Source organism: Lycium ferocissimum, chromosome 5, assembly GCF_029784015.1.
Source record: "Lycium ferocissimum isolate CSIRO_LF1 chromosome 5, AGI_CSIRO_Lferr_CH_V1, whole genome shotgun sequence".
In the NCBI taxonomy this organism is placed as follows: Eukaryota; Viridiplantae; Streptophyta; class Magnoliopsida; order Solanales; family Solanaceae; genus Lycium; species Lycium ferocissimum.
Window position 1 is genome coordinate 63,917,705 of NC_081346.1, and position 72,089 is coordinate 63,989,793.

The following is a 72,089-nucleotide window of genomic DNA, read 5'->3' on the forward strand; positions in this document are numbered from 1 at the left end:
TTGAAAAACGGCCACCTCCGAGATCTATTGAGCGAGCGAGCCAAAAACCATTATAAGGAAAGGGAAGTTCGTCAGAGGGTCAAACCGGCTGAACACCGGATATAATCAATATGATAGTCGGGGTATTGACATCCCTCGGTTTCGGTAATAAGCGGACAAAGATTTCCATTGTTCGGGAAAAAACGTGCCCGAGATCATTTACCGGAGGTTCCATCTCTTTCGACGATGGGGACGCGAGGGCATCATTCAACCGCACAATGATGCGTTGGTAATTTCCGTACTTATCTTTAAAACTAAGGTTAAACGTATCTTGATTGACCCGTAGCTCGACCAACATCATTCGATGGAGAGTGGTCGAACAGCTTAGGATGCTCGATCGGATCGTCCGGCAACCCGGTACTCGGCGGGTTCAACATGGCAAGCGAAACAACGAAAGGGGAGATCTCACTTGCCGTGAACATTGAAGCCGCCATTCAACAAACTTTGTTCTACGTGATCGAAGGGGACATGAAGTACAATGCGCTATTGGGCGTACCTTGGATACATAGCATGAGGGCGGTACCTTCAACGCCGCATCAATTGCGAAATTCCCCCACCCTAGAGGGAGTGAAAACCGTCCGCGGTGAGCAGCCCGCGGCGAAAGAGATGTTCGCCGTAGAGGAATCGACCCCGGCCTAAAGAATCGGCTCACGAAGAAAGGGGTATAGCAGGAGGGAAGCCCCCGTAGCAATCAAAGAATACGGGACGGATCCGGTGTACGGAGAGGATGACTTCGGGATACCCGTGTCTTTTGTCATGCGACGACTCGGACGCAACCAAATCGACCATAGAGAACTGGAGCAGATCATCCTGTTCGAGTTCTTACCTGACAGGAAGGTATACCTGGGCACGGGGCTTACCCCGGAGCTCAGGCGCAAATTAATTGAGTTTCTTCGAGCTAACGCCGATTGCTTTGCATGGTCGCATATAGATATGACAGGTATATCGCCAGAAATAGCATCACACAAACTCAGCTTGGACGGGAAGTTTTCCCCGGTAAAGCAAAAAAGGAGGCCCATGGCGGAGACAAAACACGCCTTCATCAAAGACGAGGTAACAAAGCTTTTAAATATAGGTTCCATCCGGAAGGTAAAATACCCGGATTGGCTTGCTAACGTGGTGGTGGTGCCCAAAAAAGGTAATAAACTTCGGATGTGTGTCGATTATAAAGATTTAAACAAGGCGTGCCCGAAGGATTCATTTTCGTTGCCGCACATCGATAGAATGATCGATGCCATAGCCGGACATGAAATGTTAAGTTTTCTCGACGCTTACTCCGGGTATAACCAAATCCGGATGCACCCGGAGGATCAAGAGAAAACATCCTTCATTCCCCGTTATGGGACTTACTGTTATAACGTCATGCCTTTCGGATTAAAAAATGCCGGTGCAACTTACCAACGCCTAGTTAACGAAATGTTCGAAAAACAAATAGGGAAAACGATGGAAGTTTATATTGACGATATGGTTGTTAAGTCCCTGGAAACAGAGGACCATTTAAAGCATTTGCAGGAAACCTTCGATGTGCTCCGCGGACAGACAACATGAAGCTTAACCCGAAAAATGTGCCTTCGTGGTAGGTACGGCAAATTTTTGGGCTTCATGGTGTCAAACCGGGAATCGAAATCAATCCGACAAAATCAAAGCCATCGAGGACATCGAGGTTGTGAACAACATAAAGGGGTGCAAAGGCTCACCGGAAGAATAGCGGCGAGTCGCTTCATTTCGAGGTCCTCCGACAGTGTCACCATTTCTTCTCCTTGCTCGAAAGAAGAACGACTTCGTTTGGACACCGGAGTGTCGAGAGGCTCTACGGGAGTTGAAAAGGTATTTGACCAGCCCCCCGTTGCTGCACACACCGAAGGCCGACGAGCCGCTTTTCCTCTACCTAGCTGTCTCCAAAGTAGCGGTAAGTGGCGTTTTGGTCCGAGAAGAATCAGGTACGCAATTCCCTGTCTATTATGTGAGTAGAACTTTGGGGGATACGGAAGCCCGGTATCCTCATTTGGAAAAATTGGCATTAGCATTGGTAAGCGCCTCCAGAAAACTCAAACCTTATTTTCAATGCCACCCTATACGTGTAGTGACCACTTACCCTTTGAAAAATATCATGCACAAACCGAGAGGTCCGGTAGGTTAACAAAATGGGCGTAGAAATTAGCGGTTATGACATCGAATATAAACCCCGAACGGCCATCAAATCCCAAATCTTGGCCGACTTCGTGGCCGACTTTGCCCCCGGCTATGGTCCCCGAGGTCGAAAAGGAACCTGCGACCTCGGGAGAAACCACGGGCATTTGGACTGCGTACGGACGGGGCCTCGAACCTTAAAAAGGTTCCGGCCGGGAATCGTCCTTAAGAGTCCAGCGGGGATATCATTCGACGATCGGTCGAATCGTAAATTGACTAACAATGAAGCCGAGTATGAGGCTATGATTGCAGGTTTGGAGCTGGCTCGGAGTATGGGAGCCGAATTCATCGAAGCTCGATGCGACTCGCTCTTGGTCGCAAACCAGGTGAACGGTGTTTTCGAGGTCAAGGACGAACGGATGCAGAGGTACCTCGAGAAAGCCCAAGTGGTACTTCACCGATTTAGAGAATGGACCGTGGCAAAGACATACCGAGGGAACAGAACAGCGAGGCCGACGCCTTGGCAAATTTAGGATCCTCGGTTGACGGGGAGAAAATCAACCCCGGTACCACAGTGCACCTATCAAACACGGCCATAGAAAACGGACATGCCGAGATAAACACAATGGGCCTAACTTGGGATTGGCGCAACAGGTACATCGACTACTTGGGTGATGGCAAGCTCCCGAACGACCCAAAGGAATCGCGGTCATTAAGGACAAAGGCAGCCCGATTTTGCTTGGTAGATGGTCAATTGTATCGACGATCTTTTCTCGGCCCCCGGCTAAATGTTTGGGCCCGGCGAAACGGAATATGTATTGAGAGAGGTCCACGAAGGAACTGTGGCAACCACTCCGCGATCTGCGAAGCTGCGGTCCGCAAAATCATCGGGGCGGTTATTATTGGAATCGGATGGATGAAGACTCTAAGAATTTCGTCCGAAAGTGTGACGGGTGCCAGAAACACGCCCCGATGATTCACCAGCCCGGGGAGTTACTACACTCGGTGATCTCACCCTGGCCTTTCATGAAATGGGGAATAGACATCGTGGGCCCGTTACCACGGGAACCAGGTAAGGCCCGTTTTATTTTGTTTATGACCGACTATTTCTCTAAGTGGGTTGAAGCGCGGGCTTTGAAAAAATCGAGAGAAAAAGAAGTCATCAACTTCATATGGGATCACATCGTCATGTTTCGGCATCCCCGCCGAGATAACTTGTGATAACGGCCCTCGGTTCGTGGGCGAAGGTCACCGCTTCCGCGAAGGTTTGAAGATCAAAAATCGTATCAACCCCGTATCACCCATGCGCGAACGGACGGGCGAGAATCCACGAACAAAACAATAATCCAAAATCCGAGGAAAAGACTTGAAGCATCGAAGCGCCGTTGGAGAGACGTATTGCGGAGGAGGTGCTTGTTGGCTTACGGAACCACATCCAAATCGAGCACCGGTGAAACTCCATTCTCGTTGGTTTACGGGGTGAAGCCCTTATCCCCGTAGAAGTCGGTGAACCGACTCTCCGTTCGTGTATACCACCGGGAGTCGAACGAGGAAGCCATGGCTATGAAGACGACCTCGCGGATGAGCTACGCGAATGCGCGTCTGTCCGCGTAGCGGCCCAAAAACGCAGAGAATGGAAAGATACTACAACCGGAGATCGAGCTTTCGGCATTTCCAAGTTGGGGACTTAGTGCTTCGAAAGGTTACCTTACACACCAAGAACCCCAACGAAGGAAAGCTAGGTCCGAACCGGAGGGCCCGATACAAGATAACCGGATAACGGGCAAAGGATCGTACCGGTTAGAGTCAATGGACGGCCAACGTCGCGCAACAAGCTGGAACGTGGTACATCTAAAGAGATACTATTTTGCTAAGGTATGGCCCGTATCCTCTCATTAACCTTTCTCATTTACGGGAAGTCGAGAACAAGATGGAAAATAGAGTCTCCAGGCACGAAAACACGTGTTGCACTCTTTTCCTTAGTACGGTTTTGTCCCAAAAAGGGTTTTCCGACAAGGTTTTTAACGAGGCAACAAGTACAACGTGTTACTGAACAAGTATGAAGGGCATAACAAGCACTCACCCGGATACCTAATGGCGCGCCTTCCGAGGAGAAAAATAACAGCACTCACCCGGCCTCAAAGCTCGGATCAGTGCTGGGGGAGTACCATGCCCACACCGAAGATGACACCGATCAAAGTAGACGGGAAGACCCAACATTTGCTACGGCAAAATAAGGCCCGGCCACCGGCCATAGCCTCCAATGTAAGGACCAAACGATCATAATGAATCGTGTCCCATTTTTACACTTGCTACGGCAAAGGAAGAAAGAGTCGAAACTCTCATACGTACAAACGTTTTACAAAAGCAAAGCTGTCAAAGTTAGCAACTTCCTGTTAAATTGTACTCTACAAGATAGCAAAGGAAATCGACCAAAAACTCGATAAGACCCCCAAACGGGGGCTGCCACTTTGTTAGCCAAGGCTGAAAAGACACCGCCCCAAATAGAGCCGAAGAAAATGTCGACTCTAATAAAACGATCCTCGAAATTCGGAGACAACCGAACCCTCAAAGAATCGGACAAAATCCAAACGGCATGATGAATCAATGACCACGAGTCACCTTGTCCCGAAAACGGACCAACGATCGCAAGCAAAAATAATGACAAACATTCGAACGAAGAAGCAGGAAAGATGCACTTTTCATTTATACAACGGATGTTCTTTACATCAAAAGAAAAATAAAAGTCCCATGAAGACAAAAAATAAAAAGATAGACGCCAAAGTACGGCTTACACTATCCGGTATGACCGGAGGAGGATGAATGTTCGGACTCGTCCGCCGGAGTCGTCGACTCGACCCGAGAGCACGGTTAGCCTTCTCCTCCATTCCTTTGGCTTCAAGTATCGTGGCGGAAGATCCTCAAAGCCGTGCTCAACTTGCTCGAGGGTGAGACGCCGAGACTTCCACTTATCGTACTCAGCGACAATAGCGGTATGAGTCTCGGCCGCCTCCACTCTTTTCCAAGTTTCCTCCAAATCGGCCTCAGCCTTGGCCAGTTTGGCTTCCAAATGAGCCCGGTTTCTCTCGAGGTCATCTCTCATATGGTTGGCCGCATCCAGCTCGGCCTTAAGGCTGTCATTAGCTTTAATCGCCCTCGAGTTCAGTTCTAATACCCTCACATATCCGGGCCCGCTCCTCGGCTTTTTCCTCGAATACCCTGCTGCGCTCATTGAAAAAAACGACCTCGGACTCGTTTGCCGGTTCCTCTCGGACAAACCCGTAGCATCAGCCTTCGCCGAATCCAGCTTCCCCCGAAGTTGGGAAACCGTGGCCTCGAGTTCATCCAACCGCATAGAGAATTGGGTTTTATCCTGGCTTAGAGCGATCTTGTCGGCCTCGAGGCTCCGATTATAATCGGTCATGGCAGCCAGATCACTCCCCAAACGACGGTTCTCCTCCTTGACCGCATCAAGCTCGGGGCGAAGGTTGGCCAGCACGGCCGCCCGGTTTAATTCTCCCTCCTTCTCCCGAAGAAGGTGTTGATATTTCTCTGTCTCTCGGCCCTGGGCATCGAGTTGGCCCCGAAGATCGTCCATCTCACGTTGGGCACGAGTGAAGGCCTCATTGACCGGACCACGCTCGCGACGAAACAAACCGAAAACTTAGGCGAAGAAAGGATGGCATTTCGAGGATAAAATGAACAAAAGTGGCTAAGAATCTTACCGGTTGCCCGCATGCATACCCTCGTTAATAAGGCATCGCCAAGTGACCTTGGCCATTTTGCATCCGTCCGAATCCGAGAGACGAGGGGACGCAAATAGCTCGCCACGCCCACCGGACGAGATAAGCTACGATCCTCGGGGACGGATTACCGCCGATCGGGTTCTCCTTGGCTCCACGCTCGGGGCCGAGAAAATGTTCACCAAACTATCTCTGGTGCCAGACTCGGACGCCCGATCGGCCGGCCTCGTGGCCCGAGGAATAGGAAGATGACCGAAGCCCGCTGCTTCGCAAGTGGCGGGAGGAGTCCTCGAGAACATATCGTCAAAATCATCCACACGCGAGTCGGAGGGATGAACTTGGAGAAAACCTCGATATTTTCGGCGAAGGCCGGCTCCGCGATCACGGCGAGCTCATACCCGGGAGACGGACGAACGCACGTAGGGTTCGATCTCGGTTCTATAGCGCCTTTACCCCTGCGGCCTCGGCGAAGAATCGCTTCCCCGGATCTTTTTCCTGCGGGGGGAGTATCTTCCGAAGAAGTTTCGCCGAAATGTCGACAAAGTCAATCGACCGAAGAGGAGCCGGTGAAAGTATTTCTTCCACACCGAATGTGGAGAGCAGAACAAACGGACCTTCGCCGATAGAAGGAAGGGGCGGAACGGAGACCACCTCCTCCGGTATTGGGGCCACGGAGGGGACCGAGCTGACTCTCCGAACGATGATGTCGGGCTTGGCCTCTTCCCTTGGAGGCCGGGCAACGCTCCTTGCCTTCTTCCTTTTTGGTGTCGGCAACCTTTCGGAAGTCCTTTTTCTTTTTGCAAAGATCGCCAAGAACACGGGAAGAACCCGCCGTGTCAAACTCGGATGACGGTGCAGGACAAGCGGTTCCCGATTCCGGCCTCGAGGCCACCGAGCCCTTGGGCAAACCTGAAAGGCAAAAGCAGTAGCGAAGGTTGTGAATTCAAAGGGCCACGGGCAGTGGAAAACACAACAAAAAAGGGAATAAAAATATTACCATGGTTTTGCGCCACCCACCGGCCACGAGACAGGTGAGCCCATGTTCGGTTCTCATAGGGGTGCTGGCAGAGGAGCGCAGTGACCCATTCGCTCAGATCGCGAATAACGGGAGGAACGTATCCGTTGGCTGAATAAAAGCAAAGAGAAAGCAATGAGACAACGAGATCGAAGAATGGCTAAAGAATGACTAAATGCGTAAAAACGATTGCCCAAAGATTCGAACTTACGCTTATCGTTCCATTTCTCCGGGAAGGGCATGTAGTCGGCGGGGATGATGTCCTCGGTTTTCACTCGGACATATCGCTCTAACCAGCCCCTGCCCGGTCTTCGTCCATCTTTGAGAAGAACGGGTTCCGGCTGCGCTTGACAAGTTTTATTACGCCGCCCCGAAGACCCCGGGGTACGGGCGTATCAAGTGGCCCCGGCAAATTCCTTCTCGGCGTTGTTGGCTAATAGCCGAGACACGCAACGACCCTCCAAACGATCGGGCCGATGCGTGCCAAAAGTCACACCATAGGTCCGGCACATATCAAGAATGACCGGATCAATCGGAGGATCGATTTTGAGGGTGGGTAGGTATATACGAACAAGAACCCTTCTCGGTGATCAGTGATAGATTCGTCCGAGCCCGGTGCAAAAACCCTTACCGGGCGGATGTCCCATCCGCAGTCGGCCCGGACTACATCAAGTTTCTCCTCGGTAATCGATGAAGGGTATCGCCTCACATCGTATCCCCCGTCCGAAACGAGAGGACGGCTTGTCGACCTCGAGATCCTTGTTAAACCGAACTTGGCGGGTATAATATCCGAAGCCGTGAGCTCGATTCTAGCCGGGGAAACAGTCCCGGAATCCGGTGACATCGGTGGAGCATCATGGGAAGTAGACTCAGACATCTCGAAAGTGTGAAAGAAAGAGGGTTCAAAAGTAGAAAGGAAAGTGAAGAAAGGCGGTAATTCGGGGGCGGCGCGGAACACTCGAACCAAAACGATTGGCGAAATCAACTCTTTTGCACAGAATTTGAGGTGGTGAATCAAACGGCAAGTCAAATGTAGAGACAACAGTTCATGGGGGATGTGAGAAAATGCAGAGATAAGAGGGGGATGAAGAAGAACGGAGCGTGAAAGTGGTAAAATGAAGAGATAATGGGCTTTATATAGGCATGGAAGGGGAACGGTTACCGAGGAAGTCCAATCAGATGGCGCCGCGTGTCCCCATTATTAATGAGAGGCGACTTGAAACGACGTGCAAAAGGCGGTTGACAGAGGCGGGTCGTCCGGGTAAGGACACGTGGCCGATAAAAGGGAGGGGCGTTACGTAACCATTCCAGCCAAAATGTGAAGATAAGAACGAGCCGGCCGAATCACCGGTTTCAAAAGTCATTCACTCCCCGTTATGCCGGTGCACCGCATAACTGGGTAAGTGAGGGGCTATCTGTATACGGGAAAACCGGATATGATCCCGACCGGTTGTAAGGTTCACCGGTGATGGAAGAGGGACGAGAACACACCGGATGCTACCCGGCCCTTTTCTAGGAAAACGCCTATACCAGAGTTGAACGAGTTTGTCTTCCCCGTGATCGAAACGGCCGCATCCTCCGATTCGAGCATTCGTGGCCGATGACCCGAATGGCCGTTGGTCCGAATAACCGGTGAATGGGAACTACGCGCCAATGACGTGTCGTCACGGTCGGTTACCACAAACGTGTGTCGTACGGCAGCGCCGTCGTCCAATCCCACCAAATACGTGCAAGACCCTTGAAATTATTAGTTTATTGGTTCACAATTGCATGGGACTTGAAGAAGTTACACTATAAATAGGCATATCCTCACCCCTCGAGGGGTTGCTTCCTTGACTTCTCAAAGAACACATGTAATAGAATAGATCATATATATACAATCTTTCCTTCGGGGCTTCTAACTCGGCCAAGGTCGTTTTGTTCAAGTTTATAGTGTGATTTAATCCATCAAGTACTCCATATTGTCCATACGCGATTATATTCGCAAACAAATCGCCACTATTAGCCATTTCACTAGAGCACTCTTGAATATATACTCTCTCCATTTCATACATACCAAGATCCAAGCACATATCCTATACCCACTTACAAATTCAATTGATTATCCGATTTCGGGGTAAACAAAGTTAAGAAAGAAAAGTCAAATAAATTGTATAAGAATGTCATTGACCACACCAAATTTATGATGATTTCAGATTAACGTTACTGACTATACTTCAGTATAATAACATCTCCGATACTATTTCGTCAGGGAATCAAAGGTTAACTTTCTTTTCCATTTATATGTACCATATGGACCGGGTACGTTCGAATTTTTTAAACACTAAACCAAACCAATTGCGTCGGGTTTTTAAATATATACACCAAACCAAACCAATAAAATTCGGGTTTTTCAACGTCGGGTTTTATCGGGTTATTCGGTTTTTTCGGGTTTTTTTTCCGGAATAGTCTTGATACAAAACATATATCTTTTACTTCAAATATTTCTTTAGTTCTAGTAAGATACAACTACATAATTAAGGTGTTTCTTAAAAAAATAACACAAAATGTGAAAAGAGTGATGACATTGTATTAAAATATTCAACAAAAGCTAATAAAATCGGTTAAAATAAATATTGCTAATTAACAAGCCATAAAGAAAATGACCATAATCTAAAAATACCAAGTCATGCTAAAATAAGTACGGCTAATAAGTATTAATTACACGACAAAGAAAAAAACTTAAGTTATGTATTTTCACTCTCTAAATCAATTATGCAAAACTAAAGAATAGATATCCAACATTATTGTCATTCCTAGTGGTAAATTGAATTTCTTTTGTTACCATTAGTGTTGAGTTGGTTTTGGTTTGGACTTTATTTGAGTTACTAACATCCATAGGATATAAAACTTATTGACATTCAAAATTCTAAGTTCAAGCTTGAATAATATGATAATGGATAAAAAAACTACGAAAAAAATTTAAGAAATATTTATAAATTACATTACAAATAAATATTTTTATGTATAAAATATTTTAAAAATTGAATACATGTAATGTCGGGTTGGTTTGGTTCGGTTTGACTTTTTTTAGTTAAAACCAAACCAAACCAATTATGGTCGGATTTTTTTTTTTCAACACCAAGCCAAGTCAAACCAAACCATTAGTCGAGTTTTTTTCTCGGTTTGACTCAGTTTATCGATTTGGTGCGGTTTGTCGGTTTACTTTGTACACCCCTATGTACCATAGTGTAATTTATGTGCACCTTCGTCATGAAATAATTCACTTCTTTTTCATTTATATGTATCACTAGGATTTTTGTCTCTGTTTCACAATCATGAAAAATATAGTAGTAACTCATACATCATACATGTGATTTACTCAAATCGGACAAGTTAAAAGTATTAAAACCCAATAAAATCTTGGTAAATCTCATCAGTGGAATAAGTGGTCCCTGGTCTCCTTATATAGCTTGGACAATCCTCTTCCAGTTGAGCTAACTTTTGGGGTTGGGTTAGGCCCAAGATCAATTCTTCATCACTTGAGGTTCTGCTATAATTTATATGGCAATTAGGGGTGTACATGGACCGGGTTGGTTCGGATTTCTTAAACACCAAACTAAACCAATTGAGTCGGCTTTTTTAATTTATACACCAAACCAAACCAATAAAATTCGGGTTTTTCAACCTCGGGTTATTCGGTTTTCTCAAGTTATTCGGGTTTTTTTTTTCCGGAATAATCTTGATACAAAACATATAACTTTTACGTCAAATATTTCTTTAGTCCTAGTAAGATACAACTATGTAATTAAGGTGTTTCATAAGAAAATAACACAAAATGTGAGAAGAGTGATGACATTGTATTACAATATTCAACAAAAGATAATAAAATCGGTTAAAATAAATATTGCTAATTAATAAGCCATAAAGAAAATGACCATAATCTAAAAATACTAAGTCATGCTAAAATAAGTACGGCTAATAAGTATTAATTACATGACAAGAAAAAAAAACTTAAGTTATGTATTTTCACTCTCTAAACCAATTATGCAAAACTAAAGAATAGATATCCAACATTATTGTCATTTCTATGGGTAAATTGAAATTATTTTGTTAGTATTAGTGTTGAGTTGGTTTTGGTTTGGACTTTATATGAGTTACTAACATCCATAGGATATAAAACTTATTCACATTCAAAATCCTAAGTTCAAGCTTGAATAATATGATAATAGATGAAAAACTATGAAAAAAATTAAGAAATATTTATAAATTACATTACAAATAAATATTTTTATGTATAAAATATTTTAAAAATTGAATACATGTAATGTCGGGTTGGTTTGGTTCGGTTTGACTTTTTTATAAAACCAAACCAAATAATTATATATATATTTTTTTTTTCCAACATATATATCAAACCAAACCACTATATTTTTTCTCGGTTTGACTCGGTTTATCGGTTTGGTGCGGTTTATCGGTTTACTTTGTACACCCCTAATGGCAATTCATGCCGTTGTTGGCTTCATTGTCGTGGTTTTATTGCTTTACCCTCTTAAATAATTTAAAAAATGAATCTTTTGTAGTTACGCAATAAAATGAATAGACTAAGGTGTATACAATAAAAAACATTGAATAGGGTGTAAATTAAAAGGTGCATATATTAGGGGTACAATATGCAAACACTAGTAGTTCCAGTACTACGACTAAATCTCTGAAATTTAAGAATTGATAAGGTTTGGTATACAACATAAAGCATAGGGATGGGAACTAAGGAGTTGAAACACAAAAAATTAAAATCGAGAAACTAGATACTTACCTAGATTTTATTGATCATCCAACAGGTTCATTAACCTCTTATCCTAGAAGGATAAATCGTCCTACAAACAAATTAAATGAGGAAAAAAGAAAAAAAGTTGCATATGTATCAAATTAAATCTTTAGACTTAATTTTGAAATTTTAGGAAGCTTTACCTCAAGAGAAATTAGTTCTCCTTGGTCCTCAACTCCAAAATCATGCATATCATCTAATATAATTTGGCATTAAATTTGGTGATTAGATGTTTGTCCCGACCCCTATCCTTTTAGTGGGATCGAATCGGGCTGAAACGGCCCACTTAACAACCCTAATCAACGTCTTCATTTTAAATATAAATATTCTAAAGACATATTTATTAAACCATACAAAATTGTAAATAAATGAATCGATTGCTAGGCATAAAAAAATGTTAATCAATTTCCAGGCTAGATAAAAGGCATAAAGCATGAACGCCAAAACAACATGGTATCTCATTACAACAGATGAGACAACATACTTTGATCATTTTCGGTTCTTTTGAGAAAAAAACAACTCATATAATTTCATTCAAAAGTAAAACTTCCAATTCACATGAACAAGAATAATATTGGATATTTTAACATAAATTGATAAACACAACGATATACATACCTACGTTACTGGGTTACCAAATCATCATATAAATATGATAACGAAAGTGTAAAGGGACAAATGCAATAAGTTCTCGAATAAAAATGATTGAATTTACCACAACCAAAGCATTTAAATCCTATAAACATGTTATCTAAGCTAAATAATTAAAATTTAAATCTCACCCAATCAGTACACATAAGTAAATATGTCAAACAACGATTAATAAGACAAACAATGAATCTTATTCTATTCACGGTTCGTGATTCAGTTTTTAAACAACCTAAAAACATTCATTCTAATATACTACAAGAAAACATGGAATTAGCGACGGACAAAATTTCGTAGCTAAACAGCAAAATCCCATGCTAATATCATTTAGCTACGGAATAGCGACGGTTTATAAGAAAATCTAATTAGCGAGGAGCTATTTAGCTACGGATTAGCTACGGATTACCGATAAATGCCGTAGCTAATTCCATGTTCTCTTGTAGTATATATGTTAGCACTTGAATCCAATCAAAAAATGAAGTACGGTTTATTCACTAGAAGAGCTAGTTTTATCTATCAATGAAGGGAAAATATCGTATTTTTTAAATTTAAAAGTTGAGGAAATTATCAAAAAACTTAACATTTGGTCCCTGCATATTGATATGGAGGATCGTACTACATGAAGATCTCATAATAAATCATCCCTACTCTAACTGGTTGATGACGTAAAGTATACAAGATGTACCACGGATTTTCGATAACAGAATAATTTTAAAATTAGAGTTTGAGCGGCCCCCAAATCTAATGAAAATATTAGACACTTAAAATTACTCACACAATCTATATATAATATAAAGTTAGGCATAAACAAGGTGATGTGGCACCTCTTTATGGCCTCCATTGACATTTATCTTTTTTCTCCTTTTTTTGAATTTTTTATGAATTTTTTTTTCATAATCTTCTAACTAAATGACTTAAAAAAAGCCTCACAAATTAAATGTTGAATTAAAGGGCAAGTATCAGTAATCAAGCCACAGACCCATGTATCAGTCCACGTAACATCACTTAATGCTAATTAATTAAAACACAATTAGTATTCCTAAGCAACCCCGTTTATCCCAACTATGAAAGGGATATTTACCGTTTTCATGGATTAATCATCATTTGTATTTACAAATTCAAGGTATTTCTTCCTTTCTCCCCGTAGTATTATATAATCTTACAAATTTTTAAATGATTATGCTCATCTACCATGGTTGTGTTTTTTGGATAACTAGGTATACACTTGAAGAATGATGGTGTAGATGAAGTACCAAAAGCTCACTGAAATGCTTTACAACCCAAGAAATTTGATATTTTGGGGATTTAGATAAGGGGTAAGCTCCAATTAACACTGTTTCATTTGTAATTATATTCTAATTATTTAGTTAAAAAGATTTATTTATAGTGTACTCATACATTCACATCCCTGAAGTACCAGCCTATGGTCAAATCATAGCATTTGGAACGCTTGCTGGAGGCTCTGGCATTACTCCAATGTTCTAGGTCTGTCTGTTTTGTTTAATGTGTTATTTAACTCCACATTACCTTTTGGTTAGTACGACTATTCTACTGGTTTTTCGAAATCCTTTTTGTTACATTCCATGTTATTTCACTGAGTTTTTTGAGTGCGAAGTAGGTAAATATTTGGTTTTGTTCTTTTTCAGGTTGCTAGAGCTATTCTCGTAAATTCATAGTGCCAAGACAATGGAGCACTTTATATATGCTAATGTTAATTATAAAGAAATTCTTTTAAAGGTAATTTAACACATCCCACGATTAATCTGTTGGTTGAGTTTGCCGCAAAAAAATATTGGGCAGTTTTGAATAGAGAGCTCATCATTATTCTCAATGCTCTTGCTTCTACTTTGGAAGATTTTCATAACTCCATGTATGTGCTGGTAGTGTTGTGTTGTTGTATCCCGAGAAACTACTAACTTTAGTTCAATGCCGACTATTTTCAAAAGATTTGGTAAACTAATCCATTTGTAGATGTTTAAAACATTTGTGCTAAATGTGTTGTGTTAGATATTTCGTATTTTATTAGAATTTTTTTATCATCAAATGCTTATTCTACTTCAATTCGGAAAAGATTAAGAAATAAGAATATTTCCTATTTTATTAGGAAAAAGAATTTTATCGTTATTTAAATGAAAATTACTGATGGGGTTCTTATATATATGATATATATTATTAGTTAAAAAAAGAATACATGGGGTAATTTTATTTTGATTGATAAAATGAGATTAAGAAGAAAAAAATTACCATCCACTTTTTATTAGGTAAAGGGATTTAAAAGAAAAGAAACAAGAAAAATTTTCTTTAAAAATAATATTTTTATAAAAATAATGTGTTTAAAAAGAAAAGAAAAACAATGTTTATTTGGAAAAGGGCATATTGGACTAAACTATGAAAGGAGGGCATTTTTGTTCAATTTCACATAGCTAAAGGGCATTTCTGTTCAATTTCGCATAGCTTAAGGGCATTTTTGACCCTTTTCTGTAGAGAGAATATAAAATTGATCAAAGAGAAAAGATTGATTCGTTAACGAGAATTATTAAAACAGAGACCGCGCGAAGCGCAGTTAAATTCACTAGTAAGAGATAAGCTGACACAAATATAGCTATCACTTTCAAAGAGATCAGATTATATAACTCTCTAGAACTTTAGCATCATCACCTTGAGCAACACTTGCGTAACCTCATGGCCAAAGTTCTTAATCCGTATAATATAAAAATTATACCTCAATCTCAAGAAAATCCAGTTGTACAACTTTTGTACAATGAGAAAAAAATAAGAGATGACATATTTACAATCCACAATTAACAATAAAAATGATACAGACAAATTCAAAACTGTAGATTTGTAGGTGCATAATATCATTATACTTAGAACTACTTTGCTGTAATTGGTGTGAACTCACTTTAAATCTATATTTTCTAAAAGATTGTTCTATATATAGATTGTTCTATCAATTATATAAAAGCCTTATTGGGTTTTTGCATGGATTTCCTTTCATAGATAGGGTTAAAGTGAATAGCCAATGCTAATAAGTGGCACCACTTTAGCCAAAGATTAGGCTTAACAACTATAGCAACAAAAAAAAAAAAAAACAATCGCAATTTATACCAAATCTACCAAACAAACTTAAAAAAATAGGAAATCTGAATATTCAACTCCTAATTTTACGTTTGTCCCCTTCCAAAATTTAGATTTGTCCAAAACAAATCGCACACATTCTTGAAGTATTCAATATCACAAGTTCAGACAATTTCATGATAATAACGTATATATCATTGTATACCTACGTATATCATTGCTACGTTTGTAATAGACAACACCTACGACATGCGTATATCATGTTGTATATGAGTGTATATCACACACAGATTTTCATGAATAAGTGAAGATATACATGAGATGCATGAATATACAAGGGTAAATACACTTACATACGTGTGGTACAAATTACACACGGATATACATGAAGATATACAAAAACATAAAACCATCATAATCACAAAAATCCAAACCAAACCAAATCTTCTTCAAATGAGCTCCAATTTAAAATTTAGCTTTCCAAAGAAGTTTTCAAGCTCTTGCAACAACACTCATTCGATTTAACAATACCTTTTGTGATTTAAAAATTCAAACTTCAACAAAGGATTTTCAAACTTTTGAAGTTCTTGCTCGTTGATGATGTATGCATTTTGTATGAGTGGGGATGATGAAAACCGTGTGTCTTGTAGCCTTGTAAGTTGAAAAATGTTTGTTTAATTAATGCATGTTTGGAGCCTGAAATGTTGATAGTGTACTAGGACTCTAGTTTGAGGGAGACAGAGAGAGAGGAACTTCGTCGATGAAGCAAATTGAGGAGGAGGATACGATTCTTTCTCCTTTTTTTAAGGGTTTTTTCCACTTGGTTATGTTTTGTCAGGTTTTAAGCTATATATACCACTGTGGGCTTGATCTTTCCAATAATAAAATAATGGCCAATTATTCACTAGGTAGGTACCTCTATGCCAAATTCTCAATAAGGGATATACATTACTGGTGTATATTTTTTGTATATGTGACTAGTGGTTGTAATAATTTTTGGCGAACGATCAAATATGTAACTTTGCCCTAACATAACCCAAAAGGCCCATTGTTCTTCATCGCATTTAGGATCTTAGAGAGTCCACAGATCATAGTGCCTTGGATTGGATCCTATCACTCAAACAAAGAGAAATTGAAAATTTGCAATACCTTGTTCTTTTTTCTTCTAGACTCTTTGCATTGCTTTGGTTTGCAAGCTTATAAAGAAGCTTCTTTTTTGTTAACCAAAAAAAGAAAGTTACTGAATAAATACCTGTTTCGGGTGTAGAATTTTTTGTAATTTACTCCCTATCCTTTTTTTTTTTAACGATTTCCTTACAGAAAAAGAATATTCTTCGACTAATTATTTTGTGAGGGAAAATTAGGATAAGTGAAATTTAAGAAAGAAAGAATGAAAAAATACAGTGTTACACTTCCCGGCTTAGTGCTCTCCTTCACTTTGTTAAATCTCTTGTTCAAGAGCACATCATATCTCGATCGACAGTGGCTTTAGATATCTTGTTTCCCTTTTGGTCTTCCTTTTTATTTTTTATGTTTTTTATTTTTTATTTTTCCTTTCATCCATGGTGGCAACATTCCTTATCTACTTGAAATTGGTTGCCTTCTCTCGATACTAAATGTCTGTGTAATCTTTGTATAAAAAATAATCATTCAAAATTTTCTAAGTTAAAAAAAAGGTATAGTAGAATGCACTAGAGTTCACCCAACCAATGAATGCATGCCATGTGTTCGAATATACAATAACATCAATTAACCATGATTAATTAATGTATATATTCACTCCACTAAATTACTTTACAGTAAGTTATATTGATTTAGTGTAAACATTCGGTGCGAGTAAGAATTTACAAATGCACTAGCTATCAGTGAATAAAGGCATGACAAATAGGAAGCAAGAAAGATGACATCAATATTTAAACATTCAATACATACTCCAGAATCTAGAAAAACTTGATAAGGAAATCCCCAGCCAATCAAGTTACCAACTAGCCATTGCATACAAAGGTAGATTCATGTTTTGAAATTTATGAATTGGTATAGCGATATCAAATTAATATACAATAATTTGATTCATAGTCAAACATTCATAAATATTAAATAGAATTTTAATACATATGTAGGTATGAGAAAAAGCTACTGAATTCCCGTAAACTCATTGCTAACACATTGGATTCGCCACTAATTTTGTTATACCAAGAGAAATTAAACAACACCCAAAAATAAGCATTTCTTTTACCAGTAAACATAAGCAGAATACAGTGTGGAAGAGGGGGTGGCGAGGTAGTAAGAGCTGCCTAGCTCTCTTCATATTCCGTTTTCACTCTTTGCTTTCGTATTCATTCTCAAGTTTCTTTCACGTTTATCTTGTTTTTCTCTTTAAATTTCACTTTTCCTAGTTAGAAGAATGATCTTTTTATGATTTTGTAAGAAAATAAAGAGATTAAGGTGTAATTCATAAAAAATAAAATAAGATGAGGAGCAATATAATCATAAAAGAGTGCATACGTTAAGTGTGCAAAATCGCAAAATTCTGTCACGTTTATCTTGTTTTTCTCTTTAAATTTCACTTTCCCTAGTTTGCTTCCATGAAATAGTTAGAAGAATGGTCCTTTTATGATTTTGCAATAAAATAAAGAGATTAAGAGGTCGTTTGGATGGATTTATGGCTTTTGACTTATATAAGTCAAAGGCCATAAGTTAGGAATTCTAACTTATAGCTTTTGGTTTATTTTTATTTTTTTGGCTTAAAAGCACTTTTTTATGTTACTCAAATACTACAAAAGTGGTTTAAAGTTATTTTAACTTAAAAGCACCTAAAATAAGTCAATCCAAACAAGCTCTAAGATGTAATTCATTATAAGAAATAAGACAAAGTGCAAATCACAAAAGGTGCATACGTATGCCTTAACTAATTGGGCATGGAGTAAATATCCACAGGTTAAACTTTTTTAAATAGTAATTTTGGTCCTCAATTAATGAACTATGTATTTCTGCTCCATTTACTCGTGAAAAATTGTAAATTTACTATTTTTTGTATCAAGTAAATTTACTATAATCATTAACTTTTCCACCACTTAATTACTCAGGTGTTATGTTAAACTTATTATTGCTTCACTTTTGACAGTAAGAAAGTTCTATAGGTAAATAGTCAAATACAACATACTCTCTACATGAAAAGATTGAAAATGCATATTTTAATTAATTAAAGATTAAATATGATGAGTTATATATCATAAAGACCAAATTCAGGATTTTTCAATAAATTAGGCACCAAAAGGGCTATTGTCCCTTTTGTTCTAATCACCAAGGAATGCAATGAGATGCATGAGATCCCGTTAAGCTTCATCCTTAAGCAGAACATGTCGATCCTTAGAAATAGAAAAATTCTTGTGCTTGAGCCCGAGATTTGAAAATATTCCTAGCAGCACGAAATCCAATTTCGAATATCATATGTCCAAACAAACAAAAACATTAGTTTGTAATTAGGCGAACAACCATAAAGAACAAGTTTGCTAGTTGGTGAGCAACTATTGAAATTGAACATATAAAACAAAACACATTCCATTACGATTGAGAAACCTCATGATATAAGTTCCAAAAACGCAAGCAAAGCCACTCTTTTGGGGACAAATGGACAGTCCTTGTTAACAACTCCATCATAAGATAGTCTCTCTTTTTTCTTCTTTTGATTTATACAACTGACAAAGTTAAATAGAGGAGAATTTTGCATTTATATGATCACAACCTGTACAAAGAGGAAAGTACTTCATGAGCAAGTTAACAATGTCTAGTATTTTTTGCGCCCCCCACACCCAAAGTAATTGCACGGTTTGTCCTTCAAATGGATTGGTTTTAAATTTTTTTACCTTTCAAAATCGAACTTATGTCAAATAGGGCATAAACTTTTTAAGGGCACTGGAATACTTGTGAATGTTATGATGCGTTCGATTTTGAAAGGCAAACTTTAAAGACTAGCCCATGAGAAGGGAAAAAATTAAAGACCAGCACAAAATAGGCACAAAAGTGCAAATGACCCCCCACCACTCTTCCATTTGCTTATTCAATGCTACATCTTACTTATGTTTGAGATAAGGGTCAAAAACACACTCTAACTATCACTTTTTTTTTAGTTTCATACGTAAACTATCATAAAGTTGAGAAAACTACCTAAACTATCACTATCTAATTTGCAAAATACACATGAACTAAATATTTGAACTCAATCTCCAAAAGGCAAGTGAAGCTGAATTTTCTCAAAAAAATTGTCCACATGGCCTAAGAAATGCTATGGTGGCACCTACATGGAAATTAAAAAATAATATTTTTTTTTTAAAAATCTGCATTTTAAAAAAAATCTGGATTTTTAAAAAAAATATGAAAAAAAAATCAAAAAATTTAGAAAATCAGAAAGAAAAAAATGATTTAATAAATGCAAAAGTTGATTCCATTTTTTAAACTATTTTTTTATTTTCTATAATTTTTGATATTTTTTTACAAAAATTATTATTTTTCAGTTTGTTTTTTAAAACAAATAGTTTTTTTTAATTTCCATGTAGGTGTATTGTGACATTATTTATCCACGTGGACAATATTTGGCAACATGTTTATATAAAATGGAGAGTGTAGATCACATGCCATTCAAGAATAATTTGAGGTGTGTTTTGCAAACTAGATAGTGATAGTTTAGGTAGTTTTCTCAACCTTCTGATAGTTTAGGTATGAAACTAAAAAAAAAAAAAAAAAAAAGATAGTTGAGGTCTGTTTTTAACCCTTATCTCATTTGTAAATTGTAAACTAAGCACACTAATTAGGCACTTGGCCATAGATTCCAAATATTTTTCATTTTTTAAAAAAATTTCAAATATTTTTCATTTTTTAAAAAAATTTGAAAAGTTGGAGTTGAACATTGAGTTGTGTTTGGTTATATTTTTTGCAAAGTAAAGAAGAGATGATTTCATTTGGAATTTATGAAGATGGAGTTGAAAAATAGGTTTGGATCGCTTTTCCAAATTTGAAATCCAACTCCAAGTTGGACTTAGAAATTTTAGAACCAAACAATGATTTTGAAATAAAATGAAAATTTATTCATGGTCAAATGACTCCTAAGTAAATATGAAATACGAGTAGTTAATTTCTAAGACGGTCATTCAATTGATGGTTATCTCAGAACCTCTTTTTTTTGGTTTTGTAATAGAAATGTCACTTAACTATTGTTATTTCACCTCAAAGTCACTAACCAATTTAGGTGATTTTCCGAATGATATTGTTAATGTGGAATTTTTTTTTTTTAACACTAACTTTTAAAAAATAAAAAGCTATCAATTTAACAATTAACTTGACTCGTCGTTCCACTCGTCCGATCCACTAAATCAAATGGGTTGAATATATAGTTGTATACGGTAAATACCGGACACAACGTAAAACCGAAGCAATGAGGACCGAGAGAAAGAAGAGAGGAACATGCCTGATGGCATTCGAGCTAAACCGGGAAGCGCACCGCACGGAGGCGAGTAGGGTTACCATTTGTTCCGGTGTAGCCGTTGGTCCGCGTCGCCATGGCTCGGTGTAGGCTGTTGGCCCGCATGGCGTGATTCGGTGGGGCGGTTGGTTCGCATAGCCGTTGCTCCGATGGACCATTTGGTTCGTATATCCGTTGTTCGGTGTCTACGTTTGGTCCGGTACGGCCGTTGCACGAGAGCCACGCGTCAGTAGCGTCCTGCCATGGTCAACTGCCAACCTTGCGTGTGTCAGACGGCGCCGTCAGTCTAGTCCCACCAAATCTGTTCAGAATTGTCCTTGCTATGATTATTTTATTTATTTTCGCATTGTACGAGGCCCATGGAGGCAACACTATAAATAGAGGACATCCTCCTTTTTTATGGGGGTTGGCTCCCTTTATCTTCAAAAGAATACCTTTAATAGAAGAAGCTCATATATCATTTTCTCCTCTCATTCATCCCTTCGGCCACGGTACATTTCCTCTTAATATTGTTGTTAATGATATGATATATTGTTCATGACGTTTATATCTTTAGCTATCTTATTGATGAACCTTCAAACCTCTACTTTCTTTTGTCTTATCAATCTCATGAACTAAGCACGTATCCTATACCCGCATATAAATTCAATTGATTATCCGATTTCGGGGTAAACAGTTTGGCGCCCACCGTGGGGCTAGGATAATAGTTCTTAGTCTTGACTCTTATAAAACTCATTTAAACCGTAACCCTTCGTTCGTCTCGTCAAAGGCAAATCTATGGCTGACGTCGGGCAATCCGGTCACGTTAACAACACCGAAATTGTGGCAGAAAATGAGGGCAGCGAACAACGGGGGGCTGAATCCTGCCGACCGAACCCCGTTGACTCGAGGGAGGGGCTCGATCGGCAAAACACCGTGGATCAAGAGAATGCCGCCCTACCGGCCCGCGATCCTCTAAGAACTCATAACTCCGTTACATTGTCTCGGACCCAAAGCGGGAAGGAGCGGAGGCACGAATGACGGCATTAATTTGCGTACGATTTTGAAATGTTGCGGGAACAAAGAGCGACAATTGCCGGGCAAGGAATGGCGATTGCCGGTTGCAAAATGGACACGGGGAAGGCTGGGCGGAAAAGGCCAAGGATACGGTGCGGAGCGGAAGGAACGAACGGCGGGTGGTCGAGAGCAATGACTCGGGGCCGGTTCCTCCACGCGAGTCCCCGAAGATGCTTGAGACTTTGGTAAAACGGGTGGATTCGACCGAGAAGAAGGTTGAGACGTATAACTCTCGGGTGGACCGGATACCGGGGCCCCGCCCCTTGTTGAAGGGGCCGAATTCGAAAAGGTATATCCAAAGGCCTTTTCCGCGAGTGCGGCACGGCGATCCCAAAAAGGTTCGAAAATGCCGACGTCCGGAGATATGACGGCACCACGGACCCACACGAGCACGTGACCTCATATGCTTGCGCCATAAAAGGCAATGATATGGAAGAAGACGAAATTGAGTCGGTATTGCTAAAAAAATTTGGGGAAACTCTGTCAAAAGGGGCATTGACATGGTACGACCATCTGCCGAACATTCGATCACTTCGTTCGAAATGCTAGGCGACGCCTTCGTAAAGGCGCATGCCGGTGCCATCAAGGTACGGGCCGTAAGGCCGACATCTTCGGATTACGCAAAGGGACGATGAGTTCTTTGAGGAGTTCGTCACCGGTTCCAAAGGGAACGGATGGAATTACCCCCGTGCGGAGGAATGGGCGGCGCGAGCTTTCCAAAAGGGCTCGATATGCTAAGCTCGGTAGCCTCGGCCAAGTTGAAGGAAAGCTTGCTAGAATACGAGGCCATAACATGGGCCGATGTCCACAATCGGTATGAGTCGAAGATTCGGGTGGAGGATGACCGGCTCGAGCTCTCCCCGTGGGTCGAAGATGAGCGAGAAGCAGAAATCGAGAAAGGGTTACGAAGCGAAGTTCGAATCGACTAAAAAAAGGTTTCGGCCATACTCGCACCGGAGCGATCAAATTTCGGGCGAGAAAAACCAAGGCGGGGCCCGAGCCACCTCTCGGTCGAGATAGCAAAATAGACACGCGCCCTAAACGCGGGGGCTCGTTCGAAGCGATACGGGAGTTCGGCCGGCAACAAGGTCCTCGAGGATATCGGAGTACAACTTCAACGTTAGTACCTCGGATCTTGTCTCGGTCATTGGTCGAGTTTCGGATGTGCGGTGGCGAAGCCGGCGAAGACGGATCCGGGCGGCGGGATCCGAGCACGGTTTGCGAATACCACGGAACCCGCGGTCACGGGCGAGGATTGCCGCCGGTTGAGGGAAGAGGTAGCCGGTTGTTAAAAAATGGTCACCTCGAGATCTATTGAGCGAACGAGCCGAAGCCATTATAAGGAAAGAAAGTTCATCAAAGGAACGAACCGGTCGAACACCGGCATGTGATCAACATGATAGTTGGGGGGATTGACGTCCCAGATGTCCCGGTAATGAAACGGACTAAGATTTCCATCGTTCGGGAAAAACGTGCCGGGATCATTCATCCGGGGCTTCCATCTCCTTCGACGACGCGGACGAAGAAGGCGTCGTTCAACCACACAATGACGCATTGGTAATTTGTACTTATCTTTAAAACTATGGTTAAACGTATCTTAATTGATCCGGGTAGCTCGGCCACATAATTCGATGGAGAGTGGTCGAACGTTAGGGCTGCTCGATCGAATCGTACGGCGACCGGGTACTCGGCGGGTTCAACATGGCGAGCGAAACCACAAAAGGAGAGATCTCATTACCGTGAGCGTCGAGGCCACCATTCGGCAAACCACGTTCTACGTGATTGAAGGGGACATGAAGTACAATGCATTATTGGGCGGACCTTGGATACATAGCATGAGGGCGGTGCCTTCGACGTTGCATCAAATGCTTTGAAATTCCCCACCTTAGAGGGAGTGAAAACCGTCCGCGGTGAGCAACCGCGGCGAAAGGAGATGTTCGGCGTAGAAGAATCGGCACCCGGCCGAGGAACCGGCCGGGGAAAGGATGGTGCAACCGGACGCCCCCGATAGCAATCAAAGAATATCGGGGAGGATCGGAGTACGGAGAGGATGACTTCGGGATTCCCCGATCTTTTATCACGCCGAGATGACTCGGACGCGACCAAATCGGCCGTAGAAGAAGCTGGAGCGAATCATGCATTCGAGTTCTGCAGACGAAGGTATACACAGGCACGGGGCTTGCACGGAGCTCAGGCACAAATTAATTGAATTTCTTCGAGCTAACGCCGATTGCTTTGCATGGTCGCATGTAGATATGACAGGTATATCACCAGAAATAGCTTCGCACAAGCTCAGCTTGGACGGTAAGTTCTCCCCGGTGAAGCAGAAAAGGAGGCCCATGTCGGAGTCAAAGCATGCCTTCATCAAAGACGAGGTAACAAAGCTTTTAAATATTGGTTCCATCCGGGAGGTGAAATACCGGGATTGGTGGCTAATGTGGTGGTGGTGCCCAAAAAAGGTAATAAATTTCGGATGTGTGTCGATTATAAAGATTTAAACAAGGCGTGCCCAAAAGATTCATTCCGTTACCGCACGTCGATAGAATGATCGATGCTACGGCCGGACATGAAATGTTAAGTTTTCTCGACGCTTACTCGGGTATAACCAAATCCGGATGCACCGGAGGACCAAGAGAAAACGTCCTTCATAACCGTCACGGGACTTACTTTGTTATAACGTCATGCCTTTCGGGTTAAAAAATGCGGTGCAACTTACCAACGCCTAGTTAACGAAATGTTCGAACGAACGTATAGGGAAAACTATGGAAGTTTATATTGACGACATGGTTGTTAAGTCCACAAACGAGAGGACCATTTAAAGCATTTGCGAAAACCTTCGATGTGCTCCGCGGTACAACATGAAGCTTAACCGGAGAAGTGCGCCTTCGGAGTGAGGTGCGGCGAGGTTTTGGGCTTCATGGTATCAAACCGGAATTGAAATCAACCGGACAAAATCAAAGCCATCGAGGACATCGAGGTCGTAAACAACATAAAGGGGTACAAAGGCTTACGGGAGAATAGCGGCGGAGTCGCTTCATATCAGGTCCTCGACAAGTGCCACCGTTTCTTCTCTTTGCTCGGGGAAGAAGAACGACTTCGTGTGGACACGGAGTGTCGGGGAGGCTGCGACGAGGCGAAAAGGTATTTGACCAGCCCCCCGTTCTTGCACACTCACCAAGGGCCGACGAGCGCTTTTCCTCTACCTAGGCGTCTCCGGAGTAGCGGTAAGTGGCGTTTTGGTCGAGAGGAATCGGGTACGCGGTTCCACATGTCTATTATGTGAGTAGAACTTTGGCGGATGCGAAACCCGGTATCCTCGCCGAAAATTGGCGTTAGCATTGGTAAGCGCCTCCGAGAAAACTCAAACCTTATTTTCAATGCCACCCTATACGTGTTGTGACCACTTACCCTTTGAAAAATATCATGCATAAACGGAGCTATCCGGTAGGCTAACAAAATGGGCCGTAGAAATTAGCGGCTACGACATCGAGTATAAGCCCGAACGGCCATCAAATCCCAAGTCTTGGCCGACTTCGTAGCCGACTTTGCCCGGCCATGGTCCCGAGGTCGAGAAGAACTCCGGCTGGCCTCGGGAAAAACCACGGGCATACGGACTTTGCGTACGGACGGGGCCTCGAACCTTAAAGGTTCGGGGGGATCGTCCTCAAAAGTCCGGCGGGGATATCATTCGACGATCGATTAGAGCGGTAAATTAACTAACAATGAAGCGAGTATGAGGCTATGATTGCGAGTTTGGAGGCGGCTCGAGGCATGGGAGCCGAACTCGTCGAGGCTCGATGCGACTCGCTCTTGGTCGCGAACCAGGTGAATGGTGTTTTCGAGGTTAAGGACGAACGGATGCAAAGGTACCTCGAGAAAGCCCATGTGGTACTTCACCAATTTAGAGAATGGACCGTACAGCACATACGGGGAACGAACGGCGAGGCGGCGCGCCTTGGCAAATCTAGGATCATCGGTCGAATGAGGAAGAAATCAACCTCGGTTCGACGGTGCACTTGACAAACACGGCCATAGAGACCGGGCGGCGGAAATATGTACGATGAACTTGACACTGGGACGCGTAACAAGTGCGTCGACTACTTGCGTGATGGCGAGCTCCCGAGTGATCCAAAAGAATCGCGATCATTACGGACCAAGGCCGCGCGCTTTTGCTTAGTGGATGACCGGTTGTATCGACGCTCCTTCCTCGGGCCCACGGCCCGGAAATGTGCGGGGCCAAGGTGAAACGGAGTACGTGATAAGAGAGATACACGAAGGAACTGTGGCAACCACTCCGGGGCGAAGCGGTCGAAAATCATCGGGGGCGGTTATTATTGGAATAGGATGGACGAAGACTCTAAGAATTTCGTCGAAAGTGCGATGGGTGCCGAAACACGCCCGATGATTCACCGGCCGGGGAGTTCTTTTGCACTCGGTGGTCTCGCCTGGCCTTTCATGAAGTGGGGAATGGACATCGTGGGCCGCTACCCCAAGCGCCGAGGTAAGGCCGTTTCATTACATTTATATAGACTATTTTTCTAAATGGGTTGAAGCACGAGGCGCCGAAAAGATAAGAGAGAAGGAAGTGATCGACTTCGTATGGGATCACATCATACGCCGTTTCGGCATCCCCGCCGAGATAACTTGTGATAACGGCCCTCGGTTCGTGGGCGGCAAGGTCAACGGTTTCCTCGAAGGATTGAAAATCAAGAAAATTGTATCAACCCGTATCACCCATACGCGAACGGACGGGCGGAATCCACGAATAAAACAATAATCCAAAGTCTAAGGAAGAGGCTTGAAGCGTCGAAGCACCGTTGGAAAGACGTATTACGGAGGTCTTTGTGGGCTTACGGACCACGTCCAAATCGAGCACGGAGAAACTCCGTTCTCGTTGGTATACGGGGCGAAGCTCTTGTCCCCGTAGAAGTCGGTGAGCCGACTCTCCGTTTCAGGTACTCCGCCGGAGAGTCAAACGATGAAGCCATGGCCGTGAAACTCGACCTCGCGGATGAACTACGCGAATGCGCGTCTATTCGCATAGCGGCCCAAAAACAAAGAATGGAAAGATACTACAACCGGAGATCCGAACTTGGCGTTTCCGAGTGGGGGACTTAGTGCTTCGAAGGTCACTTTGCACACCAAAAACCCCCGACGAGGGGAAGGCGGGTCCGGTTGGGAAGGCCCGTACAAGGTGTCCGGTATAGCGGGCAAAGGATCGTACCAGTTAGAATCAATGGACGGGCAACGGCTACGCAACAACTGGAACGTGGCTCATCTAAAGAAATACTACTGCTAAGGTATGGACCGTATTCTCTCATTAACCTTTCTCGTTTTTTGCGGGAAGTCGAGAACGGATGGAAAATAGAATCTAGGCACGAAAACACGTGTTGCACTCTTTTCCTTAGTACGGTTTTGTCCCAAAGGGTTTTCGACAAGGTTTTTAACGAGGCAACAAATACGACGTGTTCTTGAACAAGTATGAAGGGCAAAACGAGCAATCACCGGAGGAAAATAACGGCACTCACCGGCCTCGAGGCTCGGATCGATCTTTGAGGGAGTCTGGTGCGCCGGACGGACGGAAGATCAAAATTTGCTACGGCAAAACAAGGCCGGCCACCGGCCGGCCTCGAATGTAAACGCGGACGGGTCCCATCCAAAATTTGCTACGGCAAAACAAGGCCGACCCGCCGGCCGCCTCCATGTAAGGACCAAACGATCATAACGAATCGTGTCCCGTTCAAAATTTGCTACGGCAAAACAAGGCCGGCCACGGCCATAGCCTCGATGTAAGGACCAAACGATCATAATGAATCGTGTCCCATTTTTACTTGCTACGACAAAAGAAGGAGGAGTCAAAACTCTCGTATGTACGAACGATTTACAAAAATAAAGTTGTCAAAAGCTGTCAAAGTTAGCAACTTCTGCTAAATTGTACTACTACAAAATAGCAAAGGCTACCGGCAAATGCTCGATAAGACCCCCAACGGGACACTTTAATAGCCAAGGCTGAAAAGACACCGGCCCTAAAATAAAGCCGAAGTAAAATGTCGACTCCAGTAAAACGGCCCTCGGAATTCGGAGACGACCGAACTCTCGAAGAGTCGGGTAAAAAACCGAACAAGCATGATGAATCGGTGACCACGAATCACCTTACCGTGAAAACGGACCAACAATCGCAGTAAAGATAATGGCAAACATTCAAACGGAGAAGCTGGAAAGATACACTTTTCATTTATATACAACTGATGTTCTTTACATTGAGAAAAAGAAGAATGAAAGTTCTACGAAAATGAAAAATAAAAAGATAGATGCCAAAATAATGGCTCTACACTATCCGGCATGGCTAGAGGAGGATGAATGTTCGGACTCAGTCCGCTCGGAGTCATCGACTCGGACCGAGAGCGCGGTTGGCCTTCTCCTCCATTCCTTTGGCTTCTAGTATCGGGCGGAAGGTTCTCGAGGCCGTGCTCAACTTGCTCGAGGGTGAGGCGCCGAGATTTCCACTTCTCATACTCGGCAACAATAGCGGTGTGAGCCTCGGCCGCCTCCACACTTCTCCATGCTTCCTCCAAATCGGCTTCAGCCTTGGCCAGTTTGGCCTCTAAATGAGCCGGTTTCTTTCGAGGTCACCTTTCGCACGGTTGACCGCATCCAAATTGGCCTTAAGAGCGCCATTGGCTTTATTCGCCCCTTCGAGTTCGGCTCTAATACCCTCACATATCCGGGCCCGCTCCTCGGCTCTTTCCTCCAAAATTCTGCTGCGCTCGTTGAACAAGGCAGCCTCAGACTCGAGCTGCCGGTTCCTCTCGGACAAGCTCGTAGCATCGGCCTTCACCGAGTCCAGCTCTCCCCGAAGTTGGGAAACCGTGGCCTCGAGTTCGTCCAACCGCGTAGAGAATTGGGTTTTATCCCGGCTAAGGGCGATCTTGTCGGCCTCGAGACTCCGGTTATAATCGGTCATGGCGGCCAGGTCGCTTGCCAAACGACGGTTCTCCTCCTTAACCGCATCAAGCTCGGGGCGAAGATTGGCTAGAACGGCCACCGGCTCGGCTCTCCTTCCTTCCTGCCGGAGAAGGTGTTGATATTTCTCCGTCTCCCGACCACAGGCATCGAGTTGGCCCCGGAGGTCATCTATCTCGTGTTGGGCACGGATGAAGGCCTCGTTGACCAGCACCACACTCTGCAGATAAGACAAACCAAAGGACTTAGGCAAAGAAGGGATGGCATTCTGACAATAGAATGTACAAGGATGGTTAAGAATCTCACCCGGTTGCCCGCGTGCATACCCTCGTTCATAAGGCACTGCCAAGTGACCCGGTCATCTTGCGTTTGTCCGAATCCGAGACAAGGGGACGCAAATAGCTCGCAACGCCCACGGGGCGTGATAAGAAGCTAAAGTCTTCGGGGACAGTGACCACCGCTGATCGGGTCCTCCGAGGTTCCACGCTCGGGGCAGGGAAAACGTTCACCAAACTGTCCCGGCACCAGTTCCGATGCTCGGTTGGCCGGCCTAGTGACCGGGGAATAGGAAGGTGACCGAAGCCCGGCTGCTTCACAAGAAGCCGGAGGAGTCCCCAAGAACATCTCCTCGAAATCGTCGACACGTAGCTGGGGTGGACGAACTTGGAGCGGCCTCGATGTTTTCGGCGAAGGCCAGGGGCTCCGTAGTCGCGGCAGGCTCGGAAGATGGACGGGCACCTACGGGGGCCTCGGTATCCGGTTCTCCAGCTACGCTTTCACTGGCCTCGACGGTAACCGCTTCCCCGGATCTTTTCCTTTGCAGAGGAGTATCCTCAGAAGAAGTTTCACCTGAAATGTCGACAAAGTCAATCGACCGAAGAGGGACCGGTGAAAGTATTTCTTCCGCACCGATTGGGGAGCGAGGGACCAACGGGCCTTCGCCGATAGAAGGAAGGGGCTGGACGAGAGACCGTCTCCTCCGGTATCGGGGCCACGGAGGGGACCGAATCGACCCTCGAATGACGATATCGGGCTCGCTTTCCTCCCTCGAAGACCGGGCAACGCTGCGTGCCTTCTTCCTTTTCGGAGTCGTCACCTTATCGGAGGACCTCTTTCTTTTTGCAGCATCGTCGAGGATGCGGGAAGAACCCGCCGTGTCAAACCCGGATGACGACGTAGGGTAGGCGGTTCCCGGTTCCGGCCTCGAGGCCACCGAGCCCTTGGGCAAACCTGAAAGGCGAAAATAATGGCAGAGATGGTGAATTCGAAGAGGCCACGGGTAGTAAAGAATGCGATAAAACACTAAACAAGGATAAACGTGTTACCGTGGTTTTGCGCCACCCACCGACCACGAGACGGGTGGGCCCGTGTCCGATTCTCGTAGGGGTGCGGCGGAGGAGAGCGATGGCCCGTTCGCTCAAGTCACGGATGACGGGAGGGACGTATCCGTTGGGCGTGTGAGAGCAAGGAGAAGGCAATGAGTCAACAAGATCAAAAAATGGATAAAAAATGACTAAGTGCATAAGGACGGCCCGAGGATCGAGCTTACGCTTATTGTTCCATTTCTCTCCGGGAAGGGGATAACCGGCGGGGATGATGTCCTCGGTTTTCACTCGGACATACCTCTCTGCCAACCCCTATCCGGTCCTCGTCCATCTTCGAGAAGAACGGGTTCCGGCCGCGCTTGACAAGTTTTATTACGCCGCCGGAAGACCCTCGGGGAGTATAAGCGTATCAAATGGCCCAGCGTAAATCCCTTCTCAGCGTTGTTGGCTAAAAACCGGAGACACGCAACGACCCTCCAAACGATCGGACCGATCTGCGCTAAAGTCACACCGTAGGTTCGGCACATATCAAGGATGACCGGATCAATCGGAGGATCGATTTTGAGGGTAAAAGGGTAAGTGTATACGAACAAGAACCCTTCTCGGTGATCAGTGACCGATTCATCCGGGCCCGGTGCAAAAACCCTTACCGGGCGGGTATCCCATCCGCAGTCGGCCCGGACTACGTCGAGTTTTTCCTCGGTAATCGATGAGGGATATCGCCTCACATCGTATCCCCTGTCCGAGACCGTGGACGGCTTGTCGACCTCGAGGTCTTTGTTAAAATTGAATTTGGCCGGAATAATATCCGAAACTACGAGCTCGATTCTAGCCGGGGATGCCGGACCGGATCCCGGTGATGACATCGGTGGAGCTTCGTGGGAAGTAGACTCAGACATATCGAAAATACGAAAGGGGAAGGGTTGGAAAGTGAAAAAGGAAGTGGAGAAACTTGTGTCTCAGAAACAACGAAACAGCAGCGCCCGAACCAAAGCAAATGGCAAAAGCAGCTCTTTGCACTAATTTCGAGTCGGTGATTCAAACAACAAGTCGAATGCAAATCGTTAGCAATTTATGGGAATGTAAAGGAATATGGAGAGAAGGGGAAGGCTGAAGAGAAGAAGAGCGTGAAAAATGGCAAATGAATGGGTGATGGGCCTTATATAGGCGAGAAAGAGGAACGGTTACCGAGGGTGACCAATCGCATAACGCCGCGTGTCCCCATCATTAATGAGAGGCGACGTGGCAGAACGTGCAAAAGGCGGTTGGCAGAGGCGTTACGTGGTCATTTCCCGCCAAAATTTAAAGATAAGAACGAGCCGCCGAGTCACCCCGTTCTAAGGTTATTCACTCCCCGTTACCCCGACGGATCAGCATAACGAGGAGTGAGGGGCTATCTGTATACGGTAAATACCGGACACAACGTAAAACGTAAAACCGAAGCAATGAGGATCGAGAGAAAGAAGAGAGGAACATGCCTGATGGCATTCGAGCTAAACCGGGGAAGCGCCTGCACCGGAGCTGAGTAGGGTTACCATTTGTTCCGGTGTAGCCGTTGGTCCGCGTCGCCATGGCTCCGGTGTAGCTGTTGGCCCGCATGGCCGTGATTCCGGTGGGGCCGTTGGTTCGCATAGCCGCTGCTCCGATGGACCATTTGGTTCGTATATCCGTTGTTCCGGTGTACCGTTTGGTCCGGTACGGCCGTTGCACGAGAGCCACGCGTCAGTAGCGTCCTGCCATGGTCAACTACCAACCTTGCGTGTGTCAGACGGCGCCGTCAGTCTAATCCCACCAAATCTGTTCAGAATTGTCCTTGTTGTGATTATTTTATTTATTTTCGCATTGTACGAGGCCCATGGAGGCAACACTATAAATAGAGGACATCCCCCTTTTTTGAAGGGGTTGGTTCCCTTTATCTTCAAAAGAATACCTTGAATAGAAGAAGCTCATATATCATTTTCTCCTCTCATTCACCCATTCGGCCAAGGCTGTTTTCCTCTTAATATTGTTGTTAATGATATGATATATTGTTCATGACGTTTATATCTTTAGCTATCTTATTGATGAACCTTCAAACCTCTACTTTCTTTTGTCTTATCAATCTCATGAACTAAGCACATATCCTATACCCGCATATAAATTCAATTGATTGCCAACCCCACTCTGAAAGACTGAAAATAATACAATATCTTATTATTATGATTCATAATATTAGCTAGGTTCTCTGATGTGCTTTTCGTTTTCATATTACAATTTTCTAACTAGATATTTTTCACCGTATTATTATTAGAGCAAAGTACAAAGTAGCAACATATTTGCAAATGGGAAAATATCAAGGCTATTGCATGATTAAGTCTAAGCACTAAAAGTTTTTAACCCACTTACAAGACGGCAATTGAGATTGAAATTGACATCTCTAAACTCTTGCCCAGATTAAGAGTATATTAATGGTATTATTAAGTAGTATTAATTATTGCAACATGTTCCATTAGTGCGGGTCTGCATCCTTTTTCTTGACGTCATTATCCTAGAATCCACAAATTCATGAAGTTTAAATACTAAAATCGCCTCTGAAATTTGAGTAGGCGTTTGGCCATAGAAATCAAAAACTTTTTCACTTTTTTTTGGAATTTTGGAGTTGGAGTTGTGTTTGGTCATAATTTTTGAAATTGTATTTTTTTTTGTTGAAATGTACTTGTTTTGGTTGTGAAAAACTTGAAAAATAAGTTTTTCTTATTTTTCAAATTCCAAATACAACTTCAAGTTGCATTTGGAATTATCATGGCCAAACACTAATTTTTGAAAAAAGTGAAAAAAAATTCCGGAAAAAAGTGAATAATTCTTATGGACAAACAGGTCCTGAATCTTACCTGTAAAAATATTTTATCACCATAACAAGTTCTAAACTCATTTTGATATCATGTTTTGAATTATGAACCATAATTTTTTGTTTGTATCAATAGTGCTTAGCCGCAAAAATCATAAAGTCCTTTGTATCCAAAAATCAACAAATTGGATTAGTTATTGATGTCACATTGCTTAGCTCCAATTATCTTCGACAAGAACGTTTAATAAGTGAGTTATTATACACTCTTTCAAGGATGACTGCTTCTAGGCAAATTAATATCCCCGTATCTCTGCACACGATATCTTTTCACTAGACGATCATTTAAGAGCCCTAACGATATTTTTTTTTTAAAAAAACTTATAGCTTAAAGATAAAGTCTGTTAGTTGGTGAGCAACTATTGATATGGAACACACAAAACAAAACACATACCACTACCATTGAGAAACTTCATGATATAATCCTAAAAACGCAAGGAAAGCCATTCTTTTTGTGACAAATGTGCAGTCATATTGCATCATAAGATAGTCTTTCTTTTTTCTTCTTTTGATTTATATACAGCTGATAAAGTTACAATAAAGAGAATTTTGCATTCATCTGATCAAAAAGCGTACAAAGAGAAAACTACTTAATGAGCAAGTTAACCATTTGTCTAGTATATTTTTGTTGTTTTCGTCAGCTTATTTCTTTTACCTTTTTCTCCCCTTCCATTTGCTTATCAATGTTACATCCTACTTGTATGTATCTGAGCACACTAAGTAAATTTGAAATATATAGTTGGATCCGTACTCCACACTGATGCTAAGAAAAAGCACCTAACACGACTAAAAACGGCTATATTAGTCTAGACACTATCGTTGTTTAAAAAAGAAATAGTGCTGATGAAATGTTTAAACTTACAGTCCACTACTCTCTCTTTTCATTTTTACTTGTCAAATATATTAAAAATATATCTTCGCTTTCACTTGTTCAATTTGGTAAACCAAGTGATAATTATCTTTCATATACGTATTTTACCTTTATTATTTATTATTGGGTTGAAAACTTTAAGGAATTGTTAGTAGTTGCACACCACAAATTTTAAAGTATGTTTGATTGAGTTCAATTATTTAAATGATTTATAATAATTAGAAGTGATATAGTAAAACTGTCATTTTATTTATTGCTCCTTAAAAGGTGTGACAAGTCGAATGTGACAAAATAAAAATAGACGGATGGAGTAATTACAATTTGACTCTGGTAGTATTAGTCTGAATTAGGATAGCCGACCAAATGAACCTTTGTGAGAGGAACAAAATTAGAAAGCGAACCCCACCCTGCAAATAATGTATACTAGGACCTTATTATGATTCATAATAATATTAATTAGCTTCTCTGTAGTGTTTCGTTTTCATAATACAAGTTTCTAGCTAGATATTTTCCACCATATTAGTAAAGTTCAAGTAAGGTGGGAAAGCGGCAGAAAAGAAACCAAACAATGTGTACAAAGTATCAACACATATTTGCAAGGGGGAATATCAAAGCTGTAGCATGATTAATAAGTCCAAACACTAAAAGTTTAATTGTAACCCACTTACAAGACGGCAGTTGACTGAGATTGAAATTGACATCTGAACTCTTGCCCAAATTAGGAGTAACTTAATGTCACTATTACTACCTAGTATTAAATAGCGCAACATGTTCCATTAGTGCGAGTCTGCATCCTTTTTCTTGACGTCATTATCCCAGAATCCACAAATTCATGAAGTTCAAATGCGAAAATTGCCTCTAAATCTAGCCTGTAAAAATATTTAATCACCAAATGGTAAGAGATAACTAGACCTTTATTTATTTGATATGATATTTTTAATTATGAAATTACGAAACATAAACTTTTGTATCAATAGTGCTTCTTCGTAAGTCGGAGGTAAATCAGCTCCCCTTGAACAGCGTAGGAAAGGCCCAAAGCTAATCCCATGGACATTGAAGCTTCATAAAGTCTTTGTATCCTAAAATCAACAAATTAGATTCCGGCGTAAGATCGCTTAGCCCCAATTATCTTCAACACAAGAGCGTTTAGTAAGTAAACTATTACGCGCTTTTTCAAAGATGAATGCTTCTAGGCAAATTGGGGTAGATTTATTAATTACTCCCTCCGTCCTAAAAAGATTGTCTTAGTTTGGCTTGACACAAAGTTTAAGAAACGAAGGAAGACTTTTGAAACGTGTGGTCCAAAACAAGCCTTAGATATTTGTATGGCTGTAAATCCTCTCATAAAGTTAAATTGTTTCTAAATATAGAAAGGTGTCAATCTTTTTGGGATGACCCAAAAGAAAGGAAGACAATCTTTTTGATTTTTTAGGAGAGTATCTCATAGTCACATTTCTTCCTAATTCCAATTTCCTTCAACAAAGAAAATGACTTTATGATATAATAACTATTACTGTAGTTGAGTGCACATCGATAATCTTTATTACTGTGGTCATTTAGGAGTCTTAACTATGATATACATAAAAAAAAAAAAAAAAAAAAACTCGCTCTGTCCCAATTTATGTGGCATAGTTGAAGTTTCGAGATTCAAACTTCTAAACTTTGACCGTGAGTTTGGATATAAAATGTAATGACCCATGCGGTCGTTACTTGTATTTTGACCATTTTACCCCTGTCGACCCAATTCCCAAGGTTATTGCGCGATTCTAGCAAAACTTGGGAAATTAGAGCTCTTAAGTGAAAAAGTTTGACCAATAGCAGATTTTTGGGTAAACCGACCTTTTTCGGAATTTCGTTGATTCCGTGAGGTCCGGAGGGTCGATTATGACTTAGTGGGGTGGATGGTTCAGTTCTTGAGGCATTTAGTTGCGATTTGTACTTGGTTGAATACTTGATTTTATCTGTGTGGGGGTTGACTTGGTGAATTAGACTTCCGTTGGGAATTCCGAGGCTACGTGTGAGTTCGTAGCGTGTTTTTAAGTGTGTGTGCATATCTGGTTTGTGTCTGGGAGGCCTCGGATTGATGTCGAAATTTCGGGATAAACTTGTGAAAAACCAGAAAATCTGGTGCTGATGTTCTCGCCATGGCGAGCCTAGTAAGTCCAAAGAGGGACCGCCATGGAGGAGTCTTGCCCACTGGCGAGGACCTGTGTTTAAGTGGAGTTCGGCCATGGAGGATGGCTCGACCACTAGGGCGGGCCACCGTGGCGATCCTTATGACTGCCGTGGCGAATCGACGGGACCAGTTCATTATTTTTAATGCCTTAAGTTCGAATCATTAGTCCAAAGCACCTAAAACCTAATTCTAAGAGCTAAGAGAGGCAATTCTTGAAGGAAATTGGTTAAATCATCTGTTGGGGTAAGTTCTAACATATAATCTTGCTTTACTCCCTTCCTCTTTAAGATTCCACGGTAGATTATGGTCTTAGAATAGCGGGTGATGAGACCTAGGGTACTAACCATGAAACCTTTACTGTAAATTGGTTATTATTGCTTTAATCACTGTTTATGTCATCTAGAATTGTAGATTAACACAATCTAGGATTGAATCGCCCTTAAATTCAAGAATCTATTCATGAAACTTAGGGTTTCACCTATATTGGGGGTTTACTCTAGTTAGACTTTGATTAGTGAAATGCATATGTAGTAGAATTGACGGGAGAAAGCATGATTAGGTCTTCGAAGATGGTGTTGGGTTAGATACGCTCTTAGGTTGATATTGACTTGCCGATTATGTGGGCTTGTCGCCGTTACTTTATGTATTGAACCATGAGGTGTATTTGCTGTGTTTTGGAAGCAAAGGGGTTGATATAGACTCTTATGTTAATTGAGATGGTTTGTATGATTTAGTCTATGATTGAGCTGATTTATCTAAGTCTTGATATGGCATGGTGACTTGTATTTTTATTGGCATTTGATTTCATTGAGTTACCAGGCTTACTTGTGAGTTGGTGTTTCATATTGAGCTTCTAGACTAGAACCATATCTTGAGACTCATCTTTTGTGTGTGTGTGTGTGTGTGTGTGTGTATAGGGGGGGGTGAGGATGTGGCCTATTTGTGAACTTGTGATCTGAGGTCTGTTCCGGAGTGAGTGGTACATGGACACCGTGGGTCCTCCGCGGGTCATGACTATTGTGCAAACAAGGCCTTTAGCGTGTGTGTACGGTGGAGTTAATTATCACTTGTTGCATTGCATATGATATCATCTTATTCCTATGGTTTGATCTGTTAGGTGTTGTTGTGCCTATACGTTTATCCTGTTGATTTTACGATTGTATGTATGAACTAATCTTAGTTTGCCGGTACATATGCATGAACTAATCTTAGTTTGCCGGTACATAGTGTTTGTCCTAATATTACCTTATTGCACCCTTTTTGACTGCAGATTGCGTTCCAGGACCGTCTTCTAGACCTCACATCTAGCCCGAGGCTACTTTTGATCAGATCTGAGGGTGAGCTCCTATCCAACCATACCGTCCTGGAGATCTCTCTTATTTATGTCTACTTTTACTTCTTAGACATTATCTCTATATTTCAGACATTTATGTATTCCTTTATCCCCTTTTACCTTTCATGATAAATTGGCTAACACATAAAAAACAAAAAAAATAGTAGCATTGAAATCGATTTTTATTGACCAATTAGAATTGCCTCCCAGAATCTATAATTGTCTCAAAAAGTCCAATATACATACATTATTGGATCTTTTGAATAACAGTCAAGAAGACCTTATCAAAATGGAACATTTTCGTAGCGAAGATATAAAACAGATATTTGGGCATTTTAGAAAAATATTTTGTAATTGATTTAGCAAAAAATAAGTTTTAAATCTATTGGACTTACTTAGTGAAAATAGATTGAAAATCTTTAGCACAATTAATATATCATATATTCGAAATAAATTTAGAATTAAATTGAATAGATGTATCTAGGGAGAATTCGCTTTGAAGAAACTAGTCCTTAGATACGCATATCATGTTATTTCACAATTGAATCAATTAAAAAAATTTAAAAAGTAGACATCCTTGTATGATGACTTTTAGTTCTTGGGGTTGTATTATTTAGTATTATGCACTTACTTACTATTTATGACATAGACTTATTATTATTATTATTATTATTATTATTATTATCATCTCTATGTCTATTGTTATTTAAGCAGTTTTGGATAATTGAATGATTAATCAGATAAGGGGATGGTTCGCCCACTGATGGGTGTAAATTAGTCATGTAATTTTATACATAAAAAAATAAGTTTTAAAATAAAACAGAATAATTATATCTTATTCTCGCATATTTTCTTCGCGTAATCTTGGAAAAGAATGTCTCGGAAGAATGAAAAATAAGCAAATGCCAAAGAGATAAGAAAATATTTCATGGGTGCAACCACAAGCCCATGTTCACAACCGTGAAATTTCACATGTGGAAATTACATAAGACAACATTGGGAGAAGTTGCAAAATCCACGGGTGTGACCGCCACTTTCATACTCACACCCGTCAAGTGTTGACATCAAGAAAGAAGTTGTAAAATCCACGGGTGTGACCGCCACTTTCATACTCACACCTGTCAAGTGTTGAAATTCACGAGTGTGACCGCCACTTTCATACTCGCACCAGTCAAGTATTGGCATCAAGAAAGAAGTTGTATAATCCACGGGTGTGACCACCACTTTCATACTCACACCCGTCAAGTGTTGAAATCCACAGGTGTGACCGCCACTTTCATACTCACACCCGTCAAGTAAGGTCACGGATGTGAGCACTACTTCAAGGAATGCATTCGTAGGGGGAGACACTATATTTTCCTATAAATAGAAGCATCACTTTGCTTAGAAATTATCTAATCCAATCTTGAGAAAGACATAAGAAATAGTCTTTGCTCTATTGCTCTTCTTTTTAGTTATATTTGTAGGAGTAGTATTTTATTTTTAATGTCTTTCTTACATACTCCTTAATGGAGTAGTTTCTTTTTGTTGGGATAGTTGAAGAAGCTTAGTATGATGTTATAATATTATCTTTACTTTAATTTTTTCATGTCTTGATATTCAAATCTTTGATCTTGCTTCTTTTAGTCCTAATTCTCACGGAGGGATTAATTCAAGCTAGTTTATCAATTAAAAAATCTCAATATTATTTCTTTTAGTCCTAATTCTCACGGCGGGATTAATTCAAATAATTTTGTTGGTTTAAAATTGTTATCTTATTTCTTTCGGTCCTAATTCTCATGGAGGGATTGACTTAAATAAGTTTAATGATTTGAGGGGTTTTTATTTTATTTCTTTCAGTTCTAATTCTCGCAGAGGGACTGACTCAAATAAGTTTATTGAATTTAAGGGCTAATCGCAAGAGGTCTTTATTCCTCATAACACAAATCATGTCAAATTAGTTTTTCCACTCTTTTGTGGAATTGACTAGAATGAAATTTTATTATAATTGTACCAAGTGGATTCAAAAGTAGTATTTACAATGCAAAAAGAAACCAGTAGTTGAGCATAAGCCCCCACTCTGGTTAACATCTCCTAGAAAGAAAGCAAGTTGCAGGATAACACATTATCCTTGTAAAGTTGTAATCAATATACTAAAGTGTGAGCCTAAGGATAGAAGTTAAATTGTTGAAGTCTCCCTGCTAGCTTGGCCACTCGACTGCCCCTATAGAATAGGTCTTGAATCAGCTGCCTGATGAGCATGTTTGCATCCCTCTGCTTGCCTTGGAAGCATCTTCTGTTCCTCTCTTCCCACATGTAGTATATGCATCCTGCCATAGCCATTCTAAAAACTTCAGCACCTCCATTTTTTCCTCTTACATTTGTAACAGCCCATTGAATTTCATTCAACCAGCTGCTCACTTGTTTGGTAATGCCTTGCCAACTTAATATTTTGCTCCTGATCTCAGCAGTGAAAGTACATTCAAAGTAAAGATGGGATATGCTTTCATCTGCTGTCGTGCATAAAAAGTTCAACTTTTTTGAAATAAAATTAAAATATTTGAAAATTACGTAAAAGTATTATAAATTGCAATAATTAACTTAGATTATTTAAAAGATACATAAAGAAATCTAGTCAAAGAAAAATTTAGTTGACTCTCTATATTTCAATTGTGACACATAAATTGAGATGGTGAGTATATTATTTATGTATATAACTTAAATTCTATCTAAAAGATAAAAGCAATGGGACCAATGTATGGAGAAATAGAATTATAGTCAGGCTATTATCATGAAAGTCTCCAAGTGAAGAAATGTGTGATGTTGTCGTGGACCATACCCCGCCAATTACTCAATTCGATCCTTAACATTATGAACGTATCAAAACTTAGGGGGTGCAATCTAATTGCAGATTTCATTAAAGATCCCAAATAAAACGCGTGAAGGTACCCCGCCCCAAACAAAAGATAATAAATGTATTATATGATGGTCACTTTGTCTACTGGTTTGTGGGTCAAGGGGGCACACATGACAAAATCTTCCTATATTAAATTCAATTAATAACGCGTTTCTTTTCGGTTTTTTTTTTTTTTTTTTTTTCCTTTCCCTTTTTTCTCCTTTGACAGCTCACATACACCCCAACCTCAAATTTCTTTCCCTCCAAGCAAAATATTTACTAGTGTATAAAAGGAAGGGAATGTTTCACTTTTGTACACCGTAAAGGGATGTATGTGATATGGTAAATGTTTATTAATATAGGGCATTTACACCATAATAGAGATTTTGTTATAGCTACGTAATTTAATGAAGTATGTATTTATTTTAATTAATCATGAGTAAGTGTTGAAAGTATGTGTACAAACCCATATAATACATTTATTGGCTTGACATAAATAAGGAATGCAAGTAAATTTTTACCAATATATTTAAGAAAAGAGTTGTACACACACCATATACCCATACATGTAAGGAAAGAGTTGTACACTAGCACAGATCTAATATTCCTTCTATTCCTTTTAAGGCCTTGAGAAAAAGAATAACACAGCCACTAAAATGTAAGGAAAGAGTTGTACACACACACCATTGTCCAGTGTAACTAGTACTAAATTTCATATATAAACATTCATTGATTTGGTATAAATATCTATGTTTAGAGAAAATTAATATTCATCGAGGGTGTAGTATAATATAGTGATTCCTCCGCCTTTACCAAAAAATTTCATATTGAAACTATGAGAACAAAGCCGTTTCTGATATAAAACACTAAATAAAACTTTTTAGTTGAATCAGCATTAGTTGAGCCCGTAAATTCCAACTTCCAAGTAAATAACTAAATTAAAATAAGAAGGTTTTCTAAATCAAACTAAAGCTTTAAAATTTTTACTCCTATAGCTTTAGCGTCCTCTTAATGGAATTGCAATAAGACTCGACCACCGTCACTAAAATACAAAACCAAACGTAGTTGTAGAATATGCAATTAAATAATGTTAAAGAGACGATGTGAAATAAAATAAGAAAGCAAACATCGGGGAAAGGGAAAATTGAAGACGAAGGTACAAACTTCTCTTCTGGAAAAAGAAGTCTGGATTGATCAGAGACAACATTCAACGAAGCATTGCACATTTCTCCATAAATAAACCACTATTTCGTGCTTGTCACTACTCCAATACTAAAATATATAGGGTATATTTAAAAATAAATGGCTATGCTTTAATATTTGATCCATCGAAAGCGACACCAAGTAAAGAAAGGGCACTTAATGGACAACCACTATGGTCAAAGAGACAGAGTGCCAAAGCATGTGCTACAACATGAAATTGGATCTCTTTTTAGGCATGTTAGGCCCCTTTTCATACTTTTGACCATCACCGCCACAACAAATTGATGAAACAAAATTTCAAAAAAATTTGAACTCCATTGAACAAAACTAGAGGCAATTTAATTTTTTGCAATAAATATAAATAATGGTATAATTATTGATTAAATATACCTGACCATATGCCAAAGGACAGGTATACATTACACTGACAATAAAATATGAGAATGGAAAGGGTTGCAACTCTTCCAACCAAAACATGAGCCAACCCTTTTTTCTCCATCTCCTGACCTTTAATAAACTTAAAAAAACTATTATCTTATTTTTTCTTACTAGTATTAACCTAATCTAAAAGCCAACCAAAGAAAAATCTCATATCCGCCAACCTTCCACTATTTTATTTTTCCCTTAATAAACCCTAATACTAGACCAAAAAAGCCCCCATTTCTTTAACTGCTAAAACAACTTTCGTCATCATCTCCCTTCTGAAACTATTACCTAACCCTATACTTTTTCAAATCTTCAGTACCCAAAAAAACAAACAAACAAACAAATCCTTTTTCTGCTTCAATAAGACTTCAAAAACCACTAAGAACTATAATTTCTCGGTCAGTAAGTCCACTCCTGAGGAAGTTGGAGTTCTTGTGGCATTGCCGCCACTGGCGGTGATCTCTGATTTCTCCTCTGTTGAACCGCCACCGCCATGTTGTTCCGGTATTTCAATCCACCATCTGAACAAAAAAAAAATCATACAAATTAGACAAAACGCCAAATAAGGGAATAAACTAAAATGAAATAGGCTAATATACATATTGTATACACAAAATATACATATAATATACATAATCAGTGTATAGGTAATGCATATTTCTGCTAGTGCATATACTTAATTTCAATCGACGGGCCAAAAATGAAGAAAACTCAACAAAAAAAAAAATTACCAGTAGCTGGAGTGAAACCGACATCCCCATTATGACACCTGGTTTGAACCTGAGATTGTGGCCTAGCATTAGTAGCAGCATCCATGGCTTCCAAATTCAAATTGAGAGCTTGGACCACCCTGTCTGGCAATATAACTGGACAACCTGAAGTTGACACATCAAACAAATTTATCAGAATAACAGAACAACTTAACCCCAATATAGTACATGCAGCAGTAAATAGCTACAGAATGTGAATCCAAAATAAAAAGATAAAAAAATAACATCCGGGTCAAACAGATCAAATGAAACTAATTACTGTTTCTTTATTCATAGTTCATACTTATTAGCCTAAATACAGTCATTTTTTATCAAGTAAAACAATTGTAATGTTGAGAGTCGATTTGAACCCACACCCATTGGGACCAGAACCTTAACCTGGCGCCTTAGACCAACTCAACATCTAAATACATAGTCTAATTACCAATCATTTTAAAGCTTCTCTTTCAAGTTAAAATGCTAATGCATAATTGGTAAATATGGATCAAACTGTAACAGGGGAGGAACAAAGGTTACCAGGTTTCTTTCGGTTTTCGGGTTGTGTTCCAACTCGTCTAGGCAAAAACACACCAGTTCCAGCGCATTCTCTTTTAGGACCAGTATTTCCAAGAAAAACAGCACGCATGCCTGAACCAGGATTAGGTTGTTGCTGTTGTTGCTGAGATTGTTGCAAAGTTGGCCAAGCAGAATTTGGCAAGTTCAAAGTCCCTTTTACAACTCCATTTCTAGCCATTTGCTGGTGATTTTGGTTCAATGGAAACTGCCTAAATCCACCTTTTCCATTACCTAACACACCTTGCTTCATCATCATTTGTTGTTGCTGCTTCAAACGCTGAAACTGCATTTCCACATAAAAAATTAGCAAAATCCCAAGAATAATCCATTTAGCCACGGATGAGCATAAATTAAACAAAAGACGCCATAAATTAAGGAATAATTACATTTTTGGACCGCTCAAAAAAATAATAGCCAGCAAATGTACACACTTCGTATATTAAGTACGAATATAAAAATATACATATTATATACGTAAATATTCAAATTATATACATAGCGTATACGTCTAGTAATTTTGGCTAGACCCCGTAATTAATTTCGGCAGACTGGCCAAAATCGAAAAAAAAAACCCAAAAATTAAAAAAACGGAGTGAACAGAGTAGACAAACACACTTACTTGAGCAACCTGCAATTGCTGGTAAGAGAGTTGTTGTTGCTGATTAGTGTTAAACGAACCAAGATTCGGGTTGTGCTTTTTTGGGCCAACAGGTACTGGACTTGTTGTCTTCCTTGGTGGAGCAGCCCATATTCCAGGCCCACCTTTGTTATTGTTGTAATCCTCCATCATTCTAATCCTTGCAACTTCACCAGCAGCAGCATATAACAGATCCATATTCACCTCGGGTCGGGTCATACCCGTTGGAGATGAAACCTGTGATGGGCCGTTTGGGCTTCCACGACTTGACCCGTTCTTGCAACCACATAAAGTTGATTGTGGCGAACCTGACAAACTCAAACCCTATAGCCAAAAAAAAAAAAATAAGACTATTTTAAGAAATAGAAATATAGACTAAGAAGAAAAGGGAAAATAACACTATATGGGTAGTGGGAAGAATAATATTTACACACTAAACCCAATATTTGTGTATAAACAAACAAAATCAGAAAAAAACAGACAAAGTTTCAAGCAAATCAAAACTTAAAAAGCAGAAATACAGATTGAGAAAATAAAAGGGAAAATTACACTCTGGCTACTGGGAGAAAACTTTTACACGCTTTAGCCCATATTTGTGTGTAAACACCTTTTAGACACTTTTATACAAGGTTTATACATGATGTATAATGCCATGAACTGAAAATATGGCTATGCAGCGTAATATTTTATGTTGTACTGTATATTTTTGAAAAAATCCCCCAAAAAAAAAAACAAATTTTAAGCAAATCAAAACTTCAAACCAAAAAAAACACACACACACACACACAAAAACTATGAAAATAGAAGTACCTTGGTGTTTTGCATAGTGTAGTTAGCCATTTTTCGGGTTAACCCAGTGATATAATCATTATCTTCATCACTTTCAGTTTCAGTTGACCCGACTACAGACTCAACAGGCGAACTCAGATCCGAGTGAGGACCAAACGGGTTAAACCCATAAGTAAAATCACCTCCAAACAACTTATTCCCATCTTTGGGGGTCTTAAAATCCATTAAAAGGTCATCCTCAGTAAGGAACTGTGGGGGAAGCCAAAACTCACAATCATCCAAATCTTTCTCCATACCTTTAATAAAATCACCACAATACTAAGCAAACTACTCAATATTTATAAACCAAAAAGAAAACTAGAAGAGCTAAAGAAAAGGTTGCTGGCTCCTGAAGGTATAATTATAGCCAAGGGGTCACAAAAAGTAGAAGAATTTTGAAATAGCAAATAGTTGAAGAAAAAAGGTTGAAAACAGTGATACAGAGAGAATATGAAAGGTTTAAGATGCCTTCACTGGTATTTGGTTGAAGGAGAGAGAGAAATGGAGGCTTTAGTGTCTTTTATAATGAAAAAAATCGAACCCTAGGTATTGGGGAGTCATTTTTTATATCCACTCGCTTTTGGGCTCGTGAGGACACGCGCCTATGCTTTTTTCATTTCAGAAAATTTTATACATCGCATAATTTAGAGCGTAATTATGAAATGTTGCTACAATGGCACATACACTAACTATAGTTTAGAGCTGCATCAGTGCATAAGCGTAGGTATTAGTTGTATCGGTACATATTGTATGAGCGCATACAGTTGCTGAAATTGCTGATATCAGTTGTATCAGCACATATTGTGTTAACTGAATCGCGTGAAAAAATTGTATCAACACACGCTATATTAACTGAAATTGAGCAAAAGAATTGTATTAGCACATATTGTATCAACGCACTGTATTAACTGAAAAATTTGTATCAGCACATACCGCACCATTCCAGTTACACTCTTATCATAAATACAGTTTAAATATTTATCACGCCACGATATTTTTTCCGCTTTTTGGATGCAGAGTTGTAGCCAGGTAAGAGGAGTGGGCCGTAAGTGGGCTCGGTCGTCGAGTTGAGGGGTTTGGTGGGTCCATAACCTGACAGTAGTTGCACGGCATGCATGTGAGCCGGTGATGGGCCCACTAATACTATTTAGTACTCAATTTAAATTTAAATGGAATTAGTAAAGATTAATTAGTTGAGCTAAAAATGGTATAATGAGAACGTGTTGGCGCCTTTGTGATTCGTTAATGTGGGTGGTGGATGATGACAATTGTAACTCATCCACTCCCATGTGGCACTTCATGCTTTGCATGTAAGCAACTCATGGATATTGGGTCCATTTAACTTACTTTTTCCTTTTTTCTTCTTTTTGTTTTGAATTTTGAAATTTTAAAATTTTATCTAATCATAAAGTATTAAAACAAATCAAATTAAGATGGCGCTTGATTTTAAAATGCGTTCATAAATTATCCTGTTTTCTGAAATGCATGAATGAGCTTAAGTAACATAATATGATCTGCGAGAATTCATGTAATCGGCCTCAATTTATTTCGAATTACAATATAGTAGTCGTTGATTGCGATTATCATGTCATTAATTGTAACAATTAAAATTATAAGAATTCATTTAATCGACCTTAATTTGTTTAGGATTAAGGTATTGTTGTGGTTGATTAAGATTATGGTATCATTTAAGCGTAACATTTAAAATTGTGAGAATTCACATAATCAATCTCAATTTGTTTTAGGATTAATATATTGTTGTCGTTGATTGCGATTATTGTATTATTTAAGTCCAACATTTTCCTCAATTTGTTTAGAATTAAGATATTATTATTGTTGATTGAGATTATCGTATTAAGTGTAACACTTAAGAAAATTACTACATTATTTTTCGATTCGCCTTTACTTTAATGAAGGGAAAGATTTCTTCTCTTAAAAGTCAAAGGTTGCTGAACATATCTATGCTAAACATAAGTAAGTAATCTAGGAAAAGTGGTAGCTTAATCGGCTAATTACATTTTGCATCACAATTCACAAGGTACAGGACATCAATTATTTTTCCCTTTTCCTCCTCTTCGTTGTAAATCGTTATTTTAAATGAGTCTCCCTTTCCCTATTTTTTCCATATAAATGGTTCTCTTTATCTTTTCTCACTTATTAAATGTTTTCCTTATTTTACTTATTATTTATTGAATACACAATGTTTGTGACTAAATTCTCCTTATTTAAGTAACTAAAAAGTATTTTATAAAATGAAAAAATGTATCTGACTCATTAATCTCGACATGCTATACTATTCACGTATTTTGCAAGTTATTTATTATGTGAATCCTGACAATGTACCAAGTATGTGGGAGTCCTCGTAGAAAACTTTGTTTATGTTCTTTGTTTTGATCAATTGTTCATGTTTTTGTTTATTATGATTATAACTATTAGTTAGCATAGTAATTTAAAGATTCTGCGCCACTAGAAAATGTTGCTTGATGCCATAAATACACTGAATCATTATGGCGACTCAAGTAATCAATCTAAAATACATGTATTAAAGTACGTATGTCATACTAAAATGGAACTTATTATGCAATTACCTACTATACTCCACAAAGTTGATATAGGTGCTAGCGTAATTATGAGTTTTTTTAAAAAAAAAAAAAAAAATTAATGTTCTATATAATACAAAATGGTTGAAAGCATTTTCTTTGCATTTGTTCATCTACTATTATTTTGAGTTTTGACCACTTAGAAATATTACGGAGGTACATTGGTTAAAATTAGAACACGAAGATAGTTAACTTAGTATGGCTAGTATAAAAGTAAAACATATCAATGTTATTCAATTGAAAAATGGTATAAAGTCTAAATCTAAACTCTGAATTATCGTTTTTTGCTTAATTATGTCGTTCATTACAAAGTGATAGCGGAAAAAACTTCACCGTCATCATTCTGTGTCGCATATATTTCTCAATTAAGCAAATGAAATTTTCGTTGATTTTACTATTGTACACATAAGTTGTTACATAGATTACATACGTGATTCGTGCACGCCCATGGTGTTCATAATTATTCAAAAATACTTATTCAAAAGTTTAATGAAAAAATATTTAACTCTCACCTAAATTTTTATAATAATTTATTGAGAAAATAAATCAAAGAAAATTTCACTTTTTTGCAATTTTGTGTTTTCCACTGAAGGTTGCAATTTATAAATAAAGAAAGGCAATTACCTCCATTGAAACACATAAATTTGCAAGAAAATTAAACCTATTCGAATTTAATATTTTAAAAAATTCCATCTATTCTATTTTATTTGACATTTTTATTTTTGTTATTTCATTTTAAAAAGTTTTTTTTTTTCAAAGAAAGAAAAGTAAAAAAAGAGGTCGAATGAGGAGAAACAAGACAAATGAAGTGGTGGAAAGAGTGTACGGTAAAAGCCTGTAAGGTCATGTCTCATCAGAAAATCAACCTGCACAATATCTCTCTGATTCAGTTTTGCAGAGAGATTATAGTATTTTTCTTTTTTGCTAAAATAAAAGGAATATGACGTTATAAATTACTCATTATTTGTGAAATAACTGATAGTACTATAATCACAAAACAAGTAAATCAATACTATCAAGAAGAAAACTTGAAAGTATGAATTTTTCACATTAGAGTGAAAAATGTTTTAGTTATTACAGGATTTATATTTTGAATTCGACATTTTGTGAATATAATCTTAAATTATATAGGCTAAGCCTCTTTATTAGTCGTACCTTAGCAAAAATATTTCCCTTGTCATAATTTATATGTAATGTTTTTTTTTAATTTTGAAATGATAAAAAATATTTTAACATTATTTTAAAAGGCTGTGAAATATTTGAGATTTCAAATTATTTAACAAATAAAGTCTACACTTTAATGTAATATTTTGCTTTCTAAATCATCTTTTTAATTTTTGTTTTTCTTATTTTTTTAATAATTACTTATATAAAGCATAAGTCAAACTGACCTTAAACTTGCACACACTCAAAAAGTGCTACTTAGTAGGCGTTTGGACATGCGATTTCGTCTCATGACATGAAATTATAAATTCTTTAAAAAGGCATAATTTAAGATTTCAATTCATGATTTCAAATTTTTAAATGTAAAATTTGATCCATAATTTTATATTTTGTAAAAAAATTCATAAGTTGGTAGATATATTTACCAATCATGTTTACCAACCATTTATATCAAATATTAATCCGCAAGTTGGTAGGATCGATATTTTTAACAATTATTCCCACCAACCATTAAAGAGTTGTCACATCACTATTCATGTTAAATTTTCCTTTTTATTGAACTAAAGTTTGATCAATTGAGGTTGTATTCCTTAGACAGGCCTTCTAGTAGCGTATTAATTTTGTTATAAACTATGACTTGCTCATTTCGTAAGCTTATATAAGAATTGGAAAAGTTTTGATGGTTTTCATAACTTGTGGGGGTTTTAATGTCTATAAGAAAAAAAAACAACTTAAGAAATTCAAATTGCATGTCCAAACATGATTTCAAATCATGTCTAGACGGTTCCTTAATCACGTAAGGTTGTGTCACTTTTGATAGGGAGCGCTTTACTTCTTTTTTTCCGGTTCCTCCCTTCAAACCCCACCCCCCCCCCCCCCCCCAAAAAAAAAACCCCTAAAAAAAAGTAGCGGGCTTCCCGATGCCAATTTCAAAATTACACTCTTTTCTTTTCGGGCAATTTGCACAATTGCCTTATTCGGGGGTGGTCTTTAAGTTTTTCCCCTTAAATTGCTGGTCTTTAATTTTTTCCCTTCGCATAAAATACCCTGAGGTTCTGAGTTCGAACTCCGGTTCAATCAAAAAAAAAATCGCAAGGCAGACTTTCGTTGCAAAATTAGGCCTACTTGGGCAAATAAAGTCTAACTTTTGTAGAATTCCAGTAGAATAAAAAAAATTATTGAAGGCAGAGGCAATCTGTCTTGCAAATTCTGCCTTATAAAGCAAACCTTTTGCGAAGTCTTGCCTTGCGAAATTTTTATTTTGACTGAATGCGAGTTCGAACCTAGAACTTCGGAGTATTTTTTACTACTTTTTTAAGCGGAGGCCAAAAAATTAAAGACCAGCAATTTGAGGGGTAAAAATTAAAGACCACACCTTTGAAGGGAAAACGGTGCAAAAAAATGTTTCTTTTATGCCAGTTTCAAAAATTTCTCATTTTGTTCTTAATAATATTGTTTATAGTTACACAAATATATATGATGTGTTTTAGGTCACAAGTTTAAAAGTATTTCTTAAAAAAATATTTTGTCTAGTTAAATATTATCACATAAATTATGACGGATGGAGTATTAATTAGTAGACCAACAATCATGAAACAGATACTCTTATGTAAGTCTGAAATTTCTCACTTTTAAATTTCAAATTTTAAAATGGTGTACCAGGTAAATGACACATTAGGAAATAATTCAAAGAAAAACTAAAGCTATAATGAATTTTCAGTTCCAAATCCAAGAGCACCTATTTGTTGGTAATAAATATGTAACTGAAGCATATTCTGCCTGTTCTGTGTAGTCTTACAGTAGGTGACATGTTCCCACGTTTCCTATCATACACTATTTGCTTGTTCTATTAGTTTGCAGATCAAATTGGCTTAATTTACTGTCTGCTTGTTCAATTATGCATATCTTAGTGTAACGATTTTAAAAAACTAATTACGCCGTAATATCTATTCATAAGTTGGTTATCCGAAAAGTATGATAAGCAAACTCTAATTACAGCGGACGAAGCTTATATTAGATAGTTATATTATATTATTTTTGGATTTATTTAATTAAATTATATTAGTTTTGGATTTATTTATCCTATTGTCTTTGCTCAGATTTTAAATTTCCGTTTTGTTAACGTTGTTGTTCATTTATTGAACAAAGGTTGGTTTGCTCGTCAAGGGTTGTCGGGTGCCGGTCATGAATTTTTTTTTATGACAAATTTGGTATCAAAGTTTAGGTTTGAGTAGTTGAGATATGATCATGACCAAGTACGAGCTCAAATTTACAAAGTTGTCCCCATATGCTATATATTATCGATACTGAGGATGAGAAAGTGAAGATGTTCATAAATGGCCTTTTGTATGGAACGAGGTCAGCATGGCAAGAGAGCTTGAGTCTGGAGCTACTTACACTCACAAAGTTGACATTGCTAGAAGGATTGAGGGATACAACCCTTTTGTGTTAGGAGTATTTGATATGAGTTTTACATACTCTTAGATGTCTTCATACTTTACCTTTGAGTTCTGATATGTTATGTGAGTGTCTTATACTCATTTTTCATGTTTCTGTGTCGGTTGGCGATTTTGTTATGGTAGATTGAGTCTATTAGTCATGTGTGGTTATATGCTGGTAGATTTACTATTACTTGGTATTCTCAATTTCGAGGTTATTTTGTATATGGATAGATTGACTTCATGTTATATGATACTAGGTTGTCATGTCAAGACAGTTACATTGGTTATTCCTGATGAGTCTGTGTTGAGTTGAGAGCGCACTTAGCCTACCCACAATTAGACTAGCTATTCCTAGCGGTGTAAGGGTAAAGGGTGTTTGTCTTATCTTGATTTGACATGAGATACTAGAGTTATGACTCTGGGTCTTGAGATTGTTCAAGTGGTTAGTAAATTTCTGAATGTATTTCTGGAAGACTTACCGAGTATTTCATCTAATCATGATATCGAATTTGATATATTACAGAGGATTCAATCTATTTCCATTTCTCCCTACGTGATGGCTCCCGTAGAGTTGAAAGACTTGAAGAAGCACTTATAAGATTTGTTGAGTAGGGTTTCATAGGCTCAGTATTCACCTTGGGCTGCTCTAGTTTTGTTCGAAAAGAAGAAGTATCGGTTTATGCGGATGTACATTGACGGTAGACATTTGAACAAGGTTACCATGTAGAACAAGTATTTTTTTACTGCACAATGACAATTTGTTTTATTTGTTTCAGGATTCTATGTTCTTTACTAAGATTCTATTAGCTGACTTTGCATATAATAACAATTATCAGTCTGGCATTTCAATTGCTCCATCAGAGGTTTGGTATGAGAGACAGTGTCATTCTCGAACTGAGTGATTTGAATCGGATGAAACAAAGTTATTAGGTCCAGATTTGGTTCAACATGACTTGTCTTAGGTCAAAGTGATACAAGAATGAATTCAAGCAATTTTGAGTAAGCAAAAGTTCTATGCGAATACGAGAAGTCGTGCCTTTGAATTATAGACGGTGATCGGGTGAAGCTTTCATCCATGAGGGGACTTGATGTGGTTTAGAAAGAAAGACAAGTTGAGCTTAAAGTATATTGACCTTATGAGATCTTAAAGAAGGTTAAGGCGGTGGCTTAAAAAATTGCCTTTCTGCATGACTTGTCAATTGTGCATGCGGTGTTTAATGTGTTTATACTTCAAAAATATTTTCAGGACCCGTCTCATATCATTGAAGTTGCGTCAATGCAATTTGATGAGAACTTGACTTATAAAGGGTCTTACTGGATGTAGTGGATAGACATGTTCAAAAGTTGAGATCGAAAGAAATTACGTGAGTTAAAGTACTATGGTGGAATCATCCAACCAGACAAGCTATATTTACTAGTTTATTTCTATTTCGGATGTTATCTTGTACTGTTAAAACTCTTAGATGCTCTTGACTCAGTTTGTAGGCCTAGACCTATTTCAGTTTCGCATTGGATTTTAGATATTCCTATCTGACCTTTTGTCTTGTTTTCCTCTTATCTTCCTCTCTTCTCCTCTCTTGAGCCGAGGGTCTTTCGGAAACAACCGCCCTACCTTTCAGGTGGGGGTTAGGACACACTCTCTCCCTCCCAGGACCCACATGGTGGGATTATACTTGGCTTGTTGTTGTTATTGTTGTATTGGATTTTTAGATATTAGTTTTGGATTTATCGCCTTATTGTGTTTGGTTAGGATTTAAGTATCCATTTCGATTTGTTTGTTATACATTTATTGAGGGGGTTGTTAGTGGAAATTTTGGGTCGAGACACCAGTAATACTAACAAGGGGATTCAAGAAAGTGCAAAATTATCATATATAGAAGCTTCTCTTATATATATATATATATATATATATATATATATATATATTTTTGATAATCATCTTTGTTCGAGCCACTTGCGGGCACCTCGACTAATTTCACGGGATACTTGCCACCCCCCACCAGCAATAGCAACAGGTTCCAGGTAACTCTCTCCACCAAGACTAGAACAGATGGGAAGAAATCACCTTCTTTTTTTTTTTTTTTTTGTCTTTCTTTGGAATTTGAACTCGAGACTTCGTAGTCTCAATTTCTTGGGTTGACCACTAGGCCACAACTTTGGGTGAAGCTTCTCTTATATTAAGAGAATTTAATCATCTATACATATACAAGGATATATTTTTTTCTACCCTACTTGTACAATGTAAAATTCATTTGAACTCCCTTAATTCCTTACCTTTAGCTCCACCACTATCTATTAAGCCTTGACTACCTACCTCCATTGAAATTCTGAATTTATCACTTCCTACAACAGTAAGAAACAAAAATTTGAATGTACATCTCTATTGGAATGGCGAAAATATCAAAGATTTTTTATGCACAAATATCAAGTGTTATAGATTATCATTAATAAGTGAGCATCTTAAACATACTAGTAACTATAACTACTTTTTGTCAAATGGACCTAAAGCATGTGGCGTGTTTGTCTACGACTTCACCTGCTCTCTAAGTCAAAACAACTTCAAAGACAAGAAACAAGAATTTAAATAAAAAATTAACTTAGGTTAACTATGAATTACATCCAAGTGAATAAGGTTAGGAAGACCATCCATCAAGTTGGCTGTCCATTTTGTCTTTATTTGCCGCACTTGGTTTTTGGTTTATAAACGGACCAACAATCACTGCTGATTTTTGTTAATTTCAAGTGGCAGGTGGTCAACTTTCAATACAAATGAAAACACATGCTTGTGGCAACTATAAGACTGTCATTTCTGCTGTGAGGCAGTCTCATGGTTGAAGATACAGTTGGAATTCTTTTTTGTTCACATCCGTTGTCACACGATGTTCACGACAAAATAAATTTTACATAATGAGGTGACTTAAATTGTGACGGTTGATAACAGGATTTAATAACATTAATCAATAATATAGAATAGATAATACGTAACTTACTATAAATTGTTAAGTTACCTTTATGGTATAAAAAATTCATTCCATTGTTGATGTGTATAACTTAAATTCATATAATTTAGTAGGCGTTTGGCCATCAATTTTCAAGTTTTTGTAAACCATAAAACGTTTGGTCGTTTGGTCATTTTCGATTATGGTTTGAAACTTGTTTTGAAACCATGGTTTGAACCCAAATCATCCAAAAATCATGGTTTGGGATTTGAAACCATGGTTTCAACTTTTTTAAATATAAAATTTAACCCATAAGTTAATATTTTATAAAAAAAAAGACTCATAAGTTGGTAAATATTAATAATCACCCCTATTAATCATTTACCAATCTCATTAACTTCCACTAACCTTTATTTATGTCTGCCAACCTTTAATTTATGTGGGAAAATTATATTAAATAGTAGTTACATTACTATTCATGTTAAATTTTCGATTTTATTGAAGTAAAGTTTGATTAATTGATGTTGCATTTTTTTAGAAAAGCCTTCTAGTAGTATACTAATTTTGTTATAAACTATGATTTGCTCATTTGGTAAGATTGTATAAGAATTGAGAATGTTTTGATAGTTTTCACAATTTGTGGGATTTTTATGTCTATAAGAGAAAATACAACTTAAAATATCCAAATTGTATGTCCAAATATGATTTCAAACCATGTCCAAACGGGGCCTTAATGAACACTCCCTAATTGAAGCGGTAAGGATGGAGAGTGGTGGGGGGAGCAGGTCGGTTACAGAGTGTTTGTTTTAAAAGTTCATTGAATATGTACTACACATTATTAATTTGTTTTTTTAAGACAGAACTGATTACATTTTATTCATCTTTCCAAAAGTTACACATTATTAATTTGAAACCTAGTCACTTAAAAATTTTAGAATTCAAAACTCATAAGCTTTGAATTCTGACTCCGATCTGAGTAAGATTGAAAAAGAATATAAAAAAAATAACTTTTATTTTTGTAAAATGTTTCTAAATATTTAGAAACATATTCATTTGCTCAAATGGCAAATATTTAGAACAAAAAACAATTATACATCAGAAAATGATACTATATGAATTGATTTGCCCTATTTATTCCTTCTATCATCCATTAAGTTTTTTTTTTTTTTTTTTTTTAAGTGAATAATTTTCCCGGGTAAAAAAATCAAATATCTCGGGTATAAAAAATCAATTTTCCGTTTCAAATTAACGGCCGTCCTTGCCCCACGTAATAGTTACGGCCCGTCGTTGTCATAGCTCCGACACAGCCGGCGCTTATTTCCCGCCTTCCTTCTTTAATAAGCAATCCGTATTTTTTACGTGGACACGAACTACACACTTAAATTGAATTAAATAGATAAATCTACAAGTACCATGATAAAGTAGTACTCCAGTACTCGAATTCTGTCTAATTCCAATTTATTTAAAATTATTTCACTGGATATGGAGATTAGGAAATAAAATCAAGTCAGGAAATAAAATCAAGTCTAAAATTTTGTGTAATTATATTATCTTATTAAGGTGTTTTTAGTATGAAGACAAATATTTTCGTGGAAAATATGTGATTTTTTTTACCCATTTTTAAATGTTTGCTAAGTAAGTCTTTCCTTGATTTGAATTTATATGAGGCTAATTCATTTGATTGTGGCAGTGTTTAAGAAAGAAGATAAGACTTTTAAAGTTGTAGTGTTAAATGAGTCACATATATTTTGTGTGACTATAAATCATTGCATAAAGGTAAATTGTATCTAAATATAAAAATGCTTCATTTTTTTGGCACGGATTAATAAGAAAATAGGTATACATAAATTGAACGAAGGGAGGAAAAAAAATATTGTTTAAAGAGTATTTATTTGTAATTTAGAAACGAACACTATGATGATGGGTAGGGGAGTCGGGAGTTAGGGATAGTGGGAGTGGGGTAGTCAATGAATGACGGAGGGTATACGACAATGAACTTGGAATACAACTTATAGAACTTATTTTCTTGTCCTTAGGCAGTCTTTTTTTTTTTTTTTTTTCTGTTTTGGGAGTTTATTTTTCTAAAAAAATGTTTTTTAAAAAATTTTAACACAAGAAAAACTAAAAAATATTTCGTCGTATAGTAAAATCAAAATTTAAAAACACATTATTTTTTAATTACTTTTAAAACAATGACACGTAAATTGAAAGAGAAAAGTACTAATAATTGACAATTGTTTTTTCAATTATAGCAAAAAAAGGTACTATAATAACAAATGCACTCTGCTGGAAGCCTTTGCTGTTTCATTACTATTTGTGGATAAAGACGTGCCGAGCGCCACTGTTCGTTTACTGAAATGTTGATAATGAATCCTGTTTCTGTTTTTGTTCAAATTTTAAAAATAATTTGTTAATTGATTTTTTCTGCCGATTTTGATCCAGTACTTTTGGGACTATAATCTTGGGACTAATTTATCCTATCTATGTGATAAAATAATCCCAAGGTTAATGGGATAAAGTAAGATATCCATCTATAAGTTTGGATTTCATTTTATACTTAGATAAATTTATATCTTCTATCAAATATGGTATAAAATTAATCACAAAATTAGTGCAGGGATATCTCACCGTATACTGTGTACCAAAGGACCCCTAAAAACACAAAATCAGGAGTGAGATAACATTAATATGTTCTTGTACCTATTATTTTTCGTCTACTAAAGAGTATATTGAGGAAATATGCTATCTTGTTTTGTCACTTTCATTTCTTCTCCGTATTAATGATCGTAGTTCACTAAATCAACCACCAATAATTTAGTGGAATAGATAAAATTTCTTTATTTTTATCCAAGTAATTTTGAATTCAAGCCTTGATTAAAAATAAAAATAAAAATCTCTTACGGAACACACCCTACTTTAATAGGCTTGCTTGACACAGATAAATCATAATGTTCAACATTTACAAAATATAGTTATCGCACTTAAAAAATATAGCTACTTCAATTCTAATACTTAAAGTTGATGAGATACAAGAATAAAAATATTCCGAATCGTGATTATCAACATTTTTCCATGACAATCCAAGACATACTATTTCTACAACAAGTAATCCTCAATTTTAAATTAGATTTAGTTTTATAAGTTTGTACTTATCGTGTCGCTTTATTTAAACTTCTCTTAGATTCAGTTGGCAACGTGATGGACCCTTAACGTATTTATCATCACATTCGGGTGTTGATGTAATGTGTGTCTAGGTGAGCACATTTCAATCACATTTATATTATGAAAATTTATCATAAATTAATTAATTTTACGTTGAGTACCAACATAAAACTAACTAATTTGATACGGGAATCCAACTGGATAATGATTACAAAACGGCAAATTCGTGATACATATCGATTTGTGACATTTTGTTTTGCAGGACTAAGCTTGCTTTGCTTTAATTATAACACATTCTAATGCCAAATGTCGAAATCTATTTCTCTTTGATAGTTCTTTTGGAGGGTAGTAAAAACACTATGTATATTATAAGTTATGCACATATCTAATCCTTAATCCAGAGAATATTATTAGTACATTACATCATTATAGTGAAAACAAAGTGGGTCGGCATGCCGGGCAAGAACTTTATACAATTTCCTCAATTCTAATCCAAATTAAAGTGAAAGAGAGTGGGAAAATGACTTTCCATCTTGTCTTTAATTTGCCGTAGTCTAAACTCTAAAGCATCAAATACCACTTTTTTTTCTTTTGCATTCTTGCTTTCTTCTTTGTGTTTTTTTTTCGTTGAAGAAAGATGTCATTAATACCAAATAGTAATGTTGAAAATTCTATTGGCGCCGAAAGAAAGAGGCCTGTGGAGATTATTAAAGCCTTCCCTAATTGCAACCCAAAACGTCATTTTCACATCAAGTATAGAAGAAACACGTTCCATTATGTCTCATGTTTATCCCAATCAAATCTTTCTTTGCAATTTGCATATACGTTGTCCATTCAACCATCATCATATATTCTTTGCGGCTATTCAAATAAAGAAAATATTCAATTGCATATGATGTTTGTATCATACCAATGAATACATGATTAATGTTAATTACACAAACTTTATTACTATTAATTAGTCATTGTTAATAAATTTGTATTCTCATTTGAATTTCTCAGTTAACATGGTAAATTAAAATAACGTAGTTTGTTGTACACACTGGGAGTGATTAAATTCTTCTAGTTCAAATAATCTCAAGATGTAAATTCATGGATTCACATTATATCGGATACATTTAAAAGACTTCAACAATGGTTTGTTCAAGGAAAATATTTTTATTTCTTAATGTATTTTGATGTTTGGTATGGTAAATAAAGTAGAAAAACTATCTTTTTTTTTTTTTTTTTTTTTTTTTTTTAAACTTTTGGGAGCGGAGTAGGGTGGGAACGATTAGTTGAAAATGGCTTGAAAAGAGTTTCGGAAAATGACTTTCCTCCTCCAGCAAGTGTTATTTTCCTAAGATTAGAGAAAAATGTGTTTTTTTAAGAAAATATTTTTCACAATATTTAAGCCAATAAAACATGAAAAAATTTAAAAATAGTTTCAAATATATTTCCTCCATTCCAAACAAAACCCAAACACTTCAAAATCACTAGTACAGTAGTAGTATTTTGAAAATAAAATATTTTTTTCCAAACAAAATAATAAAAAAGGTTCCCGCCATTTTTCCGAGACGGTTCCCGCCATTTTTACCCTCTGCTCTTTTGTGGGCCTTATGGGGACTCAATTCTCTGCCTATTCACACAATAGGCTTTAAATATCATTTCTCATAGACTTTACAGATTTCAACTATGTAATATGATCGGTTGAAGAATTAAAGATGAAATAGAGATGTTAAGTAACACAGTCTAAACCCTATTTAATAAAAAGGAGAACCTTCAGAAATATCCGATAAAATTAAAACAATACAAAGAAATCAGACTTAAAAAAGACTAACAGAAACAATTATTGTGACACTACTTCAATTCAAACCCGTGCATTTATAGTTTGAAGGAAAAGATACGGCATACGCTCTAAACCACACTAGTGGAATTTGTTACTATAAGGTAAACTTAAAAAAGAATACAGAAAATGTTCAAATGTGTCCATAAAGTATTTGAAATTGAGCAGATATGTCGTTCATTAATAGTTTAGTTCACATATGCCTTTAACCTTGCAATAGTTGATCCAAATATTTCTTAATTTAACTGGAGTCACAATTAATTAGGTGATTAATAAGCCAAAAATGACAAATATGCCCATAAAGTATGCATAATTGACCAGATATGCCCTTCGTTAATAGTTTAAAATTTCTTTAACATGTACATATATATAAATATATATATTTAACATTTCTTTTCTAGTCATGTTTATATAATAACTAAAGCCAAACATATTTTCTTACATACTAACAATGTAAATAATATATCGTTTTTATATCTTCGATGATGAAAATCATAATTCATAAATATATTTTGTTCTTCAGTGTCCTGAGTTTATTTACGGTCTATTCATGTATTATTTACACTACACTTGTGTCCTAAATTAAGGGCGAGATAAATTTACATCATGTTATTATATATATAATTAAAAAAATAATTAAACAAAGCTTGTGTTAAAGCTTTAATTATAGTGTCTAAATCAATAATCCTCGAGAGTCGATTTTCTCAGAGGAGAAATACTGTTATAAAAATCAGTGAGGTTGGAAGAAGGTTGTGCCCAAAAGCTAATTTTTTTTTTTAACTTGATTAAATTAGAGAAAATCAAATTTGATTGAGTATCATTTTTGGTATTATTAACAAAGGATATATCTGCTCAATTTCACTTACTTTATGAATATTTGGCCCTTGTTTGCTTTTTAATCAACTAATTAGGTTAACTAAAGACTCCAGTTAAATTAAGGCATCCTTAAACCAACTGTTGAACGGTAAAGAATATGTGAGCTAAACTAGTAATTAAGGAAGATTATATTTGCTCAATTTTGAATACTTTAAAACATATCCGGACCTTTTCGACAAAAAAATATAAAAGAAGATTGAACTAAATCTCACGGTTGACCTCAAATCATTAGTGAAGGAAAAAATATGATCATTTTTCTTCTATCGTCTACCTTCCTCCATTAGTCACAATAGATGTTGACACAACTCTGATCTGTTTTTTTTCACCCTTTGACGTGCTGACTGAAGTTGTGAAAGACTGAAAGTAGGACTTCGTATGTTGTTTGAAGTAAAACTCACACAAAGAGCCGAACCCCACATTTAGTTGGTGTTTGGCCGCGAAAACCAATTTTTTTTTTACTTTATTTGAGACTTTAAAGTTTAAGATAGAGTTGTGTTTGGTTATAGTTTTTGCAAAGAATTTTTGGTTGTTTGAATGTATTGAAAGAGAAAAAATAGGCTTTTACATGTTTTTTTTTTTCCAAATTTCAAATACAATTTCAATTTGTATTTAGAATTTTCATGCCCAACTGCTGATTTTCAAGTAAAATAAATTTAAAAAAAAAAAAAAAGAAAAGGGGATTAAAGTGAAAAATCTATTAAAGGATTTTAAATAACCACAGTGCTTATCTTAGTCACCAACTCACCATATACTTGCTTTTTCATCCTATCTACTATAGTAGTCCAAGTTAGTACTATAATTTGGACCTGCCACTGGTAAACTTGCTTTTCTAAGTTGACCCAAGAAAATACTACTCTACTAAACAAAGAAAATATCTCTTAGTCTTAATTGATTTCATTACTGCATAGCAGTCTGAACAAGGCAATTTTGGATACATTGTATTAAAGTCCTAGAACACACGCAAACTCCTTTGTTCCTATTGTGGTTTTTGTGGAATTCTTCTGCAGACACTTCTTCTTTCTTTTCTTTTTTTGTCTCCACCAGCCATTTTCAGATGTTGCACATTTTTGGGTGTAAAAGCAATCAATTCACACTCAAAACCTTAGTCAGGACAAAAAAATGCAGCTGAATTAATGGCTTAATACGAGCTTTGTCCCCTAAACCTGCACGAAATTTCTTTTCACACACTTTGTTTTTGCAGATAATCTTTTACGTTATAGTCCCAACTTGTAAAAACTGAAACTTGAGAAAGCGTGGTGACAGGGCCCCAAACAAGTTTTTATTTGGAATCTGGACCCAAGTTTTAATTATTAGGTGATAGGACCCCATTTAGAATTAAGACTTATTAAGGAGGACCTCATCTAGGATTAAGGCTAATTAAGTGAAGACAAGTTATTGGGGCCTCAAAATAAGCCCCCAAGTTTAAAAAATTACACTTTCCTCCAACGATTTAAAAAATAAAAAAATAAAAACTATTCCAAGCTTTCAAACCAGCCCCAAGTTTTAAAAATTTACACTTTTGTCTGAATCAAATTATTAATAATTTCCCCAAAATAGCAAAAAACCCTGCCCCAACTACTTCTTCTTCTTCACAACTACATCCATTAATTCCCTTCCCCTAGCTCATTCTTGATTGTAAAGTATATTTATCCATGCCCCTTCGTCTTGCTCGTATTCATAGCCCTCAGCTCCCTCTATTCGTCCTGCTAGGATACCTCCATTTTTTTTCCCGAAAATTTTCATTACAATCATCGAAATTTTGCTCACCAATTTATGAGTTCATTATTGCTTGTGCATTTATGAGTTCAAATGCTTGTGCATTCAAATCATCGAAATTGGTCACCACACTTCCCCTGGTAAGTTGTAGAATCCGTTGTTGAATTTGTGAGGATTTGATTTTGTGGTTATGCAGATCTCTACAAATTTTGTTTTAATAAACAATTAATATTTTTTCTAGTTATTTCTGTTTAATCAGCTCTGATGTACAAGATTTATTTGATTGAAGTTCGAGCTTATTTTAGACTAGCCGTTCTTTTATTAGTCTAGTTTAGTTGTTATGGAGGATGGTATTGTAGTAGACGGAGAATATTATGGTGAATGGGTGGAGACTTCAGATTGTTGGATTTGGCATTCCAGAACAAACGTGATGGTACTAATTGAAATTCAAAGGCCATGTACATATAAACAGTTGGTTGAAAGTGGTCAGCTGAAATGCTCGCCTATAGATGTGACGATTAGTTTTATGATTAGTGTTGAGTCAACTAGGGAAAAAATAGCTCCTGCATTCATAAAGACGGATTATCATGTCCGTCTATATCTTCTTAATATTGCTTGTGATGGTTCTAGGCCCATTCTAAGGATAAATGTGGCTGAGAGTTCTGTTGGAGGTTCAAATGCCACGGTGGAAACATCACCCCCCCCCCCCCCAACCATAATTATTTGTTGAAGAATCCAGGAATAATCCTTGTCAAGAAAATTACAAAATTATGACGATTTTGCCATTGGTTTCAACAAATATGGCTCAACAGAGTATGCTACAACACAAGCCTGCCAAAGCCTTATAAATGACACTGGTTTTTTCCGTGGGCATCAATGACCACAAAGGCGTTTGTAAATGCATTGATGCTATCTTTCATGAAAATAAATCATCGATCGCGGAAAAGGTGTCGAATCCATACTATGGATACCGGGGAAACATCTATATCTAGGAAGAGGAGATATAAATGCTCAATGTGTAAAAAATATGGCAACAAGAAGACGACCTGCCCAAAAGCTTTGTCACGCAATGGAGACTGCTTTGTTTTCCTTCAAGTTGTTGTAATAATCTTCTATGTTGTGTTTTTTTTTTTTTTAGTTTAAACTTCTTGAATTTGTTGTGTTGTGTTGTGAACTTGAAACTTCCATTGTATTGTCAAGATATTGAATTAATTGTAATATTTAGTGTTCCTGATACATATTTAGAATCGATGGTATTAGAGCTCCTTTACGGATATTATAATTCAGATATGCGATTTAGATTTCAAATTGGATGATAGGCAAACTGATCACTAGACCGCCTTTACGATTATCATAACTGCAGATATTCTATATTCAGAATTAAAACTGGACCAATTGACGAATTGTACAGAAAAATGTAGGATTTGAACATGGAAAAAATAAATTTGTACTGAAATCGGAAATAATACGAAATAGAAATAGACATCATCATCATTAGCATTAATATAATATGAATGATCACATCCGGGCAGAATAGTAAATATGCTATATGATCAAAAACTAATTAGGCATTATGAGGGGGTGAATTGGTAGGGCTGTTGAAGTCTGCATTATGAGGGGGTGAATTGGCAGGGCTATTGAAGTCTGCAATAGGAGGGCTGTTGATTTCTGCAAGAGCCTGTCCCCTTTCCTCGAGAAGTATAGTGAGTATCCTCTCTATTCTTCTGACGGCCTTGTTGAGTTCTTCAAACCGTCCCTGGTAAGCCCAATGTTTAGTGTTGTAGCGATTGATTTCACGATTTAGATCCCTTATGTCAGTTTCTAGACCTCTAAAATCTCATAACAAACGGCTTATCATTCGTTGTACATGACCATTTTCTTGTCCATTCGGTACACCATTTGGTCCACCATTTGGTGCACCATTTGGTAGTCCATTTGCTTGATCCATAGTGATTATGTCGTCTGGTGGTTTGGCTGATGAAATTGAATTGTGAATGTCACTGAATTCATGAAGCGGGGTATTTATAGACCCGAAAAGCAAAAATGCACCTTGAAAGGCGAAAAGGCACCTTGAAAGGTGAAAAGACACCTTGAAGTGAGGCGGAACCTGTATATGAATTCTACTACACCATAAGGACCTTTGCTATTCTAGTACACTATCAGGACCGTTCTAATTTTCCCCTTACAAGGCACCTTTACGTGAAGCAGCACTTTATCAGGACAGGTTTCATAAGTGTGTCTTCTAATAGACTGTATTTGGATTCTACTACACCATAAGAATCATTGCTATTCTAATACACTATCAGGACCGTTCTAATTTTCCCCTTACAAGGCACCTTTACGTGAAGAGTTTCGTAAGTGTGTCTTCTAATAGACTGTATTTAGATTCTACTACACCATAAGAACCATTTCTATTCTAATACACTATCAGGACCGATCTAATTTTCCCTTTACAAGGCATCTTTACGTGAAGGATTTCATAAGTGTGTCTTCTAATAGACTGTATTTAGATTCTACTACACCATAAGGACCATTGCTATACTAATACACTCTCAGGATTGATCTAATTTTCCCCTTACAAGGCACCTTTACGTGAAACAACACCTTATCAAGAGAGGTTTCATAAGTGTGTTTTCTAATAGACTGTATTTGGATTCTACTACACCATAAGGATCATTGTTATTCTAATTTCCCCCCAAAAAATTCAATTATGTATTAACTATGGTATTTCAAAATAAGTTTAATCTACGGATAATTATGGTATTTACCTTCTAAGCTTATCGAGTATTGGGTATTGGTAATAGTTGAAACTACTTAATGAAGTGCTTTGAGACATGAGAAAACCGCGTACTCATATTAATATATGCAATGATTACTTAGAGTAGGGGTGTGGGTGGATTTATTCTATCCAGACGAACAATTTATTAGAATAGTCAAGATCACAAACACAAAATCCCAAATTAATACATAAATTGTCTTTTTTAATTCAAAAACATGATTATCAAAATATTAATCTCATGGAATTTTGTTTATGCATGACCAAAAACATCAATATTGTTGAAATATTACAAAAAAAAAAAAAATCATTATTGGTGAAATATTACAAAAAAACATCAATATCAATAGTTGTGAAGAGTAATACTTAGATAATGTAATGTTTGAAGTGTAATTTATGTCGTAGTTAATGTGTAATTACACATTACTTTTAATAATTCATACATCAAGTCACCACCTTCATGCCGTTAACATAACTTTTAGTCACCATTTTAAGTTTTTACAAATTTAAGTGTTATTGTATACGAGTATTTTATTATATTATAAAGACATGCTACACTAATATCCTAAAAATGATTATTAATAGACTCCAGTTGTTCATCTTTCCATAGTCAAATCAACTAGTAAAACGAAGTGATTTAATTGTCACTGCACCAATCGATGCAATGGATCACTGAAGCACGAAATCACACCTCTACACCTTTCACTCTTATAAATTCAACAACCACACCTCTTCCTCTTCTCACTTGCAATCTTTATATATATATATTCATCTTTTCTTCATCTTGATCCAAAATGCCGCCAAGGAGAAACCACGTTTGTCCAGACCGTATCAACTTTAGAATCGATCTGAATTGACTAACTCAACGTATAAACGAGGATGCTGAGCGCCAGGAGATGAACATGAGGCGCATTGCTCGCATGCTAAGGACCCTATGTCTTTTGGCAGGGATTAACTTGGATGATTTCATGACCGCCCCCCCCCCCCCCTCCCCCCCTCCTAAAATCCCCTCCTCATGTTTAAGTTTTAATGTATTGTTATGTTTTAAGTGATGTTATGTTGAAATATATGAATATTTAATTGATGTTATGTTTTATTGTTTTTGATATTCTTGTTTGCATACGTCAGGCAATTTTACTGGAAGATTCTCTCACCACTAGACTTACAGAAAATTATTGGATTCTTAGGCAAAATTACAGGAATAATTCACCACTAGACGACAAGACAAAACACCCGTTATAATAACTGGTTAATGGTGACCAGTGAAAATAACTGGTTCCTTAGGCAAAATTACAGGAATAATTCACCACTAGACCACTAGACAAAACATCCGTTATCATAACTGGTTAATGCCCGGTGAAAATAACTAGTTCCTTAGGCAAAATTGGAGGAATAATTCACCACTAGACCACTAGACAAAACATCCGTTATAATAACTGGTTGATGGTGACTAGTGAAAATAACTGGTTCCTTGGACAAATTTACAGGAATATTTCACCACTAGACAAAATATCCATTATAATAAGCGGTTAATGGTGACCAGTGAAAATAACTGGTTCCTTAGGCAAAATTACAGGAATATTGCACCCCTAGACCACTAGACAAAACATCCGTTATAAATAAACTAATTTTGAAATAAAATAAATAAATAAATAATGGTAATCGAATTTGCAAAAATATGCTTCCACCTTAGGCAAATTTGTTTCACCATTAGACTCACTACACAAAACATCTGTTATAATAATTGGTTCGTTAGGCAAATTTACTGGAATATTTGCAGTTATACAAAAAAGTAACTTAAATAATTGTTCCAAAAATAAATCTAAATAATTTTTCCAAAATAATTGTTCAAACAACTTCATCATTGGCAGTCTCATAGCCATTTTATCCAACATCTCCAACCTCTTCAATGCCAATCTCGCCATCTAGCTTTTCTAAGACATCAACTATTCGTCTATCGGGTGATATATCTTCACTAGCAACAACAGAATCAGCAACCTCACCAGGCTCACCAGCAACATCACCAAGAACAACAGAATCAACAAGAAGATACAATGAATCAACATGATCAGGCAAAGGACTAGAAGGGCCATCAGCATTGGGGACATGAGCAGGATAACCCAAAGGAGAATAAGGAAGAGGCTTGCAATTAGTATCATCAGCATAATCAAGCAGAGGACTAGAAGAGCCATCACCACTGGTGACATGGGCAGGATCACTCAAAGGAGAACCAGTAAGAACAATTACTGGGTCAAAATTAACAGAGGTGAGTAACACAGAATTGACAATAGACCATAACAGTTTCTACTAACTAACTTGAATGTCACAAAAGTTGACATTACCTTTGGACTTCTTAGCATTGGCATATTGTAATGCCTTCCTGATCCTCTTCCTACTGGACCTAACTGAAGGAGAAACACATTTAGAATGCCTTTTTGGTTTTCCCTCGAGCAATTTGCGAATGCAAACGAGTTCTTCCTTAATCGATGTCAATCTATTTGCTATGACACTCAGCCCACGACCACAATGGTTGCACATCTCTTTACCCAGTCCTCCAAGATCTCGGTCTTGAACTTAGTCTTCATCATGATCATGTTCGTGCCCAGACCAGATGCAAGTTCATTTTTTCACGTGAAATTGACGAGTATCCCCAATCTCCCTCTTTAGAGCATCAATATTCAAGTCTAGTACTTTGTTGTCATAATCTATAAGATTTTTAATGTAGTCCTTCTCTTCTCCGCATCATCGGGGTGTAGAAAAGGTCTCACCACCTTAAGTTAACAGAAACAACAACAGATTAAATCAGAATAGACAATCACTAACCTAAGTTCTAATGCATTAATAGGTTCGTATCATTACTGTACGACTGTCAATTGCATTTTTAGAAGGATCAACAGCTTCAGGCTTCTCCTCCATTTGCCATCTCAAAATCCTCGGAATCGGCAAAGGACATTGTTTAGATAGGATAGCAGTTTTGCCAGCAAATGACATAGCTTCGTATGCCCATGTCTATAGTAAACAAATAAGTAGAATAAGCAATAAGATAGCAATGACTAATCTATAATAATATAATCTGCATATTGGTTCGTAATAAAATACTTACAACGAAGGCCCAGGGTAGCCATAAAGAGCATACTATGGTGGTTGCTTTTGTTCACAAGATAGTCTATACATCTTCGGAATGTCCACCTTCTTAAAACATTCAAAGGTCAGCTTGAAGCATTTCTCAAAGAAATTAATACTAGCCGCATAATGATCCATTTCTTATCAGCTTTTTTCACAACATCATGAGCCAACAAGATAGTATGGATAAATACAACCATTATAGTCTTAAACTTCTTTAAATTGGTCAATTTACCTTTTGCTTGAACCAATTTCAGCAGTGCAGCAGTGGCCAACCCCGTCGGTCCGGTAAGCTGTTTTAGTTTATTAAAAAAACCACACCTCTTGAGAAAATGGTCTTCTTCATTTCCTCACTGGGATAAGCTCGGCAATTCAAACCTGTGACTAGTGCAAACTCCCTCAACCCAAAATAGCAGGGTACTACCTCCACTATGAACCACAACCCATGCTTCTTCTCATTCTTTGTAACTTGACGAAGATGAAGAGAATAAACAAATTTTCCATTGAATCCATTCCATAGAGTTGACAATGACATGAAGTGGCCAAAACAGGAGTGTTCAAAATCTTCGGTAAGTCCTTGAGCATTAATAATTTTTAGCAATTCGAAAAAAACTGCCATCTTAGACCTCACTGAGATTTTGCCAGGAAAAGTACCATCAAGCTTAGCCCTCCATGTGATCAATACATAACGTGTGAGGTCTATGGTCATCTCATCAACATCCTCTTGTTGTTGTTGTTGTTCTTCATCATTTTCTTCCTCTTCTTTTTGTTCTTCTTCATCGTCATCTTCTTCCTCCTCTTTTTGTTCTTGTTGTTGTTGTTGTTGTTCTTCTTCTTCTTCTTCTTCTTCTTCTTCTTCTTCTTTAACATCATCATTTTCACCTTCATTTTGAACATTATTTTCCACTTCTTCTTCTTCTTCTTCCTCTTCTTCTTTTTCATGAACATCACCATTCTTTTCTTTTTGTAATCGTTTATTAGAATACTTTTTTTGTTTATCCATGTAATTACGCAACACTAAGTCTTCATCTACTCCCTCCTCTACTCTCAACCTTTTTCGATCTTACCTGTTATTTCTAACAGACTCGACCATCGATTTGCCTTTCCCAACAGATATTTTACTTATTGATTCATCTTTCTAAAAAAAATTGACACATTTTTCATCCTAGCCATGACTATAATGAAAATTTGAAGATACAACTATGAATAAAAATAGGAAATATGACAAGCTGATATCCCAAAAATAAATTAAAAAAAGGATAAAGTTAGGGTCCTATACCTATATCTTCAAGGTAGAGTAAATCCTAAAATCGCAGCTTTGAAGGTTGTTGAAGAAGGGGATATTCAAGAGCTTAGGATGTATTTAGGATTTCCTCAAGGTTTTGTAGTTTCGAGAAGCGGGAATGATACAATAACGGAAATGGACAGACAAGAAGACAACAAAAAAAGTAAAGGATAGATAATTTGACACAAGAGAAATAACAAATAGGCAACCAAAACTCTATAATAGTTAAGACCTCCTAAATGCAATAACAAAAGTACCAAACTCTTAGGAAGACCTCAAGAGATTTGACTCCCAAGCAACCTTTCCTCTCAACAAGTTTACAATCCAAGGCTTACACAAGCTCTCAACACTCAAGTGTTTGTAAATATCAATAGTCAAAATCTACCTAGGGAAATAAACATACTCTTATTTATACTAGATAAAAGAGGAAGACAACTATGCTATTAAATATCTACCCTTAATGAAGTAAGGGTCTTGTTTGGTTGTCTTCCTAGAACTTGAAATCTGAAAATACTAGCCTTTAAGTAATAGCCTCCTTGCAAGCATAGCCATCTTTATTCCCTTTCTCCAATCCGTCTTTACATGCTATCTTCCACACTTGGGATCTCCGAAATGGTGCCAAAGTATGCTCACGTGTGCTCATCTCCATGTATACTCCTTGTGATCTTTGAAACTCCTCGCCTTGATTCCACGTAAGAGACCTTGGGGAAATTAGGATTGCATCATTCTCCCATCTTAAAAAGAATTTATCCTCAAATTTCAGGGGTCTCCTACACACATCCAACAAGAAGATAACATGCCTCTATTACAAAATTCATTAGTACTAGAGAGATACACGAGGATCATCTCACAATGACAATCATCATAAGCAAACAAATAGTAGAGGAAAGTGTCTTTTAGCTCAAACTCAAATGTAAAATCCCCATTGGACGCACATGCTTTTTGACAATCACAAGAGACTTGACACGAAAATAATTTAGCAAGAAAAATATCTACCAAAGCAATACCATAGCCATAATCGAAATCACTCACAACATCAAAGTCAAACTTATCTATCGACATAGGGCTACTCAAGGATGATACTATACTCTTAGCACTAAGATAACTTTCCTCACTGGTATTCTCATCGGGTAATGGATCACATGAGAATGAGTCACTTGAATAAAGACATGCATGAATACCATCATCACAAATGGGAGGAGAATCATACAAGGACTCAAAATCAATAGCGTTAGAGAGAGAAAGATGACTAGCGGGGTTCCTCAAGTAAGCAAGTAAGTCAACTTCCTTCTCCTTTGGCACATTAAGACTATTGTCAAAACTACCCACCCCTACAAATGCATTACAATCCTTGATGAAAAGAACTTTATCAAGGGGTTGAGTATCAACATCCCACAGTGGATTATCATACAACTTGTAACCCACCCAAGTAGCTACAACATCATTATCATATTTCACTCCACTAGGCACATTTTCATAAATGGTCCCATCATCCTCACATAAACCATTGGAATTAAAGAAAGAATATTCACTAGGAATAGAAAATTCAAGACATGTGTTATCTCCCTCAAATAGACAAGAATCATTTTTCAAAGGCTTTACCATCACGTGACCTCTATGAGCAAAGCAAGTTATAGTGTCATCATCAAGAGATAAGCTCAATGAGTTACTCTTTTTCAATTCAATCATTCCACTAGTTGGAAACAAATCAAGCTCAATGCAAGGTAAAATATCTCTCATACTCAAATTGACATCAAGTGCATTAAAACAAGTTGGAGTAGTAGGATGAGATATTTTACCTTGGTATGCATTCAAAGGATCCTCTTCACCTTGAGTTACCAATGATAAATTTAATTTATCAATTGAAGAGGTCACCATGGCCTCCCTTCTTTCCTCCAAGCATGGAAGTTCTTCACTTGAGGACTCCTTTAGTAAGTCTTTTCCTTGGGTAACTAAAAAATAGTCCTTTTGATAAGATGAAAAACAAAAGGTGTTAGATGGATTTTGTGGCAACTCTCTCCCTTCCTCCTCATCCTCACAAAGAGCCAATTTCTCTCTCACTACACAATTTGGTATGGGAAACTCCTCTTCTTGAGGCAGGGTCATACATGTCATCACCTTCCTTGCCAAACAAAGTGGAAAAGTGATATCACCATCATCTTGTTCCTCATTACTCCCAAGTTCATTATGCTCATGATTACCCTCATCACCCTCCCTCTCACACTTTCGCACATCTTCATCACTATATGAGTTTCTTCATACTTCACCATAAAGGCTCTCCTACTGGGGCACTCACTCATCCTATGGCCAAAGCCTTGACACTTAAAATATTGGAGTGGTCTAGCGCTCGTACTCCCTTCTTTTGGAGCAAACTTTGAAGGATGTTTCTCAATTTGATTGTTCTTTTCAAAGGGCTTCTTGGATTCTTGCATGTTGACCTTAATATTTTGCAAATTTTGAGAAGAAGTTCCTCTTTCTTGGAACTTGTGTAAGCTCTCGACTTATTGAGCTTGTCTTCTTTGAGACCCTCCTCTATCTCAATTGCCGCTTCAAGAGTTTCATCAATATCTTGATAGTTGTGGAGTCTCATTTGGGAAGCAATGTCGTTATTCAACCTGGCCCGGAACTAAGTCATGGCATTCAATCCATCTTCTTCAAAGTTGAGTCTCATTTTCACAAGTTGGAACTCATCATAGTATTCTTCCACACTCTTGATACCTTGATTCAAAATGTATACCTTCTTGAGTTGCTCTTGCTTGTATCATTCGGTAACTACTTACGCTTCAAGATATCCTTTAACTTCTCCCAAGTAGGTGTTGGAGCAAAACCGTGCAATCTCCCCACTTTCACTTGAGTTTTCCACCATGTGGAGGTGAATCCTTCGAATTGGGCAATGGCATAAGATGCCTTTTTTACCTCGGACATGTCATTTGTTATGTAGATCCGGTCACATTACATTATCCATTCAAGAAGCACACTGGGATCACTACCCCCTTTGAAGCTTGGAAGAGACACTTTAATGGAGTTGAAACTCGTGTCCCGACCTCCAATGTTTACATAGTTCCCATGATTCCCATACAGTTCTCCTCCATAGTCATCACCATAGAATTCACGATCTCGATGAATATCTTGATCTTGATGATCATCACGGGCTTGATATCCTCCTTGCCTTCCTATTTGAGGAGGTCGACCATTCCTACCACTTCTCCCTCGATAGGCTCCTCTTACTCCCCCGTTGCCCCCAAGCTTGATTGACATTTCGCTCTCGAATAGCATTTGCTATATCATCATCATCAAGTGGTGGGTCATCCCAATTTGGTTGTTGGACATTTGGTTGGTTT

At 38.1% G+C, this 72,089-nt stretch overlaps 1 protein-coding gene across 1 annotated transcript; it reads right to left on the minus strand.

Moving 5' to 3' along the window:
- Positions 1-41,983: 41,983 nt before the first annotated feature.
- LOC132057051 (uncharacterized) lies at positions 41,984-45,342 on the minus strand. Its single transcript, XM_059449491.1, has 5 exons — positions 44,824-45,342; positions 43,996-44,337; positions 43,338-43,659; positions 42,783-42,926; positions 41,984-42,572 (listed from the first exon to the last, which is right to left on the minus strand). Exons 1-5 carry the CDS (start codon positions 45,094-45,096, stop codon positions 42,451-42,453), a joined length of 1,203 nt encoding a protein of 400 aa, XP_059305474.1. The 5' UTR covers positions 45,097-45,342; the 3' UTR covers positions 41,984-42,450.
- Between the last annotated feature and the right edge of the window lie 26,747 nt (positions 45,343-72,089).

What these genes read in the sequence shown, in the direction of transcription:
- LOC132057051 (XM_059449491.1), bottom strand. Translation starts at nt 45,096, where the DNA reads ATGGAGAAAGATTTGGATGATTGTGAGTTTTGGCTTCCCCCACAGTTC. An exon ending in ACACTATGCAAAACACCAAG is followed by an intron (nt 44,338 to 44,823) that starts GTACTTCTATTT and finishes TTTTGGCTATAG; the next exon opens with GGTTTGAGTTTGTCAGGTTC. An exon ending in CGGTTTCACTCCAGCTACTG is followed by an intron (nt 42,573 to 42,782) that starts GTAATTTTTTTT and finishes TTTTTTGTTCAG; the next exon opens with ATGGTGGATTGAAATACCGG.